This window comes from Theobroma cacao, chromosome 3, assembly GCF_000208745.1.
Source record: "Theobroma cacao cultivar B97-61/B2 chromosome 3, Criollo_cocoa_genome_V2, whole genome shotgun sequence".
NCBI classification, from domain to species: domain Eukaryota; kingdom Viridiplantae; phylum Streptophyta; class Magnoliopsida; order Malvales; family Malvaceae; genus Theobroma; species Theobroma cacao.
The window spans coordinates 33,352,806-33,421,339 of record NC_030852.1 but is presented as its reverse complement, the minus strand read 5'-3'; the positions used below and the strand labels follow the sequence as shown (position 1 = coordinate 33,421,339).

Sequence of the window (68,534 nt, the reverse complement as noted above, 5' to 3'; positions counted from 1 at the left end):
CAAGGGCAATATGAAACCTTCTAGACCAATTTAGTTCAGTATTACCAACACCTGTACTAGTACCAGGGTAATTTAGTCCATGAAGGTTATCATAGAGATTTCCACTTGGAATAAATTCAGACAGAATCAACTGCATTGTTGAGGACCAGTAGTAACCTTGAAAAGCAACCAAATTGGGATGATGGAGGTTACCTAGGCGTCCAATTTCTTGCTCAAATTCATCTTGGTTTCTAATTCTACCTAGAGTCTCAAGCTTCTTTACTGCAATGGAGATGCCACCTTCAAAGCTAGTTCTGTAGACTGTTCCAATCGACCCACCACCTATTAGACACTCCTTGTCAAGCAAAGCTTTGGTGCCAGCTTCCCAATCTTCATATTTAGAAGGCAAACTTTTGCTAAAGAGGACCAACTTCCCAATTATAAGATTTGAATCTGATGAACCTGGTGGTGTGCTCTCAACAACCACTGTCACTTCCTCCTTTTTACTGCTGCGTGCCCTGATGTTCATGATGGTTACCACACAAACCCCTGTAAGGATCACAGCTGCAGCAACAATTGCAACAATTGCAGAAACACTAAGGACCTTCGTTTTACCAGATGTGGAGGGCGTGCCACTTCCTGAACAGGATGTCAAGGGGGAACCACAGAGCCCAGGATTGTTAGAAAATGCTGATGCACCAAAGGACTGGATGGTTTGAACATTAGGAATGATACCAGAGAGATTGTTGTAGGAAAGATTAAAATGTGTTAACATATTCAAATTCCCAAGTGAAGGGGGGATTGACCCAGAAAGTAAATTCTGTGAGAGATCAAGAAATTGGATTTTCGACAAGTTCCCCAGACTAGAGGGGATACTTCCATTAAGCTGGTTGTGATGCAAGTCAAGGATTTCCAGGTTTGACATGTTGTAAAGGGTATCAGGAATTTGTCCCTCCAGAGTATTTCCAGAAACATCCCTGCAGCAACACAATTGAAGTTTCTTAGAATTCATTCAAAGCAATGGTGATGCAAATCTATAATAAATCGAGATAGTGTTTATACTCACAGTTCACGAAGAAACCTGCAATTGCTTATCTCATCAGGAATTCCACCGGAAAGGTCGAGATTGTGCAAATCCAAGACCTGTAGCAACTCAATGCTCCCAAATCCAGTGGGGATTGTCCCACTCAGTGAATTATTAGCCAAACTAATTGCCAAAATCCTACCCAAATCCCCAATATTAACTGGTATGGTCCCATTAAGCCTGTTGAACCCCAAGTCTAATACTTTGAGGCTTTTACAGTTTGAAATGCTTGTTGGGATCTCCCCCTCCAAACTATTCCATGAAGCATCAATAAATTCCATTGACTGACTACAGGTTCCAATCTCAGGAATCTCACCAAAAAACCCGTTATGTGAGACATTGAAATAAGAAGTATTCTTAAATTCAAGAACCCCTAGTGGTGCCAACCCTGTGAATAAATTTCTGCTAAGATCCAAATACAGCAAGCTTTGGCATCTTGACATCTCTTCGAGCACAGTACCACTTAATGCATTGCTACCAACAGATACATACCTCAATACTGAGATTTCGCAAATTCGAGAAGGTAATTCACCAGTAAGATTATTGAACGAGAAATCAAACCCTTCAAGCTTACTACAATTCACAATGGACTCCGGAATGGAACCCGAAAGACTGTTATGGGAAAAAGAAACATACTTTGTTTTGTAACAATTCCTAAACAAAGCAAATGGAATCTCTCCAGTATAACCATTGTTAGAAAAATCAAGAAATCTAATGTTAGGTAAATCACCAATGAAATCTGGTATGGAACCAGATAATGCATTTGAACTCACATTGATCTTCCATAATGTTTGTAACAGCGAATATTCTTGCGGGATATTGCCTGAAAACCTGTTGCCAAACAATGTCAAGACTCTGAGAAAGCTTAAACCTGACAAGGCAGCTGGCAGTTGTCCACTGAGGCTAGTGTTCCACAAAACAATCTTGTCCACAAATCCCTCTGGATTACAGAACACACCACTGAAATCTACACAAGGGTTACCACTTGAGACCCAGGAAGCCAAGCTTTTGTAAGGATCAACAGTGATGTTCCCTTTAAATTGGAGCAAGATTTCCTTTTCAGTTGCTGCTAGAGAAATGGTGAGGATTCTGATTCCAAAAGAAGCAAGAATCAGGAAGAGCAAAGCATGGGAAACAATAAATTGATGGATCCTTCTCATGCTCGAAACACAGAAAATTGAGTCTACCCGTTTGGCATTATTGAATCAGATTCAAAGAAGATCTGCTCCTCTTCTTCCAATTGCAAAGCTCGTTGTTTGCACTCGTAAAAATCTTGAGTACCAAAGACAAAACATCACGATCATGGCAGAACAGCAACATTTTTCACTTCCTTTCTCTCACAAACACTCAACAAGCTCTCAAATTTTACATACATTTGCTCATAAAAAACAACAAAGCTACCCCCTTTTAACACACTCTCCCCTCAATGAACCAAAGACTCGGAAGTCAGAACCAAAGATCTCACCTTTTTCTTCTTTCTGGGTTTGAGCTAAAATTCTCTTCCAGGTCTAGACAAAAGAAAGAGAGTTGAAAAAGGGCTAGCAGCAAAGCATGGGAGAAAAATGCAATGAAAATGGAGACAAGTGAGAACAAATATGGAGAAGGTGCCTTTGCTGGAAAGGAAAACAGGTGAGCCAATTTAATAACGATATGCAAATATTTATATCTATACGGTTGCCACCAACAGAAGCTGAACCACGTGCATGTGCATTTCTTTCTACCTCGAGGCTCTGCTCTTTTCATTACAACTATCTCTCTCTTCTCTCCCCTCCCATTTTTCTTTTGTTTTAAGCGTTAAACTCTGATATAAAGAAAAAGAAGAGAACTTGAAAACTCCCCCACTGTAGTCTTGGTTCACTCACCACCATGTAAGGGTAGGGCCTTGGCTTTGTCTGTGAACTACAAGCATTTATTCTCTCTCACCAACCCATGCTACCCATACTTTTCATCACCACCAAATTATTGGCACAGAGATAACAGAAGAATAAAATATATTCATAAAAGCAAAAAAAAAAAAAATTTCAAGTAAACCCAAAAGAGAAGCAACAGAAAGGAAGACGAGGGGAAGTCTAAAAGTAGGAGAAATGGTGGGTTTTTTGGGCTTGGCTCTTTGGATTTATTTTTGGTCTTTTGTTGACTGAGTTGTGCTTTTCTCCCCCTTTTATTGCATTGAAGTTTCTTTGTATCCGTTCTGATTGAGACCTTAGGAGGACGCTCGTTTTGATTTCTTTTCTATTAAGTTGGATGGGGTGTCATATTTATTTCCATTTCCTTTTCTTTTTTTCTTTATTAAGCAGAAATTATAGAAGGAAAAATTAAATGTGTTTACACTGTATTTCCAGCTGGACAATGGGAATCTTCTCCTGTCTCCATGTTCCACCCCTGAAAGCTTCAGCAACCCTTCTCAGATCTTGCCATGTGTCTCCCTGGGCTTCTGCAAAATCCCTTTGGTTTTCCTTAATTTTTAACAGTTTAACGTTAATGGGTTTTTATAGTTTAATAAACTAGAGGCTTTTGTCCTGTTGCATTTGACTGAGTAGAAAGGTATTGGTTAGAAAATGAGAAGAATCAGTCAAAGGTGAAGAAAAGTACAGAAAGAGAAGCTAGAAACTAAAGTCTCTCAACACTATTTATTAACCGTTGATATGAATACATCGGGCTGATTAGGTTAACGTATCTGGAGGACTTACTAGAATGGACCTTAGCAACATTCTGAAACTGGAAGGGTCCATCAGAATTTTAAGAGAAATAAAAAAGAGAAAAACTGGGTGGGTTACTCCCTTTGGTTTAGCTTTGCCTTGTGATATATGGCATTTTTCTTTTGGGAGGGTCCCCCACAATGGTGTATCACAGCCTTTTGATATATCTTTTTCATGCCCATGTGGCCATATCAACATCATTCAACACTTTAAGCATATGCCCCAATGGAATGCCAGCAGCCCAGCACCATACTCCCCTCATTCTCCTTCGTTCACTCATTCATTGCCCTGGTAGTTGTTTGTAGGTAGAGATGTCAATTCTTTACCCCCCACCCCCTCTCTCTTCTTTTCTAGAATCATTTTGTCCTTCAAAACCTTCTAAGAATCAGCCCAAAAATCATAATCTTTCAATTTCAATCCTACTTGTCATATATATATATATATATATATTAATTAGATTAAACACGAAAAATTTTAATTTTAATTTTTAAATAGAGAAATAATACACCAATTAGTGAGTCAAATATTCAAATACTACTTGTAATACATAAATTGAATAAATCTCTCGATAATATTCATTTTCAATTTTTTTTATAATCTCATAAGAGCAAAGCATGTACTATTTTGGTCCTAGTGCACATATGATCTAGAATTGATAATTTGGTATCTATCTTTCTTGAACAAAGACAATAACTTAGGAACAAGTTTAAAAACTTAAAATGTTATTAATGCTTTCAACGGGTATTTATTAACCTTGATGTTTAAAGAGGATGCTTTAACACAAAGGCTTCTTTGAATGCAGATTCTTAGTTTCTGTACACAACCCCACCAACTAGGCATTAATAGTTTAATTTAACACCAACCCAGAGCCTCAAACGAGCTGATAGAATGACCGACTACCGATTTCATGAGTGCTGAACAGACAAACAGCCTTTTTCTCAATCCCTATATTCCTTTCGGTTTTACAGTACAATCCCAAGCAGGGATGGTTGAAGGGACAAAAAATTGAAGATAATATAAAGTAATTTAGATGAAAAAAAATTTATATAAAAATTATTTAAAGAATCAATTTTAATAATTTTCTTTAAAGTATTAACTAGTATAATCATAAATAATTTAATAATGATAATAATATCAATTTTTAGATAAACGTAACAACAATTAAACAAAAATTAACAAATATAATAACAAAAATATTAATGAAAAGCAATCTCTTAAAAAATATTAAGAATTATCAATAAATAATTCAATAAAAGTAATTCCTTAAAATTGATTAAAAAAATTAAATATAATATTAATAAACAATTAAATGAAGAAGTAATCTCGAATAAAAAACTTAATTGTTCACAAGAATCAAAGCAAATAAAAAAACATAAATAATTTGTAAAAAGGTAATTAAACAATCCCTAAATAAATAAATAATAACTAACCTTACGTCCTTAATCAAATCCTTATTTTATTGCTTTCAACAAAAAATGTCTAAGATAGTAAATCTTAAATCAAAATCACAAAGTATAAATTATTAAATAAAGAAAAATTTAAAGTTGAAAATATTAAAAGTAAAATAAGTAAATAAATCAAATTTATCAATTATCATGGCATAAAAATTGAGTTACTAAATAGAAGTTTTCTACCTAGAGAATATTGGAAGTAAATAAAAATAAAAAAGAAGATTTTTTTTTGTTTTTATAGTATTTGGTAAAAAGAAAAGAGAACAAAAGGAGTGATAGTGAGATTTTAAAAAAGTAAGGTATGAGAATAATTTTATTACAATAGGTTTTATTTTAATCGTATTAAAACTAATATTGACTAATTGTTGCGAAGCATCTCACTAAATAAAAGATTATTGTAGAAACAAAATTTTAAAATTATAAAAAAAATCAAACTATGTTAAAAAAAATTTAAAATTTTTATAGCGGTGAAATTAATAAATTTTTAAAAAATAAAGATAAATTTTAAAATTTTTGCAATTGTTAGGGGCGGGGGCACCCACTAGCCCCCTTCCCCTCCGCCTCTGATCCCAAGTATAATGTGCGACATATTGACAAGGGTCGACTTGCAAAATTTGAGGTGAGCTCCATATTATTATTATACTTTTGAATGTATTTAGATGAAGCAGAAATGTTTTTATCCATGTTCTGCTGTAGGCAACACAATAATGGTTAGATTTCTAAAGTTACAAGTAACAAAATCATCATAATCATAGTGTTGAAAAGATTTCCCATCTTCCAAATGAGCAACATAATAATGCGTATCACAAAGACACTGATATTCCCAAAGCCAAAAACCAAAAAAGGGTTTGAACATTAAGGATTATGACTGTGTAAGTGATAGAATTGAGAGAATTCACTTTAGTTCTTTGGAGCAAAGAAACAAACTCCACCCGTTATCAGGTTTGTATGTTTCTTAGATAACGTAAAATATGGGCTATGCTATGTCACGGGGAATTCCTTGCTGTAGTGTAGTACATTGGTGAGGCGATTTTACCACTTCCATTTGAAGTTTTTTTTTTTTTTTTTTTTTCTGGGTATTATTTTGTTTAATGTTTTCTCTAATCATCATTATTTAGGATCTGTTAAAGTGCTTGGTAAATTTCACTGGCTATACATGGTATGCCAGCAAAGATGGCGGAAGATGTACTGAGAAACAGACTACAAACATCTGCCACAAATTGCACTATATGCACTCTCTGAAGGCAATTATGCCGACAAAATCTTTTCTGGTCTTTGTAATTGTTTCTTGCTTTATGATAGCAAGGCTTCACTGAAAGATTTGAGTACTTAGTGGAGGCCAAGTGCTTGAACTTTAGTTTGTACAAAAGTAAAAGAGGAGAGATGCTTAGGGCACTGCAGCTCTCAAAACTTCAGTCCCATGAACTTTCTGGAGAAGAATTTGAAAGAAAAAGGGCCAGTGGCTCACATTCCTAGTTCAACAGAGGCAGAGTTGAGTTTGAAGATATCAGGTCATATTATTGAGATCTTGAAGGTTTAGCAGACATGTGAGAACATCATTGTTCCACCTTAGATACTTTGACAAAGATTGAAGGTTAAGCAAACAGGCGAGAGCATCATTGTCCCACCATTTCAGGTTGAAACAGGATTGCTAAACCAGAGAATGCGCCTCCGCTTTGATATATGAACATTTCTTTATTTGGACAAGGGCTAGCACCCAAGGTTAAAAAATAGAAAAGGAAGAAAGAAGGACCATGTTCATGTGGAGTTCAATACAATAATAGAGGCTAATGAACTGTTGAACACCAACGACTGCACCTCGCTGTCATAAAAGCAAGGATTCTGCAGATTATCATATACAGCAAGTCAACAACAAAATGGCACTGATTTATGTACATAATGTCAAGAATTTTGCCTTGGTCCACTTTAACTTTCATAAGACAGATGTTTCATTCATATACAAATCTCAATTATGAGAGAGAAAGAGGGAGCAAAGAATAAAATTCTTTAAATAAAAGGAAGAAGAAAGAAACTGCCTTTGTGTATGATGTTAGATTTTTGTCTTTTAACTCCCGTGTCACTCCTTCACAATGTTTCATAGGACCATGTTGTGTCACATTCACTTCAATGGATGAAGTTGTTCAATAAATAAAACCTCATCCAGCCGTACACTGTATCTCAACATGAGATAGGCACCTAAATTGGTTACAGACGGTTTCTCTCTAAATTGGTTACAGCTTACTGCAATGGTAATTCTTCTTCTTTCTGCCATATTTTTAGCTGCCTTTTTGCATAAACTGTGAAAACAATTGTTGTCACCACTGTTACAAGGAAACCGCCAACATTTAACAAAATCTGTGGAGCTGATAGTGCATGTCTGTCATGAGAAGCATCTGCCAAAGTCTGTATGAGGATCCCACTGTGATAAACAATATGTTCTTAAGTTTAAGGAGGTATAGAAGTTGTATTCATTAACTAAGCATGTGTGCCACCATGCAACATCTACGATAGCAAGCATACACATACGCATCGATAGCAAAACAACCTAAAATTAGGAATTTGTAACTACCCAAAAATACAGCTCATACACTTTGTGTGCATTATTGTTTGGGTTCATATACATCTGATTGACTCAACTTGTATGCACATATATGTCAGGCACTATAAGGAGCATTTAAGAGACATAGACATGTGCACATGCACATTGGTCGCAATGATTAGAGATCATAAGAAAAATGTTTATGCAAAATGTGTAGACACAAGCTCAAAATTAAATAAGAGAGAGAGAGAGAGATCTTACGTATATATTGCAACAAAAATTTCTGGCACCATTCCTACCAAAGATCCCAAGATGTAAGGACCATACTTAACATTTGTTGCTACTGCACAGTAATTATATATGATATATGGAAATGGAGAGATCCTGATTAATGTTACAGCTTTAAACTGATGAAACCAATTTCCTTCACCAGCTGCTCTCAGAATGGCAGCTTTCTTAGGATATTTTTCTAACCAGCCCTGCATAAAAACAAAAAATGTTGAATATTATCGCAAAACACAGTAATATACCAACATGCCTACGCACATATGGACAGAGTCAGGAAGGGAGAATAAAGGGTGAACACTAAAATCTTGGGATAAGAAACGCACTTGAATTCTGTGAAGGAAAAGAGAGCCAATAAAGTATGGAAGTGATACACCCACAGCGGCTGCAGATATGATTAGTAGAAATCCAAAACCATAACCAAATGTCATCCCTGCAACCCACATAGAAGGTGTGGATGGCAGAAGTACTGTGGGGAATAATGCCACAGAAGCAAAGACTAGAACTGCCAGCATCGGAGTACTAAAGGTTGCCATCTCCCAATTTATTATAGGCATTAGCTCCTGCAATCATCATGCCAGTTAGAAAGCGCAAAAATACCCTGCAAGAGATAAATGAACAAACTCCAGTAATCTCTGGAAGGAAATCATGATTTTAAACTTAAGTTTGCATGAGGATCATGGAAAAGAAATATAAAATATCACTACCATCAACAATTTTGGGTAAACACCACACCTCAAAAAAGAATCAAACCTAATGGACCATTAGATACATTTCATACCTTGGTTGGAAGAATAGAGATGCCCCGTTGGTGGTTAGACAAGTTAGACACATATCCCAGGAAGTAAAAATGAACATTTATCATGGTAAAGATTACTTGCCCAACAGTGCCAGTTTTGGACTACAAACATAAACTACATATCAATTATTCTCAAAGCATAGACTATCCCCATTTAAATTATCACTGGGGTGCATGTTGACATTTTAAAGCTAAAGAAGAAAATGAACATACAAAGTATTTTCTTGTGGCAAGGATGACTGTTGGGACGAAATATATATAGACATAGAATCAAAAGATAATACAGCTCTTTGTCAGCAAGCAGTGGAAGATATAACATGAAAAATTCAGAGATAATAACAGAAGCTGGATCAAGAACATGCTGTTGAGAAAAGAGTTCCCTCCTTATAATCATCACGTAGACTGATGATTTTTCTAACCCAAAAGATAAAAGCAAGATCATCCAACCTTGACAATCCACACATTCTGACTAAAGAGAGTGCTTAGTCAACAATAACATCAACTGCACCAATGGAGAAGGTTTCAGTCCATTTTAGGAACAAACCAGCAATGACCTCCTAAACTTATTATATTGGACCATATGCAGAGATCACAGAACAATATCATAACCAACAAATGTACAAGAACCACTAACCCCATACCATTCCTTTAAAGTCAAAGACATTGCAATCAGCAAATTGAACAAGGCGCAAAACAACAAGTTGGGAAAAGGGAAAGAAACTCATCCTTCAATTGACAGTTTAAAACCACGAGATCAGTAAAACCCACGGAAGAAAATCCAAAATTCAACAAAAAAAAACCTATTTTTATCCTTTTGAGAGAAAAAAATAAAAGAAACCGCAAATAAACATAATTCAATATTAAAATCTACATAGATCAGAAGAAACTCCAAATTAATAATGAAAAAACATAACTAATTAAACAAGGCAATGTAAATTGTAAGCATTAAAAAAATCCAAATCAAATCGAGGTGGAAAATAACCGACCTTATCCATGAAAAATGGGCCAACCCATTTGAGGAAAACAGCAGCCAATAACCCTAAAAAGGCAATTAAAATTCCCAACTTCATCCAGTACCAAATAGACCTTCTCCATCGAGAAGGAAGAGGAGGCTCACTTAACAACATATTTCTCTCTTCTGCTTCACATTCTTCTAATAATCTCTGTCTCAAATTTACCATTTTGCTATTAACACCATCATCATCATCACCCCCAATTCTTAGCTTCAGCTCTGGCACCACCTCTCCTCCCTTATCAGGTTTATCATCATCATAGAAAGTCATTGAATTTCAGAACAAGAACCCTAATTTCCTTTTCGCTTCCTGAGAAAATCAGAGAAGGAAAATGTGTGAGGGGAGGTGGTGAACACGTGACGAGAAGGTGAAGAAGAAGACTGGTAGATGAAGGCAAAGAAGAGAATCAATTTAGCAAAGCAGGCAAACCTAAAAGCAAAAACGTTTGATTTTTGGTTTTTGATTAAAACCCATATTTATTTTATTTCTCATTTGTCAATTTGGGAATTTCTGCTACCGTTGCAAGTAATGTAATTTACGATCCGCCATTGCAAGAAACGGTGTCGTTTAAGGGTTTTAAAGGACACGTGGCGAAATGGGTATTGCTTGGAGTGACAGGTTTGATACAGGTAAGCACACTGGGGACTGAGTTTTCAGCGAGTTGAGACTTGGAGATGTCGACACGGAGTTGACTCGCTCCCGTTTTCCTTTCCTTTAAAATGTGGATAAATGCTAGACACCAAAAATAATTGGAGGAAAAAGGGACATGATCTGACGGTGAGATGGTGGTGTGCTAGATTTTGAGGACAGTGCAATCAGAATTGGACGCGTGTGACAGAACATGCTGGCTGCCACAATCGGGAGAGGTAGAACGCGCGCTGTGTTCTGCTATCCTTTTCCTTGACGTTTACATATTTTTGTTTATGGAAGTATAGTCAAGTAGGCGCCATGGTTACAGCTCCAAGCACAGGAATCAAAGCTGGAATGTTTTGGCAAGAATATACTCCAAACCAAATATATTAAAGCTGTAGGTGTGCCTTCGAAGCTTAAAATATGTACCAATCAATCAAGTTTATCAGATTAAGTAACATAACCCTCAAACTCAAAGTAACAAGTTAAGAATAATCCTTACATTGTTTATATATATAAACAATTGTAAACTTCACATTGTAGCAGGATGTCTAATTTAGATTTAGATTTTAACCTGTTTTAAGCTTGTCAAGTGAAAATTTATAGGAAGTAATGATCAGGTTTTATTTTTGTACTGTCATCATTGGACTTATGCGCTCAAAGTCAATGATGTTTTGAGCAAAAAATAATACTAATATAATAATAGAGGAAGAGTAGCTAATAATGTGCACTGCATGGTCTTCTCATCATGTATGTAGTGATAGAAGAATAATTCAACTCAATTATGAGCTAAAAGATGAATCCCCAACCAAAAGATAAAGGGGAAAGAGAATCGATAATTTTAAACAAACTCCAGCCCATCATCATGTTATCCCAACCAGTGTTGTTAGCATATTTTATTTTAAGCCCCAGCTAATCTATCTTAAGATATTAGCAAAGTTAATGTCACTTAAATTGATGGTTTTTGTCTAAACTGTGGTGCAGCCGTGTGTTTCCCACTGCCAACAAGTTTATCCGGACCCAATGGGAATACAAGGCATATAGTCACGTGAATGTGTCTATAAATTTGGATCCATTTAACCCAACCCATATACTCAACAGTCACATGAATTCTCTTTGCTAGTGCACTCTTGCATCTGGAGTATTTGGTGAATACAGTCTCTACTAATAATTTGAAGGTCTCTTTTGGCAACTACTGGAGAAAAGCATTTCTGAGGATGTCAAGAGATGAAGATTTGTAATCTGTAAAAAATTTTGTTGATTTTCCAAAGTAAGCAGACAAATTCTTGCAAGTTGAAAGGGACTTCTTGATGTTCATACAGATACTGTTGATGAGGGTTTAGATGGTGGTTTTGCGATGTAGCTGGTGAATGCCTGTTACTCTAGAATGTGCTTGTTCCAGAAATGCAGCTAGTTTGAAAGCTGTTCATGCTATTCCTGGAAGAATTAAGCTGTTGCCTGTTGGCTCTGTTTGTTTTTACTCCTCCCTGGGAACCAAGTTTTTTGGAGAGTGCTTTGGGAAGGTTTATCTGTTGTGATTTTCTCTTGATCGTCTTGAAAGGAAAATTTATAAATCTTTTTCTTATTGTATTCTCATAATAATGGTACGAAAAGTGAAAACTATGGATTCAACTTCAATCAATCCCTTCAATGCATATATACCAATAAGTAAACATACCAAAAGGTACAGAGATCATATTCTTGTTTGCTTAAGATGATTCTTCGCTTATGATTGAATCATTTGTACTCTGTAGACAAAGTACAATCGGAATTTAGCATAGTTTGAGAGCTTGGCTTCAAAACAAGCTATTGCACTGAGCCTCCTAAAAGAGGCAAGAGGTTAGGGGCAATAAAAAAAAACCCACTTGGAAACCGGGTCATGTCTGGGCAAAGTCCTTTTAGATCTAATCAGTTTCTTTCCAGTAAGTTTAAGCCCTTCAATTATCTTGGCCTGCTACAAAGCCCTAATGCCAAACTTTGCAGGCTTTCGAGTCAATTCAAAGTGAGGGGGATCTCACCGAACTTTGCAAAAGTTCAAATGTAGTTGATGAAGTTGAATTCCTTCTATCAGAAATATGAATATCTGATAAAGGAAAATGAGAAAAGAAGAACATCAAAATTTAGATATTCACTGCTATGTAAATCAAACCTCAAAAAAGGAATTAACAAGTTGGTTAAACCAAACTTAATATGAAACAAATTATCATCATAATCCAAAGTACTTGTTGCCATATTTAACAATGCAATGTTCCTGGAACTGGTGGGAGTGAGGCACACGATTGACGTCCGCATATACCCCAGGCGCTCACTTAGGCTTTGTGACACAGCGTGCGTGTCCAACCCGACCATCATTGAGCTAGCTCGACAGTAATGGGGTTTCCTGGCACACAACACACCCCGAGGCTATGATGGGTGCTTAGCTCGCCAAGGAACCGAGGGAGTGGGCTGCGATGGGTGCATCGCTCGCCAAGCAGCCCTGTGAGTTCGTGGGCTAACCAGGCTTGCTCGCCACACTGACATGCTAAGCCCAATATCACGTAGGCCATGGGCGGATCCTTCGAGCATTGGCGATGTGCACGCCCCATTGTGCCGCATAGGCAGCGTGTGATATTCTTGTGCATTAGCAGGCCGCGACATTCGAGGCCACACGCATGTGCAGCACATGCCACGCATCCCAACCGCTCGAGATACTTGACACCCATTATCTGGGCACTGTGCTGAAAACCTCATAGAGAGGAAAGTGCGTCCAGGGCGTGCGCACGCTATGTGTGCCTTGTGCCCCACACACCCTACGAGCCCAACAGGCTTTGTGCTTTGTGAGCCACACGTCTCGATGAGACGCACGTGTCACGGAGGTTTCTATCTCAGCACCTGTGCGGTGCTCAACCACGTCCCTTCTTAGGTCACTGCGGTGGCTAAGCCAGCCTTACTCGGTCAAGGATGGTCTCACTTAATAAGAACACTGATGCGAAAGCAAAATCTTTAGTGCACCGACACATTCAATCAGTCGAGGCCTCGCTCGCTAAGCCTGTGACTTGCACGCTCAGAACAATGCTCGTGTCAAGCCCTTACCTGGAGAACACACCCTCTAACAGCCCCTCGTCTGGCCATACGATACTCTCAGGCACCTTATTCGGCCTGCACACTCACACAATCAAAGCAACCGGCACTCAGTGAGAAAGGCGCACAAGCATAAAAAAGCAAGTGTAAAAAGGAATATATTTATTTACAGTTGAATATACAAATGTACAAGGGTGGCCTAAGCCAGCTATACAATGTGCCTTAGCACTCCAACCTAGCAGCCTTGGCTGACACTCATGTAGCCCTTCACAATGGCCCTAAGTGCCCAACCACTTGGCCCCAAGGTTCCCTCTATTTTCCCAAATCTCCAATCTCTTCCCCAAGGTCCTCCAAGGCCTTTTTTTATAGTGGGAAGCCTCCCCCAACGGCCCCAAGGGGTTCTTAATGGTCTTGGTGGCTTTTAGGGTTTGTTTAGGCCCTCTGATGCGCTCCTGGTCCATTGCCCAACGGCTAGGCAACGGTTAGCCTGCCTGTCGGGCTGGTCAGTCTTTCCTGCACGCCCTGTGCATCCTGTGCGCCAAGCCTACCCCTGTGCCTGTGCACCTTACTTTGCATACCTTGCGCATCCCACTGCTTGGGCCTCCTGCACGCTAAGTTTGCTAGCCACAGCCATATGTGCGCCAAAACATTATTTGATGGTGGGAGATCTGCCCCATCTGCGAGTCATGTTGCCCACCATCAAGCCAACCCGCCTAGTGAAACAAAATGGGTGTGACACATGCAGGGTGCCACATAACAAGAAGCCACCCCAATGAGGTGCCGCATAGAAGTTGATGGATGAGGAACCAATCCAAGGTTGGAACACTTTTACTTATTAAGGAGTTCTAACGTATTTAAGATTTCCTAGTTATTTATTTTACTTACACTAAGATTTTAGGTTGGTGAGTGTTTTAATAAGATTAGATATTTATTTTATTTAAATTTCTTGTTAACTACTCTAATTGTATTAGACAATAGAAATAAAGTTTAATTAGGATTCCAGGACCTATAATCTTTATAAATAGGCGCCTTCGACTTAGAGTCTGTTTAGTTTGATTTTTTTTATTTTAAAAATTATTATGAAACTCTTATAAAAAATAATAACTTTTAAAATTAAACTAAAATTGTTTAGTAAATTCACTTTTATAAGTTTTAATTTTGGTTAAAATTAACATAAATGATATTTTTTTAGAGGGTAATATTGTGATTATTTTTAATAGATGAAGATATTTTTGGAACAAAAATAAAAATTCTCCTATGTTTCTAAAAGAAGGGAAGCTTTTTTTTTTTCTAATTTTGTTCTTAAAAAAAAATTTGTTTTTAAGAGTTTCTCAAAATTTCTATTTGACTTGATTTTTGCTTTTAAAAAATAGATAAGTTGAAGAAAATCAGGCCAAACAGATACTTAGATAGCATCTTAGGATATTTGCTTAGAATTAATGTATTTATTTTTTTCTTGAGAATAATATCCTAAAATCTTTTTTTCAAGTTTTATTTATATTGCTTCCGTATTATAACGTGATATTCTGAATTAGTCTTGTTTAGATTTTTTTTATATCCCACAGTCAAGTTTCTTTTGCTAGTTTATACTTTATACAGTCAATTTGACTAATTTCATGTATTTTTTAGGTGAGCTCGGAAGTATTTTTTGATTGGTTTACTTGAAAAAAAAAATGTACAAAACATAACATCAAATACTTCAACAAGATGTATTAACATTTTGAATGTGACATGTAATAATAATATTTTTTCAATATGATGTGTAATAACTTTTTTTTAATATGGTATGTAATAATTTTTTTTCAACATGCCGTATAATAAAATTTCGAACATGATATATAATAATATTTTTTTTAACATTATGTGTAATAATGTTTTTTTCACGTATATTTGAATATGAGAAACTTTCATTAAAGATAATTTTGTTCAAAAATCTTTTTTTTTATTAAAAATAATTAAATTTTTTTTCTTTGACGGTTAAAAAAAATGTTCCTTAATAATGAAACTCTCATTCAAAATTGACTAAATCACAATAAGATAATTTGATTTCCGCATGGAGATACAGAATCACTACCTATTTTAATATTCTTTTCCTTAGTTTGAAAGGCAGTTAGTTAAGCTCTGCCGACCCTACCCCTATTTAAAAAATCTAACAAAAATAGAGACAAAACCAAAGAATAAGATTTTCTCCATAATTAAAAATAATAATAATAAAAAAGAAACTAACCAATCCCAGTGATTAATAGTATAATACTAATTGCGATTAAAGAAGTTGTGAATTATTAATTGTTCCATGTTAAATGTTTTGTACGTCACTTTCGAGAAGAGTTTCAAGAGCAGAGGAAAGGCCTGAAAAACATTTTCATTGTTGAAAGCAAAAATGAGTTCAACCATCGGTCAGTTGTCGATCCAACGCCCACGATTCAATCATGTTTACTTGCAAAACATTAGCTTTCATTTACCAAAGCAAGTTCGGTTCCCAGTTTTGCCACTAAATTCCCATGTTCCTGTCCCTGTCAGTTCCATTTCTCCGTGTAAGTTTTCTTCTTGTTTGGCCTTTAATTTTTGTGTATTTAATCATTTAATTCTCTGGGTTTTCTGGGTTATGCTTTCAAAGCCCTTTCTTTTTATTCCTTGTGTGTGTGCGCGTGCGTGTTCTATCTTGCAGTTGGGAGCTCTAGACTTTTGGTGTGTAAATGTGCATCAGAGAAGTTTTCAGGTTCTTTTGAAAGGGATCCGGGTCAGGAATATGGACTCGACTCAAATCAGGTGCTCATGTTTTTGCTATATAGTAGTGTTGAAAATTGAGCTAAACTGAACTTCAATGCAATCACTGTAGTTGGATGGTTATACTTGCTTTTCTATTTGCTATAATATTATTTAAGTTACCTAATACTCGAAGGTCAAACTTTATGGACGGAGTTTGATGCCCAAATCCTAAATTTGATAACTTTTATTCTGTTAAATGAAGTATGGGTCTTCTTAGCAATGATGCTCGAAGTTGTAAATTTATGGTCATTGATATACTTGTAGACATTTGGCATTCTCAATTACTTTTGAGCAAAAATTGATAGTAGTTCTTGTGTATGTGTTGTTTCAGACGGTTAAACAAAAGAAGGCTTCTATAATGGAGATTTTGAAGCAATCCAATTCCATTCTGCCTCATGTTGTCCTTGCTAGTACAGTTTTGGCTCTTGTCTATCCGCCTTCTTTCACATGGTTTACCAGCAGGTCATTAGCTGATTCTTTGTATGGATTTGTTGTCTACACTATGCATTTTCACGCATTTGCTTTTGATAGGCAATAAATGTGTAAGGTTTGAATTTTCATGCTCAGTTTCCACCTCTGTTTGCTTAAGCTATCCCTTTCAAATCATTTCTGTTCGTTCATTCCTTTTCTCTTAGTTATGTATAAGATACGGTACAACTATTTGAGGCCAGAACCTAAAGCAAGTGATAAATCAGCAAAGTTTATGCAACAAAAAGTTCCACCGTCCAACATTCAACTTTGGGACTGATCTTAGCTTATGCTTTGGTTATTTGATCTCTTTCCAGGTATTATGCCCCTGCATTAGGGTTTTTGATGTTTGCAGTGGGGGTTAATTCCAGCGAGAAGGATTTTATTGAAGCATTCAAAAGGCCATATGCTATTTTTGCTGGTTATGTTGGCCAATTTGTTGTGAAGCCTCTACTTGGATATATTTTTGGAATGATTGCTGTGACAGTGTTTCGTCTTCCTACTCCCTTAGGTGGGTTTTTGCCTACCGTTATGGTCAATTCTATAAGAAATTAGTTCTGTCTATCTTACCTTCAAATCTGGAGAGTTTATAGAATGTGGATCTGTGAATCAGGTGCAGGGATTATGTTGGTATCCTGTGTCAGTGGTGCCCAGCTCTCAAATTATGCTACCTTTCTGACAGATCCACCACTGGCTCCCTTAAGTATTGTTATGACATCATTATCTACTGCTACTGCGGTTTTTGTTACACCAATGTTGTCTCTCCTGCTTATTGGAAAAAGACTGCCAGTTGATGTCATGGGAATGGTCTCTAGCATTTTGCAGATTGTTATTGCACCTATTGCGGCAGGGTTGCTTCTGAATCGGTGATGCTCTAACCCCGGTTAAATATGTGAAGTGATGATATCTTTTAGGAAGTTCTTATCTGTCTTATTTTTCTGCAGTTTGTTCCCTCGTCTTTGTGCAGCCATCAGGCCTTTTTTGCCTCCACTTTCTGTACTTGATACAGCTTTCTGTGTTGGAGCACCACTTGCTATTAACATTAATTCGGTTTTGTCCCCTTTTGGTTTAACTGTTTCATTGCTCATTGTTGCATTCCATTTATCAGCATTTATTGCTGGTTTTTTCCTTAGTGGTTTTGTTTTTCATAAGGCACCTGATGTGAAAGCATTGCAAAGGACTCTATCCTTTGAGACAGGTGAGAACTCTTTTTCCTTTCCCTGTTGTTGTTAGTTTGCAATATTGCTAATTTGTTTCCTTTTGCAGGAATGCAAAGCAGTCTTCTGGCACTTGCACTTGCTAATAGATTCTTCCAAGATCCACTTGTGGGTGTGCCTCCAGCTATCTCTGTAAGTCAATTTGTTATCTTTTCCCCTTATTGCCCCTTTAAAAAGGAACCGAATGCAAATCATGTTACCTTTTTGTCTAAAAGATTAGGAAACCTATCTTACAGTGTCAGTTTGAAGATGGATACTTTCATAAGAGACTGTTAAGAAGGGGTTCCCTTTTCGCATTGAGTTCCTATTTGCCTGTTGTATCTTGAACAATCTGAAGATGGAATATTTGCTTACCAGGGTGGTTCCTTATGTGAATGGATGCCTTATTCATAATGGTGAACAAACTTGTTTCATTGCTCTACATTCCATACCCCCATCTTCTCAACTGTTTTCTGCTTACTTTGAAGTTCCAAATAGTTAGTTCTGTTGAAGACGAATTGCTCATAGCTTAATCTTTAACTGTCCCTTTTCTGGCTTTATATATTAATTAGCATTTTGTATGTCGCGTGTAAGATTATTACAAATGTCAAGTTGTTGTTTTTTCTTGTCTCCCTGGATTTGCAGACTGTAATCATGTCTCTGATGGGCTTCTCTCTGGTCATGCTTTGGGCAAAGAAAGGGGAATAACCGGACAATGAAGAGTTCATTGAGTTGGCGAGTTTGTCAATCCTTTATACGATGCATAATATTTGCTGCGAAACAGAGTTGAAAAATGGTATCATTGTAGGACAGATGGAGTGCACCCTCAGATCATCTCCTGAGAGTAGAATGGAAGTCTCTTGTCCTTTAGTGTAGGGTTCATTCATGAGGAGTCGGGAAGTAGAATTTTTCTTTCTTTTCGTTAGTATTGTGCTGAATCAAGTTCTTATTATTTGGTGATTTGGAGTACCATGCTCCTTGCTTAGGTCAATGTAAAATGTAAGCAACATGGTTCTCCATAGCAGGTTACATGAATGGAAGCCACCTGAAGAAAAAGTGGGTTATACTTTGGAAGCTTTACTTGCCCAAGATTTCAGATAAATTTTAGGGTGAAATATTCAAACGCTCTCTAAATTTTGATTAAAATTATACGAAAGTTTATTATTTGAAAAATAAATACTCTACTCCAAAAGCTTTAATACTATTAATGAAAAAAATAAAAAAACTAAAATATCTTTTTCTCTTTCTTTCAACTTTTCTCTTTTTTCAGACATTAACAGGTCGACGGTGCTCCCTTACGTCGACTGGTCATCCCGTGATCAGATCTGGCACTTTTTGATGCTGAGGAGCATCAGATCTGTCCCCCTCCGAGGGGAGCTCAGCACTCCCTTGAGAGAGCACGAGAGCTCCCTCAAGGAGTGCGTTAGATCCGGTCGGAGAAGAAGGTAAGATTATTTTTAAAGAAAAAAATTAAAAATAAAAAATAAATTTTTTTATAATGTTGTAATTTTTTACATGTTTAAAAGTAAAATTTTAAAAAAATATTATCATGCAGCAAATTAACGAAATTTTTGTTTTAAAAAGTAAACTAACAAAAATTTTAATAGTTAGATTTATATGTTTAGCAATAAATATTTTTTAAAAACGAAGTGTTTATTTTTTAAATTAAACGTATTTGGATTTAGGAACTCTTTTCTTTTAACATTTTGTTTCTTGTTGCAAAGCATACTTTCTTTTCTTGTTTTAAACTTTATTTCCTAAAATCGAATTGTATACCAATATAAATAAATTTTCCATCATAAAACCTTAGTCATTCTGTTTTGTCTATTTCTAATAAAATTTTTAAATTATTTAACAATTTTTTTTACTATATACTATATACATTGAATTCACCGTTTTGGAGGTTCGAAATTCCATTGTGACTATTTCACTAGTTTCACAAATTTCAAATCACAGCCTCATCTAAACCTTATCTCCAAAACAGCCCCAACCATTTAATAAACTTCTCAAATGAGTCCTTATTAACGACTAAAACTAACAAGCCTTCCAAAAAAAAAAAGAATCCGACCAACTGGAATACTCACCGCCAAACTCTCCAGCAATGGCGACAACTACCTTACTCTGCTACCCAAAACCCATTTTCGAACAAAATCATTCCACTCCAACTCTTCATAAACCCAAAATTCCTCAAAAAACCAGGCATCTGACCAGAAAGGTTTCAAGTCGCCGCTTAATTTGGAACCAGGAAACCGTTGTTGGTCTAGTCGGTTCGGGTCTGGTTTTGGCGCTTGTGGATCCCGCTTTGGCCTCCGAGTTGCCGCCGTTGTTGCTGGGTTCTTCTTTGCAGCTTAGTGAACCCGCTAATGCCTTGTCTCTGCCCACATGGGCCATACATGTCTCCAGCGTTGTCGAATGGTGAGGATGTTTGCTTCAGTATTTCGTAAGATTTTTTTTAATGTGATGGGTCTTTGCGAATTTGGTCTATTTTTCTTTTTCACTTGTTTGCTAAAAACTGTTTTTTTTTTTGTTTTTATGGTTTTTAATGGGATTATCCAAGCTTAGTTTAGTTGCCTAGAAAGGAAGGGAAATTCTGCGAAACAAACTAAGATGTGAGATATCACTAAAAATTATCACCTTAACTGCATTCATCCATGTAAAATTCACATGGTTGGAAGGGCTATGTAATAATTCCTCCTAAGGATGTGCATTAGGCCGCAACTTGATACAACAGTATTGATAGTTGTGATTCCTTTTGAACTTTGAACTGATATCATGGTTCAGTCTGCGTCTTGGTTACTATGTTAATGAGGTTATCTTGTCAAAAGGATTACAGCAATGGCTTTGGTTTGGCAATATGGAGAGAAATCTGGGTTTGAATCATGGAAGGGTCTCTCCTGGGGTATGGTGAGTTGTTCTTCTTAGCCTTGTAAGTTCTGGTATTTTTGTTTAGTCTATCATTGTTTAGATCAGTTTTGTAGTGATGCATATGCAATGAAGTTCTTTGTCATGGAACCAGTTTTGTTAATCTGCGGTAAAGTGGTTCACTATGACAACGTGTTCATACTATCATTAAGACTGTTGTGGATCAGAAACCAGAATGTACCGGGTTTTTGCAGATAGATCTATTTTCTGATTCATTAAGCTTACAGTTTAACTCAAAAGCAAGGATTTTGCTTGCATGAGCTCCTTTCTCTTTTGGTAGTTAGGTTTGTGCAGTGATTCTGTTCTATAGCTTCTTTGTTGCATATGGGCTAGTCTAATCCTCTCAGCTGAATTTTTCATTTTAGTCAGCATTCATTCTTTGAATAGAGGTTTCTGATAAGAATTCTCAACCAATCAAAGTGTAGCCTTTATTACGACTTATTTGATGCATTCAACATGATGTACTTGTTTACAGAAAACATTATTTCTTAGGTGTGATTGCACTTTAAGAATCTCTTTTGGAATTTGTATACCACACAATGCACTGCCTTCTGATTGAGCATGTGCATCGATGTCTTTCTTTCTGACTTCCTCTTGGTTGAATTAGATCAAAATGGTAGAGGATCTACGTTGCCCCTTACTCTTGTTGAGAAATCCTTCCACTAGATCCGTTTACCCATTATGGAGGATGGCCTCATGTCCGTTTTCTAAACTCAATATCATTAATTTGAGTGATATGCTTTTGCTGGTTTCTGAATTCTGATTAGTTTCTTATCAAGCATCTATGGGTTAAGTTCCTGTTTTCTCCTGATATAATCGTTTGTTTAAGGTACCTCTACTCGGTGGAGCATTTTGTGCATGCACATGGCATTTCTTTTACAATTCTGAATCTCTTGAGGTAAGAAGGTTCTCTGCTTTCTTTTTCCTTTTGATGGAAACATGCATAGACTAGTTTGAATTAATTGAGATACAGGGAAGTGTTGGTAAGGAAACACTCAGATGATACATTTGGCTTACATTGATGCATGGGCAAGTGTCTAATTCTGTGGTTTTAACTCCTGTACAACCTGAATACCTATCATGAAGAAAGTATTATGTTATGATTACAAATAGACAAATTTCAGAAAAATTTGTATTGAAAATTGTGAATGTTACAATAGAGAAACCAGAAATTTAAGAATTTCACACATACCCAAAGACAAATATATTACTACTGCAACCAAAACATGGCAAATAAATACAGCGAGCTCATCTTTGCCTAAATTTTTGTGAATATAACGTTTGATAAAAAAAATCACTTGGAAATAACCAAGTTTACCTATTTTATACTTCTTGAAGGGTGGAATTCTGTTATTACCTAGTAGTGTTGGACCCGCATCACACAGGATAAATATAGTGCCTGAACTTTGGGGTTAATGAATTTGGAATCTACCAGGAAATATGACCTAGAAATATGCATCATGGTATCAGATAAATTGCTGTTATGAATAGTCTTATCAGTCACCATAAATTAGTATCATTATTCATAAAATCCATAATAAAAAAAATACCTTCTGACCCTCTACCCATTTCATTCAGGTTATGACTTTTGCTATGCATTCTTATATGTTCTGCCTAATTCAGTGTACACATCAGAAGATCATAGCCTGACTAGCAAATAGGCTGCTTTGCAGATGACTAATATTTCTATCTTGTGAGCTTGTGTGCTTGATTTGCAGCATGAGTCTTGATCCATTCTGCCAATATTGAGTTGTAGGTATTGGTGGCTCTTCAGGCTGCCCTGACAGTCATCGGTAATGCCACAATGTGTTTTGCTGCATTTCGTATCTGCAATTTATCAGACAAACGTTCCCAGAAGCTATGAAGTTCCCACAACTATAATCCACTGAATGTGCCTGAAGGAATATCGCCCACTGCTATCCTTTCATTGGATAGCTAAATTAGGGCAGCAGCTATCTTTACAACAATAGCCATAATTGTTTACCTTTAGCAGAAAGGAAAGGACTTGGCAGGCTGGAAGCTTACTGATTAGCGACAAACTAGTTTTTCACCAGGGAAAAACGTTGTATTACCTACCCTTTAAATAAATGGAAAACATTTTTCTCTCATGCTTGTTTAAGAATGGCTGGAAGGAGCCTGAGAGTCAAATGTTATCATGTTTTGAGCTGTGTCTATAATAATGAAAGCCTCTCCCTTGTTGTGCCTGCTCAGTTTCTCAACCCACCGGTTTGACTTAAGCCTCTCTCTGGTTGGATTTAAATTACGAACTTTTCTTTTAAAAAAAGATTTAGTTAACACCTATTGCACTTTTCAGTATCTTATTTCTTGTTTTCTGAGTAGCTTATTATGTAATGTCATTTTCTTGTCCAACTATAATTTCTTATTTGACTGATATGCTACATTAACTTGAAGATTTCTTTGAAGAATGTTAAATCGCAATCATGAGCTGTTGACATATGAAGGAAAATACATGGACAATAAGGGGAGACAAAGATGCCAGATTGGACGCTAAATAAAACAAAGGGGTTTGAGCAAAACAAGGAAGCTGCAAGGGCTTAGGGCTTAGGTTTAAAAGCGGTGTCCCCGAAGTTTTAAGCTAAAGAATCTATGAACGTTGGTAGAGTGGTGAGCCTTTGTTGGTTGGAGGTCTTCATCTTTTATCCTTAATTTCTCTTGACAGGGATAAACTGAACTTCGTTATTCGAGAAAACCAAAACTAATGCATAAACAAAACAGGGTTTATAGATTGATTTTGTCTCTCATTTACTCGGTGAACCCTCATTCCAAGATCAGCAACCCAAACGACTCCTCCAATGTTGAGCAGACTCATTCACACCAAAGCCCTACCAGAGTAAGCTTAATCTCCATGGCAAAGAAACCGTGATTGCGGTCAAAGCATATTCAGATGCTAATATTCATAACAAAAGTTTCATGGCAAAAGAATAGGTAACATACTTACATGCAAGTTTTCTCCAATGGTGATTACCAAATGAATCGATCATCACATAAGGAATATCGTGCTTTAGGATGGTTGATGGTCTTTAATTAACCATATATATGCTATAGATTTTCACAAAAACTAACGCGTTTGTCAGGCAAACTATATGGCGAGCGTTGACTCCATGCCAAATGCCAAATGCCAAATACAACATGGCAAGTTGCAACCACGATACTACTCGGAGAACCGCAAGGATACTTAGTCTACATGGTAAGTACTCTTGACTCTAAAGAACCATGAATCTGCCATCGGAATACGATTACCACCAGGAAAATTCTTTAAACCACCAAGTTAAAAATGATCATCATACGATAATACTGATAGAGAGCAGAATTTACTCCTTTATCCATCCCATGCGCGGAAACATTTATGGAAGAACTGCATTACTCGTTTCATCTGCTGAATCAACCTACCCTTTTGGAAACAGATAAAAATTTGTGACCTTAATATCTGACGTGACCCTTCTATTCTAACCTTATATTTCTGCCTTTAATTCCTCTTTTCCTTGCTGAAAACGCCAAAATAGTAGTACAAAACTCATCGATATTTTTGGTGAAACTTTGAAATTACATCATTTATCTTAATAATTACCGAGTTAAAAGTAAAATATCATGCTACTCCATATTGCTAACATACATCATCAAAGAAAAGGAAGGGGAAAGCTTTAGAAAGACTAGAAAGAGAATATGTAGGGAGAAGGGAAGGGTTGCAGCTAATTCGTTCATAAACTCCATCAGTGATTTCGCAGAAGAAGCAAAAGGGTGGTGGAAAAACGATCCAAATGAGGAAACTTCTTCTGAAAATCAGACATTAAGGCTAAGTTTTCTTGATGGAGAAGATTGGCTTTCTTTCTTAACTTCTCATTCTCTTCAATAATACTTTGGTTCTCCAAGTAGAGCTTCAAGTTCAGTAGTTCCATGTCTTTCTCCACATTTTCTTCGCATCTTTTCCTGCATAAAAAAAACGTGTTTGCGTTAGAACCATATGTAACATATATGCATGCATATACACACAACTCTGAAAAAAAGTAGGTGTTGAAACATTTATATACCTGGAAAGCCTGTAAATTTGAACTTTAGATTGTTTTGATCTATGCCTTCTCTTTGAAGAAGCAGAGATGGTTGGGCTCCAATCCATGTTGTTACACATCCTTCTATGATTTCTTTCTATTGAAGGAGAAGATAAAGAAGATGGAAAAGTAAGGTTATACTGAAAATGATGAGGGGAAATTGAGAGAAAGGAAGGGATATAAGCTCCTATAAATAGAGTTGGTTTATGTTGTTTTATGACACTTGCATCATGTGGTGGGCTGGTGGCTATGGAAATGAGAGAAAGAGAGAAAAGAGCGAGGGATTCCTCTTCGGCTGTAATGATGGCAGGTGGACTCATGATTGCAAAGGCAAGCAACCAAATGTTGATCAATGAGCAAGAAAAAGCCCAATAGAAGATGGAAGGTTCTATGCCTCCACGTCCCTCTCCACCCTCAACTCCTCAATTAATAACTTTCTTATGTTGGATAACAAAGTTAATACTCCCAATTAAATGGCCAATAGAAAACAAGTATTAAGTTAAACATATTGTTAATTAATCCCTAGTCTTGGTTTTAGTTTCCTCTCATATTTGGCATGCATCAAGGTATCACATGAGAAAATATCTGCCAAATGGAGAGAACCCCACAGCGTACTGACATGGCTCCATGCAACTTGAGATTCAGAGCAATTAATCTTGCATTTCCCATGTGCCATCAAAATAGTGTCCCCAAGTCCGAACTGTCCTTGTTTAAAACTATGATCTTTTACCTAATCCTTTTTTCCTTTAGATTGAATTATTTTTATTCCTTCTCATTCTTTTTCATACTTTCCATTCACATGTTCTACACACGGACCTAAATACTTTTTGAGAAGAAGATATCCTCAAATTACATGATCATTATTGAATTTCTTTATCACCTTTTTCTGGCAATGAGATGTGTGTGTGTGTATATATATATAGCCTTTATGAAAGGATCCTCTCAATGAGCTAGATGAGATTAATGGGGGGTAGATCGCCAATTTAAGCAGTAGTATAATAATTGATGGACAACTAAAAACCCCAGATTGTAAATTTTCTTTTCTTCTTTTATTTTCTAGCTGTCTGTCACTCTTTCCTTGTGCGACGGATTATTTGGTCTTTTGTTATTTATCTGTTTCTCAGGCAAACCAGATGACATGTCCTCTCATATTGTTAGATGAAGCTGTCAAACTGTCATCATTTTAGAGCATTAATGATTTATTTTGTGTTCATCAGTAATTCTACACATGTTGAGTTCGATGGTGGACACTGGACAGAGACATTAGCTAGTTATCTGGTACAACTTCAATTTCCACACCAGAAAAACTGCATCATTTGGCAATTGCAAGTAGGTTTGTATCTGGGGATATCTCGACTGTAATGATGGAGGTGTTAATATATATTAACATTTTTTCTTGGGATCGCAATTTGCAGTGAAAGTCATCAGCATGGATATGGTGCAGATGATTAGGCTGATTACAAGTGGCTTCATGGCATCACCTTGCCTTAAGGACCCAGCTTTGGGAATTGTAGCACTGGCTAGTTAAAGCTAATGGGTTAGAGGCTTGTGGACCATTAGAATGGGGGAAGGTGGCATGGCATCTTCAAATTCATGCCTTCTCTCCCACTTTTTTTTCTCTCTCATGATACTTGGTTTGAACACAGATATCTAAGAGTCAAACCTCATATTGAAGGCCTGAGAAAAGAAAACCCCATCAACTTTTAATTTTCTCAACGTTTTCATGACAGAATATAATGATGATAATATGTTTGTGTATGCATTTGGGTATTCATACAAATTAACAAACAGACACGGCTAGTAATGTGTTTTTCATTTTTTGCCTTTTTATGTCATAGTTCAGGGAATTGCACTTACCAAGTAGTCCTATTGGGCACAAATTCTTGATTTTTTTTTCTTATTTATTAAGCTGCAAAATGAGAAGTAATTGTCTTAATTTGTCCAATTATCCCTATACCTACCATCTTTGCAAGGCTTAAACCAGAAAATAACCTTGACCTTCCTTGTAAAACGAGGTACCACCCATATTGTCAAAACTTTTATCTTCCTTTTAATTTTCTTGTCCACCCTTTTACAAAAAGGTAAGGTAGAACTCTAAGCATAGTGATTGATGTAGTTGAGTTAGGTTATAAATATATACTTATAAAATGCTTTGGTGGACTTTCTGCACGGTTCACAGCTTTCTGCTATTAGGCAATTATCACATTAACCGACTCTTGAAGATTTATGAAGATGGACACCTTGGTTCTTTTGACTTGTGCTGCTGCTCAATCATAGTTGATGAATTTGGCTATCAATTATCAATCTTCACATGTGTGCTCATTTGCAACTCATGAACAGATAATCAAAAGAACCAGAGTAATCAATGGATCTCACCAGCAATTTTCATTTGGTGAAAACCCCAAGGAGATGGCATCATTCCAATCTTGTTATCTTTAGGTAGGGATGGACTTAAAATTTTGGTTACATGAACTTAATTATTCTGGCTTCCCTTTATCTCTTTCTTCATCAACACACTTAAATGATACTATGAATCAAACTGTTATTATTGGCAATGGAAGATGTAGATAAAAAATTCAACCATGAAAAACATGAATCATTTGAAGTTTATGCACAGCTAAGATATGCATGTGACTATATAGTACATATATATATATATATATATATATAATATANATATATATATATATATATATATATATATATATATATATATATATATAATATGAAAAATGGAAATGGAAGTATAAGATTATGAGAGTACATTATTCAGAAAGAGTCATAATGATTCCATTTTGAACTAAGAAAGTTGGGCCAACTGAGAGAGAGTACTAGACATACTCAAAGATTCACTTATTTCTTCTTTTACTACAACTACTAAACTTGGTGATGAATGTGAGGCAATAGATATCAGATACAATAGTCAACAATAGAATGAATATATATGTATAGATATATATGTCTTCCCTTGTTTCTTCTTTTCTTTTCTTATTCTTGTTCCTCTTCAAGTGTCCTGAAAGATTGTACACTCCATTGTTTTTGACGTATTAGCTCTCACAACATGAATCAATCATGGTGGCTGCTTATTAATCCCACGTATATGGGTCCACCTCTCCCTCCACATTGATCATCCATTCTCATCAATTGCCGTGTCAAATCCATCCAGAAAAAAACAAAATCCAACTCTCTCTCTCTCAGCTGTTGCACTGCAATCGATTGCTCTCTTTCGTATTGGTGTATGCACATTCATCATCAACATCATCATCTCCCTCTTGCTAGCTAAGGCACATTACCATCTAACATCATAGTCAAGACATCATGGCCATTTTGATACTAGAAGTTTTTGGTGTGTCTTATTTGTCAACATGTATATTATGATCTATTCTTGTGCAAGGTTATGTAATGCATACCCTACGCATTGTCAGACTTTGCTTTGATATATTTATATATATATATTTTCCTGACATACTACCATTAATGCAAAGAGATATTTAAGGAAACTATTTTTTTGATAGTTAAAAATCTTCCTACCCAAAAATCATTTGAAAAACCTGTGCTGTATCAGCATATATATAAATAGTAATTCAGTTATTGTATGCAACCAATTTGAAAGGGGATAATAGGTTAAGTTCGGAGATAGGAACAGGGGAAGAGAAGGAAGAGGGATATAATGATTGCCTCTGCCCACGTAATCTCCATTATCAGAGCTCTCTCCTGCTTAAGGGTCTGGAACAATAGAGATTGCCATTTACAAAGCACAAAGCAACTGCCAAAATTGATGGCAAATTATGGGGTTGCTGAAACTAAAATGTTGTTGCCAAAATTATTGCTCTCTGCTTTTATAATTGCATCTGCTTCAGTCAAACAAAAACTGGATTGCTCTTATTATTGCTTCCCCCTACCTTTTTAAATATGCATGTTTAATTCTACAATTCAATTGGGGAGATAACTCTTAAGAGCAGACAACTTGACTTTGAGACTGCTTTCTTCGTTTCTCTTTTTTTTCTTTTTTCCTCTTTGAGTATTGTAATAGAGATCACCATACCATACAGTATAATTACAAGATGGTTTGAAGATGGGTTTTTTTCACTTTTTACAAGTTACTTGATGTAGTAAAAGTAAAATTATAAGATGGCTTTTTTAACCTTTTTTATTAATGAAGGATCTTCCAATTTTGAATTTTCTATATATCTGGGCCGCCCATATAACATTGGATCTTGTGAGTGGGCTTCCTATGTAGGCTTTTCTTTTCCCCCAACATTTCTCTGTTGCCCCATTTCTGATTTCGGTTTTTTCCGGGCCCGAAGCCCCTTTCCGAATCCAATCCCTGCGGATCTTGCCAAACCCGAAAATGCAAATAAATTAACTCATTTTAAATTAAAATATTCTAATATTTTAAATAAAATTAATAATTTAATTTTTAAAAATTAAAACTTATTCACAAATTATTAATTTTAAAAAAATTAATATAATCATTTGAAATCTGACATAATAATGGAGTCACTGATTTGGAAAGGAAAAATTTAATTAAAATTTTTTTTAAAAGTCACGAATATTATCCTTGACATAATAATAGAAGTATTATTGTTTTTTTTAATGAATGAAAAATCGTCGCTTCATATAAAAAAAATAATAGAGTAATGTTTTTTCCCATAAAAAATGTACAACCACCTTAGGAGTTACTAATTAGGGTAGGCGCAAAGTATCTATCAAGGTGGCTAAAGAACTTGAAAAATCATAACTTTAAATTAACATGTTGAGAAAAAATCCAAAGTGGATAGTTTTCTGACTCCATTATAAATGTCCAACAATTTTAGATCAATTTCTTTTATAATACTAATAATAATAATCTCAACAAATTTTCTCATTCTCTTAACTCCACGACCAAACATGAAGGAACGGTTTTCTGACTTATTAAAATTTAATAATAGTTACGTGACTTTTTATAATAATTTAAGTGTATTTTTCTTCAAAATTGTAAATTTAATATATAAAGATATGGTTTAAATTTATTAGAGTCTTAATATCATGTTAAATGTTTCAAAATAAATAAATAAAATATTTTAATCTCATGTCAAACAAGTAAAAAAAATTGAAAACTTTATAAATATGAATGCTGCATATTTTATCAAATTAATTTTTTAAAGAGATAGCAGGGATTTCGTGATACAAAAAAAAAATCTATTTATCTTAAGTTTTCTTATATTCTTTCTCTTATTTTCATTGTTTTTTGTTGCTTTAAGACCTTTTTTGTTTATTAACTGATTTTAGTGTTTTAATATTGACGCGAACTTAATGAAGGATGTATTTCAAAGTTCAAAATCATACAAAATTAAATAAAAATCTTGAAATATGAAATAAACACCTTCAACAACTATATAATGAATTAAATCATGGTAAAATGTTTGATCTCAACTATGACATCATTAAATAAAAACAAGGTTTCAATTGCACCAAAAGGAAGTTTCAAATGTAAACATAGATTTCAAATTATTTGAATTTTTATATATTTACCAAGTTTAATACAGTAGAGGGAGGGGAGAATGTTGAGCTTGAATTGACAAATGAGTAATCATTTCAATAAAATATCCATAATGTTATGCATATTCATTGGCTTAAGTTTTTTATTATGTTGTTACTAATTAAATATATTTTTATATATATTCAAACATTTAATTTAATAATTAACGTTGCTCTCATATTTAAAATCATTTTCTAAACCAAAAAAGAAAATGTTGATATGGAAAGAAATTAAGAGGATAGATAGCCACTACCATAAGTCATAATTAATTTATAGTTACCAGAACAATAATTAACTAATGTGGAAAGTGGCAGAGATAATTAGAGAATGAATAGAAAGCAATGAGTGAATGTATAGTTATTTTATATTCTTTAGCCCACTCTATAAAAAAAAAAAAAGGCGAAGTAGTGGGTGAAAAGTGAAAACAATTCGAAAAAAACAATTGCTCGACTTCTTCAATTAAATAGTAAAGATAATAAAAAATCAAATGAGAAAAAATGAATATCATTCAATTTCAATTGGATCTCACTTGGTCCGGTTCTGTACCCCACAATTGGACCGGGTTGGCCGTAAACGTTGCATCGGGAAGAGGCGTGTCAATGAAGGGAGCGTAAATAGCAGAGTCGCTTTTCTGAAAGCAACTCTTATTAATTAAAAAAACAATTCTATATTAACAACTTCTATAATAATTTCCTAAACGCGCGACCTGAAAAGATGGGGTGTCCCACTGCCACATCACTGACCGTCAGATGATCGAATTCTTGACGTCACCACAATATCAGGATTAGATCAGGCCGCTCAGATATAGACTCCCATCAAAATACCGTGTACCCTTGCCACGCCGACATAAAACCGTGGGTGCCGTAGAAACAAAACCAAACCAAAAAAAAATAAAATTTTAAGTTAAAAACCAAACCAAAGGCTCTGTTTTCGGTTTGGTTTTTAGTTTTTTCGAGTTTCAGTTTCGTTTTCGTTTTCGTTTCCCCGTCTGTTCTCTTCTGTTTCTGTTCCTGTTGTTTCCACCTTAAAAAAAAAAAGATCAGGATTTTCTGCTGTTTCTATAATTTTTTTTCCTATTAAATTCAGGACTTGAAAATAATCTCATCATCGTCTGCAATTTTTTCACATCGATCGACGCCGACCGGAGAAAAATAAAACGAGAAACAAATAACCTCCGGTTATCGAATTAACGAGGTATGTTTTACAGTTTTCATTTTCCGATTTGAGTGTTGATTTTTTTGTTCTGGGTTTTCATGTTCATCGATTGAAGAAATTTAGGTGATTTTTTTTGTCGATTTTATTGGACTTGTAATCAACGGTGGCTGTTCCAATTTTTCTGATGGATGGCTGAGATTAAATAGTGATTTTTATGTATTAATTTAGGAGATGGAAAAATTTTTCAGGATTCTTCAGGGATGCTCCTGATTATCGGTGGAGTTTGGGTTGAAGCGGTCTTCTAAAGACGAAATTACCCTTCTTTTTTGTTTACTACCTCAGTGTTTTGTTTGTACTTATAATTTTCTTTTTCTCCAATTTCCGTTCTAATTTGATTTTGTCTCCCCCTTGTTTGAGAAGGCTACGCAATTTATTAACTTGACGATTATACCCTTTAGAGGCCGGTATAGCCAGCTTTAAAGAACATTTAGGTAAAGGGGATTTTCGTCAAATAAAAATTAAAATCGCATTATTATTAGGATTAGGAAAATAATCAAAATCTATATATATTCTGATTGCGAAGCTTGTTGGGTTATCCAACTGTAACCCGTGCTGATTTTCCGTGAAAATCAAGAAGAGAAAAAACCCTTCAATTAAACCCTAATCCTATTTTCTTATCTTGATCGTAGGAACCAAAGCAAAGCAGACAGAAAAAGAGACGAAACCATGGGTTCTGAACAGAATGAAGGAACCAGCTTTCCACCATCCGAGCCCAAACTTTGCGCCAACGGCTGCGGGTTTTTTGGCACGGCGGCGAATATGAACCTCTGCTCCAAGTGTTACCGAGACCTCCGGGCCGGGGAGGAGCAAGCTGCCAAGGCAAAAGCTGCCATGGAGAAATCCCTCAGTGTCAAAACGAAGCAGGAAGATGTGGTTGTGGAGACGATATTGGATGTTAAGCCTGTCGAGGAGCTGCCTCATGTGGGTTCCTCATCGACGGCGGTTGAGCAACCGGCTGTTGTTGCTGCTGGTAACGAACAGGCGGAGCCAAAGGTGTCCAACAGGTGCTTTATATGCAGAAAGAAGGTTAGGTTGACTGGGTTTAAGTGCAGGTGCGGGAGTACATTCTGTGGCGAGCACCGGTACCCGGAAAAACACGAGTGCTTGTTTGATTTCAAGGGTGCTGGACGGGATGCCATTGCCAAGGCAAATCCTGTTGTTAAAGCTGACAAGGTGGAGAGGTTCTGAAAAGGGACTTGGGAGTCTTGGAGGCAGTTTGCGTGAGTCGGTGTTCTTGAATGGATTTGCCTTTTCTTTCTTGCCCTTTTGGCTTTTGGAGGGTTCTATTAGATTTAGGGTTAGTGGAAAAATTGCGGGGTGTTTTAATGTTCTTGCTAGTGTTTGTGGGGGTGGGGATGGTTGGACGGTATTGGGGCGGCTTAGGATGATTCCATAATAAAAATGGATCAATGAATGTTTAGCTTTCATTTTGCTTTTTAATGTTTCTGGCTTGATCTTCATCATATATATCTATATTTATTAGGTATAATTATATATAATAATTTTTATGCTATCTACTTTATATGTTTGTTAGATTAAAATTTTATCAAATTTCCTAATAATTGATTGAAAGGTTGTGGATCTCATGGAAATTCTAAGCACCATATTCTGGTTTTTACCATGCTTTATATCAGAATGTGCCTTGTGAAATACCAGTTCTATTTTCGTTGTCTACCATTCTTCAAACACAGAAAGGTCTGTTCTCTCTGTGGATGTTGCTTTTGCATTTTAAAACCCCCGGTTTTACCTCATTTATAATTCTTTAGTCCTTTACTTCCAATGTCCTTTTCACGTACCCGCAAAATCTGGTTATTGCATCAAGAGGCTGTACAAAGGGCATCAACCCTTTCTCTTTTATTGCTCCATGATCCTCTACCAGACCTGCCTTTTGATTTATGTCTATAGCTACCGCCTAATTGATTAAAGTTTCTGAAATTTTTAGCCAGGTAATGTAGTATATAATTCTTGGAATGGAATCTCTGACCCTGTTGTTGAATTAGGCAAGCCTGGATGGCAAGAATCACCTTCTGTTCGTTGTTATATCTTGCAGGAAGGCTGTTTAACTGCATCAGTCCCCTACTACTCCTTTAAAGACTGTCCTTGGTCCAATAAGCCATGCGGCTACATGTAAAACTGTCCTTTCTCCTAACCATACTTCCCCCATCGTACCCTTAACCCAATGCTGTGGTATGTAGGACTTGTTTCTCTAGTATCACCCGTCAGTCCCCTATTCATCCCTTAAGACTGTACCTGGTCTAAAAAGCCATGCGGCTACATGTAAACTGTCCTTTCTCCTTACCATCCTGCCCCCACCGTAACCTCAGCCCATTTCATCACGACTCTGAAGCTTAGCTTTGTTAGAACTTTATTCTCTACTATCACCCATTTTTAGGAGGAGCAGATCTAAAATCATTAGGGATGAACAAATGTAAACTGAATTGAACAATTGAACCCAATTGAAATGAGTTTAGTTTTTTCGATTCGGTTAGTTCAGTTCTCAAGATAGTTTGGTTATTAAAATTAATTCGGTTCAATTTCGATTGGAAAATTTTTTAATCAAATTAATCGAACTTAAGGGTATTATGAGGATTTTGCATGAAAAATAAATACTAAACCTAATTTCTTCTCTTCTTTATTTTCTCTTTAATTATATGAGTATCTATCTTATTTATTATATTTTTTATTATCATTTTTAATGTTTTTATAATATTAATTTATTAAAAAAATAACATAAATAAATATATACAAACAAAAAAAAAATTATCAAGTTCGGTTTTTAGAAACCGAATTGAACTAAATGAATTATCTCAATTTCGATTAGTTCGGTTATTTGTATAATTCGGTTCGATTTTTGTTATTTTTAAATATGAGTTCAGTTAGTTCGATTATTAAATATCCAAAACTGAACGAACCGAAATAATTGTTTGCACGCTCCTAAAAATCATAGCTTGAGAATCTTCTGTTTAACTTAGTTTAGAATTCTTAGAATGTGAGTCGATTAAGTCAGAGATAATCTTTCTCTCCTTGTCTTTTGTGGGAAAAATTACCACAATTAACATTCTTATAACAGCTCAATTTTGCCTAAGATGAGTTTTTCATTCTCAACATTCACCTCTTTTTTTGAATAGCTTCTCAACATTCAACTTAACCAACAGGTTCTGGCGGGTAAACCTCATGTAACTAAAAGTTTCTTTACATTTTCCACTTTTAACTTTTAATCTCAACTTCGAGTGGTAGGTATGGGCGTGGTCGGGTGGAGGGAGCAATTACCATTGCATAGAAAGAACTTCTGTAGTGCATATGACATTATCTTCCTAGAATCTTACACTTTCAAAATCTAGGGCCACATTCCAGGAATCGGTAACTGTTGTTGACTGTACTAAAGCAGTTTTAGAGTTGGATTAGGATTTCCCCATTAAAACATTTTCACTTATTGGGTCAATGACCTTGTTGAGTATATATCATACCGTGATACTCGCAAGTAATGGTTCCTATATCCTCCATAATTTGATGGATGATGAGCAAAGTAGAGAACCTCCATTAATAAGGTTGTAACTTTTAAATGCGACAAACAATTAACAACTACAATACTTCGCCATCCAAAATTATACACAAAGAAAGAGAATATCCTGGAATGGTCAGAGTCATAAAAATTTAGTACGAACTATATACTGTTAGGTGGTGAGATATGGGGATACGATCTGTATGCAGTAAGCGGTGGAACAAAGAAAAGTTGTGGAGTATTCTGTTATGATTTTAATAGATTTCATGCAGTCCCCACCGAGAAATTCCATTTTATTTGGCTAATCAACTTCAATGACAACCCTGAAAAAAGGGAACAACCACACGCGCATGCTCTCGCCCACAAACACAACCCAACTCCAAAGCTTTTAAGGCCTGAACTGGAAACCGTCTGAACCCAACTGGACGACTAGGAACATGTGCCTGAAACTCATGGCACATCATGTGCTCCCAGCAAAGAATTCGTGCAAGTTGATCGAGGATGCAACCAATCTTGTCACTGGCCACTCACTTTTAGTTGTTTAAACCAAGTAGCAGATATTTGGAGGAATGGGAGGGGTGAAAAAAGAGTTGCTCAGCAGAAGAAAGATAATTGATACTTGATAAGAATAGTCGGGGTGTATACTGATTTCAACATATCCTTTTGAATATATACGAGGAAGGAAATGAATGATAGGCACCAGTAGAATAACTATACCTTGAACAAGGGCGGTCGCTTTTGTTTCTAAATGTGCAAAATCATCATAATATTATTGTATCACTTGCTGGTAATCCTGTCTAGGACTTTTCTGCTAAAATACTGCAACATATCATGTGGCAGGTACCACTCTCACAATGTTTGCACTGGGCCTTCGTCTCTTTTTGACCCATTATTTCATTAAATATTGATGAATAGTTTTCCGAGCACTGCCACTTGATTATACAGTGATTTTGGCTGTTGCACCAATGCCAATTCATTTGCTTAGATGTTCCTGTTCAATGCAGTGCAGAACATCTAATTTCAAGTATACCCTTTTGAGGCGTTTCAGGAATCAGGACCACCATCTCTGAGCTTTTGATTGAAGAGTCCTAATCAGGGCAAAGGTGAAGTAGTAGTAAAAAATAAATAAAAAGTTGTTCATAAGGCCTGCAGGGTGGTGGTGGATCAGGCCACCATAAGGCCTGCGGTGGTGGAGCAGAACTTGCTCATTCTCTCTTTCCTTCCCTGAAATTAAAAAAAAAAAAAAACCGAACCTGGGTAGGATGACTTGTAATGACATTCGATAGTGAAGGACATCTCTCTATCAAATTGAGGGGATTCCTTTCTCTCCTTTTTTTTTTCCTTTTCCGACTTTCCATTAGGCTTTTAGATAAAGATCATTTCACTTCCCGTAATTTCATTGAAATTCATGATGTAAGATATTTCACTGACAAATTGTGTCCATGGGGCCGTGCCCACCTTCTCGGACCATGTTGATGTTGCAAGGGAAGAAAACCTGGCTTCCATTACTGTTTATGCACATCTTCATCATTAATATAATGCCCATTTTATGCTTGTGCATTTATGTATATCCTTATTCCTTACTGATCAAAAAGGTCTAAGTTCATAATCTTCAAAAATCGTGATTTGGTTTGGAAATAGTTCTAGATGGATTAGAAACTTTTAAACTTAAAAATGATTGATTTCAGATTTTAAATCATCTTTTTAACTGTTAACCAAACAAATATAGCCTCTACATTAATAAACCATTAAGCAGAGACGAATTATTTCTAATTGCCTCCTTTTGTGTTTTTTTTTATTTGTAAAAAAGAAAGAAAGAGATCTTAATATTTATACGGTCTTACATATTTCTAGGCTTTTGCTTGGCTCATGTGTAGCAAAAGTTTTAATTAGATGTTGACTTAGGATTGTTTGATTGATCACAAAACACAAAGTCCCATCTGTTTTAAGCATAATGCAGTCCCCTATGGTGTACAATCTTTGTCAAGTGTCATTCAAAAAGGAGCAAAATGTTGTTCTGAAATGATATTTTCCCTTTAGGTTGCTCAAACTCACCCTGCTGAATGACGGGTCAATTCGACATTTTAACCACTGGAAGGGGTGGAGAGCAAGTTCAAGTGTTGAAATCTTACATATTCTTCGAAGACACACTAAATTTGGTTAGGTAAGCATCTGCTGGAACCTCCGACCATGGCAACTGCACATCACCATCTCTTGAAAGGTGATTTTGGCTTCACACAACCACAAGTTAAGTCCATACAAATTGAATGTGCAATAGGGTTACCTGACCCACAATCAGAAAATAATTAGGAGCAAAGGATTAATTATTGGCTACACGTAAATTTATTTTTAAAATCAATTATGAATTGGAAGAATCTACTCATTTTCCAGCAAGTTAAAAACCAAGGAAAGAAGGATAGTTACTGCTTAGTCATTGAACAAGAAAACAAGTAAACTCAAAGCAGCCTACTTTGTTGTACCTTACGGTGAGGTGGGTCAGGGTTTACCCAAGACCTAAGCAAACTATACTTTCTTCCTTGCCCCTTTAGTATTATTATTTTTTTCACCTTTTTTAAAGTCAAAGGCACTCTACGAAGGACGCTTGAGTGGGATCCAATTGCCCTTCGTGGAGTCCGTAGACATTCAACAAAGTGACAACAAAAAAGGAAAGAAAATTATGATGAAGGAAGGGATTGCAATCGGCTTTTCAGATTAAAAAGGGTGTGGCGTTTGAAAACAGATAATACTTCAAATTTGAAACGAGGTTTTCTCATGCTCTTTTTGGCTCTTCGAAATTTGAATGTTTCCATGTTAGTAATGAATGCTGGTAGCTAGCTAGATTTCGAGGGTCCATCTTCCCCCACTTTTGCTTTTCTTTTATGCAGAAGCTTTACCCTCTCTCTGTGTCTGCATCTCCTTTTTCTCATAATTTCCGAACCAGCCTTTTCTTTCAAAACTCTCTCCTTTATTGGGGTTTGCTCTTCTCTTCTCCAGGTGCCATATCTCCTTGTTGCCCTTGGCTTTAAGTTCCACCCAGGAGGGCCAACGGTAGTCATTGCAGTGAATGACAGATGATAAATGCAACCACTCTGGTTGCATGCTCGATTTGTTGGTGTTTTGCGATTCCGGGAAAATCACGTATTCACAATACATATATGACTTTATTTATTTCCTTGCTTACTAATCCCCACATGGCTGCAAAACAAGCTTTGTGCTTCGAAGCTTGAGCTTGATTTGCAGCAAAATCTTAATTTGAAACAGTCTAATCCAATTTGTTTAACAAATAAACTTAAATTCAGTACCCTTCCTTTTCCTTCCCTGATGTGAGTAAGCAAACTCTTTAAATAATTTTACTTACTGAAATTAATCTTCCAAAGAATAGTTATCGAAATTTTACATTTCATGATCAGGCTCAGCCAACATAATTGCCTCTTGATTAAAAAAACAGAATAAAAAAAAAGGCAAATAGGTATGTATGAAATCCAGTATCATTATCGAGAAGATAAAATCTTAACCTTAATACAAACAAAAATGCTGGTCATATAATTAGATTAAAATATAGAACTAATGATGCTTCTATACGTTTCTCTATGATCTATGTAATTCTTCTCTACATTTTTTTTAATATTTAGCTAACAATTTAAAATCAATGCTAGCTCCTTTACAATATAAAATGCAAAATCCCACGTTGTAATTTCATGATAAGGTTATTATATCTAAAGAAATCTTCCTTATTTTCTTTTCATATGGTTTAATATTTGCAATTAACGCTTCAAAAAGAAGTACTGTCATACCATACTGTATAATGCACTGTTATTGTTACATTTTCATTTAATATCACAATACCAATATTAATAACTTAGTATTATTAATTTTCTAAATTTAAAAATACTAATATTTTCATTGGTAAATATTAAATAGTCCATCTTATTAATAACAGATAACAAACTGAAATAAACAGTTAGGGGGAGGGGGGGGGGACAGTTTGGATCTGAGGGGTAGAACAGTAATTTAAAAGTTCCCGCACTATTACACGACACACTTCATTGGCGCATTTAAACACCGTCACGAGGCGCACGTAGAAGTAAAGTAACAACTTATGTTTCAAAAGGGTAGTTTAGTAAATCCCACACCAGCCTCCTCCCCCACCCTTTTTATCTAAAATAAAGTCACGTGCCCTGGTCCACTCTAAAACTCAAAAAACACTCAAAAAAAAGAAAAAAAGAAAAACCCTCATTGATTTCTCAGAGTCCTTCTGGTAACTTGCTCAACGCTCAAAAAGGGAAAACATTTTCTTAGTAACCAAACATAGGATAAGCAAAGAAACAAGAGTTCAAGGGAGAAGTGGGCATGTTAAAGATTGAATCTTCTTGAGGCTTTTGGTGTTGGGTTTTTGTTTTTCACGAAATGGCTAGTGGTGGTGGGAATTATAGGAATGGAACTCATAGGAGCTCTCTTAAAGGAACAACAACAACATCAATAGATAGGCCACTGTCCGTGAACTCCAACCCTTCGAAGCCTGCGCTCAAAACCAAGTCTTTGTCTTCGGTTGGTGCCTCTTCTGGGCTAAGGAAGAGTAGCCCCGGGTCACTTGGAGCCGCCAAAGATGATGCTGGAGGTTAGTTTTGGGGTTTCGTTTGGGATCTTCAAGATGATGCATTTTCTTGGTTTTGTTATTTGTTTGCGTTTTCTTGTAAAGGTTGTTTCTTGTTGAGTGTTTCTGTTTTCAGATTGTCGGATGTCTGAATTTTCACTTGAGGTTGATGGGTAGCTTTTTTGGATTGTCGATGATTATAACATACATTATGTGATTTTGCATTTTGTAAGTGGTTTTCCGTGTGTTTTTGGAAGGCCAAATGTGTGATTATCTTAGCTTTTATCAGGGATAGGAGAGAATTTCTTAAGTTCTTTCCAATGAAAGCAATTTAAACTCTTGTTAAATAGTAATCAATCTTTTTTACGGTTAGATAAGTTTTTAAGTATTCCGGGGTTGAATTGGTCATAAACAGTATTACGGTCGTTCAAATGTGGGATCGGATTATTTATTGATGTACTCGTTTTACTAACCAAAAAAAAAACCTCCTAAAATGTGTTTTTCCTGGAATGGCAGCCTGTATATTTAGTTTATTTGGTAATGCAACGTTGCAATGATATGGCTTTAGGGAGAATGCTTTCCATCAGACCGCTAAAGCAGATACCTTGGGGTTGAAACTGGGCATGGTTTGGGGGCCACAAATAAGCAGGCACCTCAAACCAGCAGGATTCAGTGCGGCTTTACTCAATCTTCACTTTGAAAATTGGATTTCTTTTTTTTTTTTTTTCTGATTGTTAGCATGTTAAAAATATTGAAAGTTTATCTAGCATAAAATTTGTTTATCTTTTATAGATCTTTCAGTGCCCTTATTTAGGGCTGCCTAATGTTAGATTCTTAGAAAGTTCAGTCTTTGCGAAGAAGAAGGGATTAGACTAAAGATTGTAACTTGTCTGGTATTGAGCTCTTCTTGACAAGTATGATCAGTATGCTATTCTTTTGCCTGTGCTTATTTTTTAGTTTGACATTTCTATGTTTCTCTTCAGTTCCTGGAAGAGTTCGAGTGGCTGTAAGATTGCGTCCACGTAATGCAGAAGAGTCGGCGGCAGATGCTGATTTTGCTGATTGTGTAGAACTTCAACCTGAGGTATTTGATGCAACTTTACCAGTTATATGTGTGGGTTAATTATGTTCTCAGTTACTATTTTTTTTTTCTTGAATGGCTTTCTCTGCTCTCTGTTGTCTGTTTGATATTGAAGTAGCACACTGATTGAGGAAAAGTTAAGAGATGGACATCTCAGTTTTATTTTGCCTGGATATGACATCTTGATGGATGCATCAACCTGAAAGTGAGTTTATTCAAATGAAAAGGGAGACAAAGAGTAAAGGTTGACTAATATCACTTCATTTGAATATGTCAAGAAGGATTTAGTTGCTAACCACCTTAAAAATGAGAAGGCTGGTGGGCTTTTGCTTGTACATGTTGTAGCTGATCTAACTAGTTTTCAAATTACTTTACTTTAGCTCTCATCCAGTTTCTGCAAGTGATTTTCTTATTTTGTTCCTTATAAAGGCACTAATGCTTTTTTCATTTATTTCAGCTTAAAAGGTTAAAGCTTCGGAAAAACAATTGGGACACAGATACCTATGCGTTTGATGAAGTGCTCACAGAGTTTGCATCACAAAAGCGTGTGTATGAAGTTGTTGCAAAGCCAGTTGTGGAGGTTTGTCCACATGACATATTCACTTCTACCACAATTTGATAGAAATTCACTTGCATTTTGTTTTTTTGCGTTGCAACAACAAAGGTAGCGCATTTAAATATTTCATCTAGCAAGATATTTGGTTTTTATTGTGCTAAATAAAAATTATTTTCAGATGTTACTGACTGTACCCATTTTCCTGCAATGGTCTGAAAGAAGTAGTTTCAGGCTATCATTGTTCCCAACTCAATTGTTTTGTGCTCATTTAAATAACTGGAGTGTTTGGTCATAGCTCATGAAGGATCTCTATGCCTGGTTCATTTAACAAGATCTTTGTGCAATTTGTGTTTATAGAGTGTTTTGGATGGTTACAACGGGACAGTCATGGCTTATGGTCAGACTGGTACTGGCAAAACATATACTCTTGGCCGACTTGGAGAGGAAGATACAGCTGATCGTGGAATAATGGTCCGTGCTATGGAGGATATTTTAGCAGATGTTTCACCGGAAAGTGATTCTGTTTCTGTCTCCTATTTGCAGGTTGTTGCATCATACTGCTGATCGTGGTGTTTGATTTCTGATATTGTCATAGTTTTTATGAATTGTGGTACAACAATTTTTACCGGCTAATCAGTCTAAGCTTATTTTCTCTTAGAAACTTTTTATCATTTTCTCCAAAGTTACAACCTTTATAATGTGCCTGATAGTTTCGATCATTGAAAATTTGTGCAGCTCTACATGGAGTCATTACAGGATCTTCTTGATCCTACTAATGACAATATTTCCATTGTGGAAGACCCTAAATCTGGAGACGTTTCACTACCTGGGGCTACCGTAGTAGAAATAAGAGATCAGCAAAGTTTCTTGGAATTACTACACTTAGGAGAAGCTCACCGCTATGCTGCAAACACAAAATTGAATACTGAATCTTCTCGTAGTCATGCTATTTTGATGGTGAATCAATTGAATTAAGTTATTCTTGTTCTAATGGATTTGTTGACTATCCTGATTGCGTTGCATTTATCCTATAATGCAATTAATTCATCTCTTGTGCCTTAGGTACATGTCAAGAGGTCTGTAAAAGGAAGAGAACCTGCTCATTCAAGTGAAAATGGTAACAGTACTAACATGGCTAAATCTCTTAGGCCTCCACTTGTTCGAAAGGGCAAGTTAATTGTTGTAGATCTTGCTGGTTCAGAGCGAATTGATAAGTCAGGTAGTGAAATAGAATGCACAAAGCTCCCTCCCCTCAGTTTAACTGTTTAATTTATGACGGTCCTACTATCTACCTTTTAACTTGTGTCAAGCATCTTCTCTTATTTTTCCTGCATGCTGATCTTTGTTTCTTTGCTGTTACTTTGCAGGGAGTGAAGGCCACACCCTTGAAGAAGCCAAATCTATCAATCTTTCTCTGAGTGCACTGGGGAAGTGCATTAATGCACTGGCAGAGAACAGCGCTCACATTCCAGTTCGTGATTCAAAGCTTACTAGATTGCTTCGAGATTCATTTGGAGGTATATTGGATGGAATAACTTTTGTCTTATGTGTGATTGCTATTTTACTAAGTTATTCATCTACATATCTCACTAATGTACTTGTAGAATGTTTTGACATAGAGCTATATCTAGTAATTATACAATATTGTTTCGAAGACTATGGCACCTTAAGTCCCATTTGAACAATGAAAGACCAGCTTCTTCCACATTGCAAGTTGTTTTGCCTGACATTTTGATTTTTTTAACAGGAACAGCAAGAACATCATTGGTTATAACTATAGGTCCATCCCCACGTCATCGCGGAGAAACTGCTAGTACTATAATGTTTGGACAGAGGGTGGGTTACAACACAACTTCCCTTTTTTTTTTAGTTTAACTAATTCATCTTATTTTATGGTTTTAAGATGCATCTGTAGACTAGTTGCTGGGATTGTCATTTTTTCAATTCTATTATTTTCTAGTGACATATAAATGGAATCAAAATTTGACCTAGAGTGTAAGTGGTTTATTTATAATGCCATTTGATTGCTCAACATATGCACTTTATTTTTGCTTTTTATAGGCTATGAAAGTTGAGAATATGTTGAAGCTCAAGGAAGAATTTGATTACAAAAGTTTGGCCAGAAGGCTAGACATACAATTAGACAAACTCATTATGGAGCATGAAAGGAAGCAGAAAGCATTTGAAGATGAGATTGAAAGAATTACCACAGATGCGCAAGTTCGAATTACTGAGGCTGAAAGAAATTTTGCAGATGCAATGGAGGTATAGTTTTTTACCAGTGTAGAAGTTGACTGGAATGTTGGCTTCTTTTTTATGTCTTTTGGGTTGTTGGTGTGCCCATGCATCTATGTGTGTGAAGTTAGTGAGTGTGTGTGTGTGTGAGAGAGAGAGAGAGAGAGAGGTATCTTTCTTTTTACTTTATACATAATCCAAAATTTAATTGGAAAGAAGGGTTGACTGCACCGTTATGTTAAACACTATAAAGCTTATCACTGTCATAATTTTGCCAGTTTTTCTACCTGAAACGAGGGTATATTATCATTGTAATTGCTGCATGGTTTCTAATAACATGAATGTATTAAATGTGTAACACTTGATCTTGTGCGTGATTATAAAAAGATTGGTTTTCTTAATAGTCATATACTTCTTAAGTTCAGTGTAGGGATAGGATGGTATGAAGGGAAGTGAAAGGGGGTTTGTGTGGGGTGGAAGGAACTAAGTGAACAATTACCTGCTGAGCTTGTTGAACTTTTTGATGATAGATCATGTTTTTGTCCAGTGCCTAGAGTTAACCATTTACTTGAATGCATACTGAATTCAATCTCTTCTTCTTCTTGCAGAAGGAAAGATTGAAGTATCAGAAGGACTATATGGAATCAATAAAGAAGCTTGAGGAGAAATGGATGATGAATCAGCAAAAGCAGGGTGGTGAAAGAAAGGTGGAAATATAATCCTGTATAGAACTATCTCGTTATATGATATTGATTGCTCATACAATGCTAAATTTAATTGAGCGGGCATATTTTGTCTTTTGCTTCGTTCCCTTTGTTAATGTTTTCTCTAGTTTTTGTCACTTAAAGCTAATTTGAAACTTGCTTAGCATGTCTGTGCCTCTTTTTATCCTACACAGGAGCAGATGGTATCCACTGCTGAGGAAGTTGCTGAGGTAAAAAAGTTACTTAGTAAAGAAACTTCATTAAGGAAAGCTGCTGAAGAGGAAGTCAATAATCTTAAAAGTCAACTAGCTCAACTGAAAATATCAGAGGTATATGTGTATCTCTATTTCATTTCATCGTTACCTCTGCTTTTCTGCTACTTCTTTGGCATATAGACTGCTGTCCCACACTGCCATACTTTTAATGTCTAGGCATCTACAAATTCTGAGATCTTGAAACTGCAAAAGATGCTGGAAGATGAGGCATATCAAAAGGAGAAACTTGAAGGGGAAATATCAATGCTGCAAAGTCAGTTATTGCAGCTAAGTTTTGAAGCCGACGAGGTATGCTATCAATGGAAACTACAAGTTTGTGAGTTGTTGCATTGTCCATTTATGTAACTGATCCTGTGATGCGATACTTCCAAACTTCTTCACTTTTGCTGTATTGTATCTCATCTTTCATTCACTGATTAAATTCCTCTCAGGGGGAAATCTTATATATAAAGTAGGTGGTAAATGTTAAAATTTTCAAACTTTGTCCATGTCCATTGTAATTAAACTGCAAATTAAACATTTGTGTTTTTTATGAGATTAAATGGACTCCTAACAACCTGAGAATTTAAAGTTATCTGGTAGGTCGAGGCTTGTCTTGATATGTTCTGCCACCTGATGATCAATTGCTTTAATTGTACATTTTAAATTTTAACTGGGCATGCATTTTTTGTTTTAGACCAGAAGAAGGCTTGACAGAGGTGGGCCTGGGAAAGTCCCTGGTGGTCTAGATTCTCTCATTGCTCAAGTTAGACCACAGCTAAAAGATTCAGGAAATGGAGAGAAGGCGTCGATAGCAAAACTCTTCGAACAAGGTAACAGTAATTCCCGAACTGATATTTATCAAAAAAAAGCTATACTAAAATAATAAAGAATAATGTATTTATAGTTTATCTAATTGCTTTCTCTTATAGTGGGATTGCAGAAGATCTTATCATTGCTTGAAGCAGAAGATGCTGATGTGCGGATTCATGCTGTGAAAGTGGTAGCAAATTTAGCTGCTGAGGGTATCTTTTCTGCCTGTCTGCTCCTTGTTTACTTTTTTGTTGTAGCAATACTTCACTCTAAATTTGACGTGATTAAAGTAGAGCACTGCCTTTTTAAGTAGTTACACGTCTTCTGGTTTTTCTCATTCCTGCATTTTCATATAATACTTCCGAATCATTTAGAAACCAATTTCAGGACTTAAATTGTTAATTCTAGATAATTGAGGACTTTTGCGTGGATGTATCTGCTATTTCATCCATCACTTCTATCCAGATAATAATTACTTTGATAGTGCTGTTTCTTATTAGATATGTCAATGACAGTGTAAACTTGACCTCCACTGTGCAGAAACAAATCAGCAGAAGATTGTAGAAGCTGGAGGTCTAACGTCCTTGCTGAGGCTGCTTGGAAGCTCTGAGGATGAGACTGTCCATAGAGTGGCAGCTGGTGCAATTGCCAATCTTGCGATGAATGGTAAAATTTAAATTGCAATATGATGCTTCTTTCTATGAAGTCTTTATGCTTTCAATTGATGTTACTTTTACATATTACTCCTTTTATGTTGTTAGAAACCAACCAGGAACTAATAATGTCTCAAGGGGGCATTAGCTTGTTATCAATGACAGCAGCTAATGCTGAGGATCCTCAAACACTTAGAATGGTTGCTGGGGCCGTCGCCAATCTGTGTGGCAATGGTAAATTGCTTGACCTCTTTGACTTTTATCTGCTGCAATTTCCTAATTTACTTGCATGGTTAAGTTTATGAGAAGTTTCTGCATGTTGGCTCAACAACTATTTATTTCCATAACTTCAATCAGTAATGTGTTTATGCAATCAGAGATTTAAAACTTCTAATAGTGAAAACGTGAAATGTTAAGCTTGTCTTATTAGTTTCATCTGAGGTTGTTACCATGGAGCTCTTTACTATGCATGTGCAATTTTTTAGGAGTCAAAATGATACATTCATGTGAGAGAACTTAGAGTAGTGTAGGGCTCAATATCTTTGTTAAAGATTCATTAAGTCGATCAGTTTGTTTACCTCTTCAATTGAGTACTTCTCTATTACTTTCTCTAGATAAGCTGCAGAATAAGCTAAGAGGTGAAGGTGGTATCAAGGCTTTGTTAGGTATGGTCAAATGTGGACATCCAGATGTTCTTGCTCAAGTTGCTCGTGGAATAGCAAACTTTGCTAAATGCGAGTCAAGAGCATCAACTCAAGGTACAATTTCTTGGAGGATGACTTGAAGTCTGCTGATCTCATAGCTGGTCATGTAGTAATTTTGAACTTGTTGATGCCTTGTTAACATAGTTTAGGGTGCATGTTCAGAAGAATATATATATATGGTTTCTTTGTCTTCTGGGGTAATTTGGTTCTCAAATGGTACAGGAAGTAAAACTGGAAGGTCTCTTCTGATTGAGGATGGAGCACTTCCATGGATTGTACAGAATGCTAACAATGATGCCTCGCCAATCAGGCGCCATATTGAGCTTGCACTCTGCCACTTAGCACAACATGGTCAGTTTGTTTTTTCTTTGGAAACTTTCGTATGGTTTCTCTCTTTGAAAATCTTTCTAATGAGGCTCCGATCCAATTCACTACACTGCAGAAGTGAATGCTAAAGACATGATAAGCGGAGGTGCCTTGTGGGAACTGGTCCGCATCTTGCAAGAGTGTTCACGGGAAGACATAAGAACTCTTGCACATCGGACGCTTACTTCTAGCCCGACCTTCTTAGCTGAATTGAGGCGGCTACGAATAGACTTTTAATGAAATTATGGAAAACTTGAAGTGTACTTGAGGTGCAGAAACCGATTCAGCTTAAACTAATTAAGACTAGAGGATTGATACACCCCACATCTAAACAAGCAGGAGTGCTTACAGCTGTGCTCCTGTTGAAGTTTTGCCATGAAATAGAGTGCGCTTGGCTTCATAGTCAAAATATGTTGTTGACTACACACGGAACCTCTGATTTATTAATCAAATTGTTGTCTTGTGATCTCATGTGTTTTTATCTGAGACCTTCCTGTGTAGTTGGCTAATTATAGTAAACAAATGATTTGTATATGAAAATGGATAGTGAGGGTAACTAACATCCAGTTGTTCTTGTATATAAGTAACTTCTCATTACTTGTTCTGTAAGGATGGATTTGTTGTGGAAAGCTTTTTAGTTTGTTCTAGCAGAAACCCCTGAATGCCCATATATATATGTCAATTCTGTAATCTTTTTTCTTAGGTGCTGGCTAATTCCATTGTTCCAAAATTGGTGATGTATACCCACACCTCTTTGTATAAGGGATTAAAGGGTTTAATATCCTTGTGATAATCACTACTATTTTTTTATTTATTCCTCTTTCTTTAACCCAAATTTCATTGTTCAACAGTTAGGCCTTTTCCTTTATCCTGCTTTCCTGATTCCTCTCATCAACAGCAAGTTATTCTTGTTCCCATCCATTTATATTTTATTAATACATGGATAAAGGAAAATCTTAGTTGAGTTTGTTGTATGATAATACTGAGAAAGAAAGGGTCCCATGTTGGAGATTGATCTGTATAATTAGAATACTCTCTCTTTTTCTGTTTCTTCATTCATTCTTATGCCAATGCTAGCTGTTGCTGTGTAAACTGTAGAGTGTTATTTCTTTAAGTTCTTTTCATTGTACAAAGGTAAATAATAATAATAATAATAATGAAAGGAGTTCTTTTCGAAGTACATTGCGACAGAACAATGTCAAATAATAATTAGACGTGCAATTGAAGAAGCTTCATATTCTTCTTCATCTTCATTGGAGAAAAGCGACATTGTGCAGCTCGTTTATTACCATGAACTACACTTATGCTTTTCTTTGTAGAGATTATATGGAAGAAGGAAAGGGTCAAGAGAGATCATTTTCAAAGCAATTCTGGATTACATACATTACTGTAAAAATAGATGTTGAAAGGTTTGGAAAAGGAACAAGGTTCTGAATTACGTACATCTTGTTCAAGATTTTCTGAACATACATAGGTGAAATAATGGGTGCAAAGACGAAATTGAGTTACCTATTTTAAGTTATTTAAACATAATTAATCATCCAAAGAAATAATTTAACGTTATTTTATCCTACATTTTTATGAGTAAATTTCTTCAACTAGTGGATATCATATGACTAATTGTTTTCTTCAAATACCAAGTTCCGTGAGTTGGAATACCTACCCTCCCTTCAATGCCTTAATTTCTCGTTTTGTCACCTCATTGTGAAAAAATGTGAGGAAATGTAGAAATCAAACTAATTCAAAACCTCTCAGATAATTTGACACAGAACCAGGTAATGATCATATTAGCAAAAGAATTGGAGTAGACAAAAAGAAATGAACATAAAAAGGCCATACCCCAAAGTAACTGATGTGTCGAATTTTATTTTTGGTACCAATGTTGATCCATTTCTCATACTAATTTCATTAAGAAGAGATTAGTTACGAGCTTAGGGTGTAGTTGACATGGTTCTCTAGATTTATTAACGTGGGTTAAGAGCCCACGTTTTAACTGTCAAATCATGAGTTAGTCAACAAAGAAGAAAGAGCAGACGAGAGTGAGGGGAAGGGGGTTACAGAAAAAGGACAGGAAAAGCTGCTATTCAAGAATTCAATGAAGAAATAGTAGAAGAATGAATGGATAAGTCTTAAAAGCTTAGCTATGAAGGGAAAAAAGCAGCCAGCTGTGAGTTTTAAGATGGAGAGTTGGAGTGCACAGAATCTGAACTGGATTTTGGCTTGAATCTTGAACAGCCGCCCAATCCCCAGTTCTCTGAATCCGGAAGACAGATAGAGAGAGAGAAAGAGGCTAAATTTAGAGCCCACTTTGTTTGGGTCGCTGCCCTTTTATGCACGTGTTTTGTGGTATTGCCTCGAAAAGGAACTTGTTCAGAGCAGTGCACGTGTAAACCAGTACCCAAATATTTTCATGTCTCCATATCTAAAAAAAAGGGAAAAAAAAAAACCCTAAGACTCTCTCTAGAAACAGATACCTGGAAACTGTAATGCCCACACCTCTTTGCCTGCTTCTCGTAAATAGTTTGCCACCCCACTGAAGCCGTCTCTATAGCCAGGTTTAATTGAACCCTTTCCCTTGACCTTGTCTGCTAGTTTACATAATAACAATTGTAACTGTCTTCCTAGAAGAAATGTTCAGAAGAAAAAAGGTTAAATTTTGTGTTTATATTGGGAGAATATTGAATTAGGGGATCTTCCTTTTCCGAAGGAGAGTTGTGTGCATAAATATATGGGTAAGTAATCAATTGTGATAGCACATAACCAAATGAAAATGGCTAATAGCAGCTTGGTCCAATGGGTGAAAAATTATGAGAGAATTTCTCGGAGCTGCAACAAGAGAAATATAGTGAAAGGAAGTGCAAGTCCTAAGCTTCTTTCCCTTTCTTCTTGTTAATCTTCTTCCATTGAAACATACTGGAGACGCTTATTCTCATAAAATCAAATGCACCAAGAATCCATGAATTTACAGTCATTCAATCAACATGCTTGCATACGATCTACTCATCAAATTCAAAAGAAGGGGAAAAAAGAAGGAAAAAAACTAACAGTAAAAGAAACAAAACCTGAAATGCTGCTCAACAAACCCAAATTCCCTAAGCTACAAAGTTTTTTGTGATCCTCTTGCTATAGCTGAAGTTGAAGCTGAAAACTGAATTAACCAAACAATAGTATCATTCAGTACTGGAAACTGTTAGCTAGAATGGAGGGCGACCAGTAGCCCAAAAAGCCTCAGTTGGTAATTGAATAGAATTGAGAAGATTAGGTGGTAGTCCATGAAAAAGAGGCGCGTTTGACTCAGCCAATACTTGTTGTTGCTGCTGCTGCTGCTGTTGCCCTCCAATTGCACCCGGTGACCCAATTGCACCCCCTTGCATTGGTAGCTGCTCTTCTTCTTCCAACGGAAGCCGCTCATATGCGGCGTTACTAAAAGAAGCTGCCATAATCACAACCGGGCCTGAACAGATAAGTGTCCCGACAACACTGCCACCTACCACCTGGCCTTGTCCACCAGCCAAATATATTGTTAACCCCGTAGCTGCAGGAGGTGCTGGTGGAGGCAAGAATGATCCTGCCAAGGATAATATCTCAAATCGGCCGTGTAAGGTCACAATTGCACCAGCCGAGGCTGGTTGCCTAAGGGTTACGTTTGTGACGGTCCCAGTTCCACTCATTATGCAAACGCCTCTCTGGCGTCTTCTAGCAAACGTTGCGACGCTTTCAACAATGTCACATCCATCTCCTATTTCCATAACATGAGTGCGTAAAGCGTTGGCACTGTCCCGGGTGATGATGATTGGTGGCTTAGGCTTGTTCTTGGATCCAGCTGGCCTGCCTCGTGGTCTTCTAGTGATCTCTCCTTCACCGGAGCCTGGAAAACTGAGCTCGTTGCCTTCATTATTGTTGGCGCTGCTGCTGTTGTTGATGTTGTTGCTGTCGTCGCGATCCCGTTTCCTTAGGCCACTGCTGCTGCCACTTTGTTCATCTTCTGAATTTTGGTGATGGAATTGATGTTCTTGCTGTTGCTGCTGCTGATGGTGAAGATTGAAATCTCTTATATTAAATGGAGGAGGAAGAGAAAGACCATGTGATGTAACTGGATCCATGCTTTTTTCCTTTATATATATTTTTTTCTTGCTTTGTTTACAGTCTCGAAGCTCTCACTTCCTCACATATACGAACAGGAACCCCCAGGCAGTGATATAAACACAAAGGAGTAAAGCTTGTACTGCTTCGAAAAGAATTTAAAGGAGGATAGTGGATGCGAAAAAAGAGGCCATAAAAATAGAATAACAACACTCTTTCTTTTCCTTGCTTTCTGGCTTGTTTCTTTTAACTTGTTTAATGAACTAGCAGGCACACCACATCCCTAAACCAGAACCCAGAAACTGACTTGATCTTTGGTTCCACCAAAAGAATTATCAGCTGAATTCACCATCTTTGACCTTCTCTAAGAACTCTTTAGTGAATCTTTTCTCTTTGATATGAAAGGTTTGGGATAAAGAGAAGAAAGAAGGGGGAGAGGTTTGGTGGGGGTTTTCTCTCATACAGGGGCCTCAAAGAGGATGGGGGAGGGGGGCCTAGGGTTAGATATTGAGAGAAAAATAGATCAGAGATTGGGGTTTGGTTTCGCAAAGTCTGCGTACTGATGGGCGGTGGATGAGGTCCCCACTTCTCCTCTTTCTCCCTCTCTTAATTTGTCTACTCCTGCACTCCACGTTCTCTCTCTCTTTCTCAATGTTAAAGACTATTTGGTTATTTTAAGTTACCTTAACTCTATTGCACAGCCCTCAAGCCCTTATCGCCAAAGAAATTCAACCTCCCTCCTTTAACTCTCGTGAACCCGATCTTCTCCTTCTTTTTGTTGTTACTCCACCCCAGGTATCAAAGCTTGAAGCATATCCAAGCTTTCAGGCTTCTGCTGAGTTATACAGTTTATTAGATACAAATTTTTCCAATGTTGTATATGGCTGAATCTATCAAAGATTCTGGGAACATATGCAGAAGCACTAGTCTGCATTGGTTGATTAAATATACTATACTAATATATCATTCAATTTGCAACAATCTACTAGAACGATGTGATCCTCGTTCTGTGAACTGTGAAAACTGTAGCTGCAAGACAGCTGATACTTAGGACCATCTCCTCGAGCTGGACTATATTCTTATCTCATCATTTCGTAAAAAAAAGAGAAAAACAACGGAGTCAAAGGTTCGAAGACGTAAGAGTATTTTAACATTAGATTTATTAATTTGTGTATCAACCTGCATGAAAGGAGAAATAAATTAATCTGTTTATAGTAATTTTTAACTTTATAAGTTTCTTATTCAATTGAATGATTTAAATCAAATATGTCAATTTAAAATTATACCATAAAAGATAGTTATCTTATATTATATAAATTTCACTCCTTGCTCTCGATTTAAGATAACGAAAGAAAAACTTCATCAAATGCTTTCATCGTATAAATAACTTAACACTTATTTGAATTGTACCTTAAGAAAAAAAATTAACGAAATTTTGATCCAAAATCAACAACAGGACCTAATAAGTCAGGTTGCATTATTTGCTTCTCTTGCTTTTATTAGAACAAACCTTCAAAACTATAGGAGTAACACAGTACTATTCGGGGGATTTGGATGCAAAAAATATAAAAATACAGCTAGCAGAATTAAATTGGAACAGAAAGAGAGACGTTTTGCTTCAATTTTTCCATGACCCCCCATGTGCATCTAGCTTCTGCAGAATTCTATCTTTTACCTCTCTCTCTCAATATACTAACGTTATTAAGGGTCCACATCCATTATAAACTCACCACGTGTCTCTTCCCCATCTCTTTAAGGGTCCATTCTTTTGTGAGTCATATTTACGTTTCCTGCATTACCCTATTGACTATTAATTAATTAATACTATTAAGATGAGCTTATGGGTTTAAATGAGTTTAATTGATATGATTAGGGTTTTATATTAGATATGTGGATACGATAATGATGCACACAAGGAGAAAATGAGTTAACTTATTATGTCTTGATTAACTTTAATATATCTAGTTATACGATTTAATTAATAATTCATTTAAACGAAAATTTAAAAAACTTTACCTAGTTATATCCTTATTGTTACTACCCAATGTAACAGATTGAGAGTAATAATAGTAACTTTACCTAATTTAGGAATTAATTTAAACTAATAAGTAAATGCTCAAACAACAAAGTCTGATTAATATCTACCTCAAAGAGGATCAAGATTAGAAAAAAAGAATTTCACATTCAATCACATGCAAATTATATAGAGCAAGAAACTCAGAAGATAATAATATTAAAAATGCTATCATCGCGGGCTATAACCCATGTTCAATCTTGTCGCATTCATCCTATGTTTATCGAGAAAGAAAGAGGGAGGTGAGACTCATAACAGACTAGAATCCTATAAGATTTAGATAATACATATGGAAATGTTCCTCACCCCATCCGAGACGTTTATTCAAAACTTCCACAATTAAATTTTATTTGAATGAACGGTTGTGATTGTATGAGTACATTATTTTAAATGTTATTGTAAGTATGTGAATCGGACTCGTCCGATATATATATATATATATATATATATATAAAAGTAGAGGTTTGACCGCATAATCCAGAGTGTTGGGGCCATGAGAGAGTAAGAACACACGCGTGGGAGGCGCTGACAGACAGAAGGTGAAGGCAAAGGCACTGTTGCATTGCACGAACAAAGCCCGAAGAAAGAGAGGCTGCTGAATGCTAATGCCAACAGCTGAAATGAAGGAAGCTCCCAAGCCTTACTTTCCATCATCTTCCCACTTCTCGCGAGGGGGCGCAAAAACCTATGTATTAAAAGATGCCCTTTGTCGGGGCTTTCTCTCTTTCCTCATGGACATAGATGGAGGGGTCCACTTTCATTTCCCCCTTGCCACTTACCAAGTCTTAGATTAGATCCTCTCTCTCTCTCTCTCTCTCTCTACTACACGCCNTCTCTCTCTCTCTCTCTCTCTCTACCTACAGCCCATACAGCCTACCACCCTATACCTCCGAAACTTCAAACTCTCGTTTGGGTCTTATTCCCATTAGTTTGCAAGAAAACTAGCTCCATGGAAATGGGATTGTAGCAGAGTTGATAGGAAGCCATTATTTTTTATTTAATTGCTTGCCTTTCCTGAAAGTCTGTAGTAGCTGTTACACAGCTTAAATATAAACTCATGGATTAAATAAATATCGAATTATTGTCAACTGTTTGGGTTAAAATGTAATTACCCGAAATAAGGATCTTTGAGGTATTTAAGGTTTGAAGCTGAATTAGCAAATGAAAATTTGATACCATAAATAAAGAATTTCTCAACCTTAAGGTATCCAAGAAGAATTTTCATTTTAAATTACTTGAAACATAGGACTCACAAAAGCTGTTCCTTTTATTATCATCATGATCATGTTATGATAGTATTTATTTCTTGGTTCCTTTTGAGATGACACCAAAACAAGGGTTTGATTGTTTTTTTTTTTTCCTTTCTCTCTCATTTTACTAATTATTTCGATTTCTTAAAGTTGTTGTTGGCTCTTGGCTTATCAAAGATTCTCGGTGTGAATTTCTAACCCACATTAAGCCCTGTAGTTGATGTCTTATAAATTTTATATTCCTTGATATCTCAAAAGTTTGATAATAGAAAATTGTCATTCTACAATGGATTAGGTTGAAAGTTAATCATTTCAAGCAAAGCACAGTTAAACTAGATCCCCCAACCATATGTAGAACCTTGTACATTCCCATTTCGAGGCTTTACTAAAGTTGACTGCCCTTAAAACATATAGTTGTATATCCATCAACTAGTAATTTAATTAGAGATAATTAATTAAGTAATCAATCTTGACTTCAATTAATTTGATAATTAGCTATATAAGCTATGGCAAGAATAATGAGGCCATGATTTAACCGTCTTATGTGGACAATGATGCATGTATATACTAATTAAGATAGAAAGATTCGATATAATTAACTCAATTATATTAGTTGGAAAAGGAGAATTAGCCGCCAGGGCTGAGGTATATATGAGTTGAAATTGTAGAGTAGAGATGCAAGTTGAAAAGAGTACAAAGCTAGTATTATTATTATTATTTTATTTATGCTAACAAATTTCAGGATGTTTTATGATGTGAAAGAAACACAATTTGTAAATTTGCAACTTGATTATGCCGGTCTCCTTTGCTGCTAACCACTTCTTTGTCATGGTTGATAGAAATAGATTAAGTATGAAATGCCTTTATCCGCCAAGAAAAGGAAAGAAAAGAATATGAATTTAATACTACAATATTGTTTTTTTTTTCAGAAGACTTTGCAACAAATTCCACATTAGTATTCTATGTTCCCTCTTTTATTTTTTTTTTCCCATTCATTTAAAATATATCTAATACCTATATGTATGGAAAGGCTCAGGGAACCTAATCTTTAATGGTAGACAAATTCATTTAGGAAGTTGGCAAAAGGAGCTTCCCAACAAAGAAAGAAAAAAAAACCCTTTTCTTCTTTTGTGATGGACAGAGATGTTCGATGATTAATTAGACTACTAAGCGTGTATTTAGGAGTGAGCGTGTCGAGAGAATTAAAATAAATAGTTAAACAGTTTTGGACATATGTCATTACCTGACCTTACTTAGAAACAATTTTAATATATAATAGATGTCATGTAGACAACGAATTGGCTTATTTAAATCATTTTTAATTTCCCTTCTGTCTTCTTGATTAGCACTGGCCGGCTTCATTGGAATTTATGTAATTTGTTTTTAGAAAAGAAACAAATCGAGAAACAGAACCATGTTTAGGGTCAGTCAACGCAGCACCCACCAGGTTGCCATTATTATTATTATTTTTAATTCAATTTGTCATAGTGTTTAGAATTTGATATGATGATTGTCATTTTTCTGTGTATATAAATACGTTGAAAGATAAATACCAAATTTTTAATCTCAAAGAATGTCCTGAATGATATATTGAGATTATTGACGAAATTTTTCTAATATGAAGACTTTTAATTTGAATTTTTCACATAATTAAAAATGGTTTATGGATATGGTTTAATTTGTCGGCTTGCAATTAGTACAAATTAAGAGAAGCCATTGTTTCAAAGTTGCCGCGGCAACGTTCAGTTCACGGGCTCATCCAACAAATATATATAAATGGTATCTGTCTTTTTGCCTGAATTAAAGGGTCTATGGTGATGTTCGTTAATTTGTCAGTCAGCCGTGGATTGAATTTGGTGTACGCTATTAATATTTTGCAGCTTGGAAATTCTTAATTTGAATTTACAAGCATGATGCCATACTATACTAAGGTCGCAAGGAATTACCTTATTGCTATCTTCCTTCTCTCTTTTTATATAATGAAATTACGTTAATTAATATATTAACAAGTTGACACACGTCATAAAAAATATAAACCAATCAAGTTCGAATTTCACTCTTTTTTCTAAATGAAATATAAAAAACATATAGGCAAATCTCATGCTTGCCTTACGATCACCCTAAAATGAAAAAGGAAAACAAAGAACCCAATTTGAAAGCAAAAGGAAGGAAACAAAACCCTCTGATCACTCAAAGGCATGAGTCTCCTTGACATGGGAAGTTGGGGTCTTCAAGATAGGCATGCAGAGAAATCTTCTTAACTAGAGAGAGAAGTTGTGCAAGTTGATGGTGAAACAAGATAAAAAAGCTTAGAAACTATCACAACTTTGAATGCTAGTGACTCAAACTATATTTTAATCAAGTCCATTTCATTAAACAAATCACCCAATCACCATCTTATTATTTTAAAATTAAAAAAAAATAAAAAGCTTATCTCTGTATTTGAAACCAATTAAAGTCCATGGAGGGCTAACAAAGTTAAAGAAAAGATAGGAACAAGATTAAGAAATAAATTAAAGACCATGTGAAAGGCACCCATTGCCTCGAATCTGGCATATTGTTGCCGTGTTTCTGCTTTTCTCACAAGTCCATCCATCTCTTACCAGTTCAAGGCTGTTGCATCCCCATCTGCATCTTCTCCAGGGAGACCAACACAAAGCTTTCACATGTTGGAGGGAGGGGGGGTTTAATTAATTAATTCAAAGGTCAATAGAGTATTGGACTTTGGGTTAGACACTAAGTAAACGACAAATCGAGGCGCCCACGTGATCGTTGGCAATCGATGTGGAATCTTGTTTATCATAATTAAAACTTAAATCATATGGTCAGCTTCATTTTCTTAATCAAGATGCTAATTATAATTTAAACATATTACCGTTCAACGGAATTTGTGGTGGAGAAGTCGATTGTTTCACACTAAAATTTCCTTTGATGTTGAGTTCTTCATGTATGAACTTGACTAGCTTATTGCTGGCCACCCATTTTGGAATCCTTCTAAAGTCACAGGCATGGTAGAATTGTTAAAGGAAATCCTAAAAGTATTTTCCCAATCAAGAAGCAACTTAATTAGGATGAAATTAGGACCTTAAAATCCCAGAATTCAGTTATAATTAAAAGTTTGACAAACCGTCAACGTGCATAAAGAGCAGCCTAAAGCACTATAGTAGTATGCACTTTAGCTTGGAAAAAAAACTTAAAGAAAAGAAAGACATATAGCTGAAAGATTGCTTCAGTAATCAGTACTATATTGACTTAAAATATGTAAAAAGAAATTACATTCATGATTGTACGGAAAAATCTAAATATTGAAAGACAAAATTGATGACTTTGAGACGATATGCACCATAACTTGTTTTATTTTTTTTCAGATTTTTTAAATTTGTTAGTTTATTATGTTTGAAAATATAAATGATCCAATAGATCACAGGCTTCAAAGGTCATAGACCCTAAATAACATATAGTAGTAATATTTTAACTAGAAAGCAATCGACAGCGAAAAATGAGATATTAATGTGAATCTATATGTAGTTAATATTTTATATATATGTATATTGGTGTCACAAATTTTGGGATATGATTTTAGTCGGAAGCTTTCCAGTCTCCATGGAGTTCTTACATGCAGCAAAATTCATCAGCTGGCTGAGGAAATTGTTGATTTTTTGTGAGTAAGTGGACCAACATTGAGCCTGGCCCAATTAACCAATCCGAATTTCGAGACCAGGCGAAGGCCCATTTGATATTTTCTTTTGTTTTCGTCTTTTAGAAAAAAACTCTTAAAGATTTTTTTTTCTGAGATAATTGTCATTATCATCACCATCATTACATTGTGTCGAGCTTTTCTTTACAATTATTTGGCTATGAAGAATGCTCAATCCATAATTAAAAGACAATAAAATGCAGAGAGAGTAGTGATTCCGTGACCCTTTTGGGAACTTGGTGCATGCTAAGGACCATGTCAATGTTCCAACCAATCGAATCAAAGGATAATCAATTGGCACCGGTTTGTGCAATTATCAAATATTTTAGTGGGGGACTTGAAAATGAGAGGCCTTGAATGCAACAAAATAGCTTTTATTTTGTGTGCTACGTCCTTTTTTTCTTTTTCAAGTCTTTTTTAGCTTGACTCAATTGGAAAGTTAGTGATCGACTCTCTTGTCACCATGCACCCATCATTTATGGACTGCGACAAAGTTTGGAGGTACAACTCTGATCCCACTACCAAATACTATAATAACTTCATGATTGGAACCAGTTGCAAACTTCTCCATCTTTGGTTGTTTTATTTTTTTTTTATAATAAAAATATGCATAAATATGTTTGTTATGATGAAATTTCAAACCAATGTTAGCATGCTCAACTCAGTCTGAATGATTAATGACACAAGCATTTTGTTTCTTAGATATTTTTGAGGATTTGTCCACTCTAGTTGATGCATTTGCAAGCTGAAAGTCTTGGTATCTTGTTCTCTATTCTCAAGCAGTGTATGCTGTCATCATGAGTTTGAACTCTTCAAAATTTATGAGTCCATCTCCATCTTTGTCAACTCCTTTGATCATGAGGAAGCATTCACTGAGACTGCACCTTTCATAACCAAGACCAGCCAGTATATTCTGCAGCTCCTTGGCTGATATGAATCCATTTTTGTCAGAATCAAATATGGCAAATGCATCCATCAACTCATCTTCTTTGTCACTGAATTGGACTGTATTGACTCCAACAGCATCCATGAATTCCTTAAAGTCGATGTATCCATCACCATTTCGATCCAATTCCCTCACCATTGCATCGGCTTCCTTCTTTGCTGCAGACCTTTTCCGCCCCAAAGACGATAACACTTCACTGAGCTCAAGCGATGATATTTTTTCGTCTCCATTTGTGTCAATGAGCTTGAACACTTGCTTCAGCTGACTAGAAACTTCCATGGAAGCAAATGAAGATGAGCTGCAATCAAAACCAGCAAGTAAAACCTTGGGGTCTCTTTTCTTGTATCCCTTTTCAATGCTCAAGACTTTGAGCTTTAGCAAAAATTTTCTAGCTTGCTTGCTTAAAAAGATAAGGCAAGACATTGTAAAACTAACAGAGTATGTATAAAAAATAGAGGATAGCAATGGCCTAATGGGGCTAATGGCAGATATGTTATGGGGAGTTGATCAAGGAGGTAATGGTAGTTATAGTAAGAACTCCATCGTGGAAAAACCAAATGTCTGCACGAAAAGAAAGCCGAAATGGTGGATACTCTGAATGTGAATTTAACTTATGGTGGAAAAGCATGTTCCATGGTTCTCCTGATCTTGATGATAAATTAATAGTATGCAACAGTTGTTCTGATTTCTTGGTTTGATATCCTCTTCATGCCCCTCTGTTATATAACTGAATAATGTATTTGAAAAGTCAAGGAAGCATCCTCTTCTCTTCCGTGGTTGTTGTGTCTGGTAGCTTATTAGAACACTAGTCAAGGAGGAAGATGAGGCAATTGTCGGAGATTTCTTCTGTTCATTCTGATTATTAAGATATAAAATATATCTTAGAAAGTAATGGTGAATTGGACTGATCTTTTGGCCCGTGGCTGTGTGGCTTGCACATAACTCATAATCTTCAAAGCTTAATTATTATACGTACCATATAATTGCGTTCAGAACTTATCTGCTGGACCTAAGATAGCGATGATGCTTAATTAGATGAGGAAAACAAAAGGAGTTGGAAGGTGAGGTGGCTCTCCAGCCAGAAAATGCTCAATCATTTTCTACCAGTCATCTTGATCAGTTAAGGCCTTCCCTTTGATGAAAACTCAGTGTTATAATCCTATCAATCATTTCAAGAATGCATCTTAAGATATAATAAATTGACTGTTTTTGAACCTTTTCCTCTCCAGTTTACTTGCAGCTGCAGAGTAATAATTACTACCATGGTGCATGGTATTGCATTGAACAGAAGAACTTCTGCATATTTTTCTTCTGAATTAGCAAATAAATGCACAAGGTTTGGCCTAACCTGTTACTGGTTTGGATGTGGCTTTCAATCTTATTTAATTTCCTTAGATTTTGACCTGTCTTATATCTTTTAAAACCTTTTGAGGGCATTCTCTTTACAACTGTATAAAAGAATATGGTTGATTTTTCTATCGTTGTCTGTAGTGAAGGGAAAGTTTTAAAAAAATCCTCATCAAAAAATTAAGTCTTGAAATTGAAAGGACTAAGCAATATAGATTCATCTATATGCAAACCGACAACATGGTTACTTTGGTGAAAGAAAAGTAAGGATGCAGACTGAAAACTTAAAAGTTTCTTTACAGCCAAGCTTCCTGCTTGTGAATTGTATACAATCAACAATAGAGGACTAATGATAGTTCATAATTTGTTAGATAAAGCTATTCTGCCGTCCAACCTAACCTTATCACTGAATGCAACTTCTACATCAAACAAAAGAGCGGTGCCTGTTCTATCTTTTCTTTTCGATATCAGAAAGTAAAAATGAAGAAAAAACCGGGTGCCTTCTTCCTTTTAGGAAAAGATAATATAGAACCCTTTTTATTTATTTATTTTGTGATGCGGTGCATAGTTCTTTGAGATCCATTAAGATACAGCTAACTGGCTTGTTTATCCCTCTCAGGCCTGTGAACTAGGGCTATCACGTAAGCAGTTTGTATCAAAGCATTTCTTTCCACTATTCTTCCGTTGAAGTAGCACTACTCACATTCCTTCTTGCTATGATTCACTGCTTTCGGTTTTCACAGCACATTCATTCCTAAGAAAGTTGCAAATAGAATATTATTGATTCCATTGAACAGATACTAATTCCTCCCTTTAAACATATAATTACTCGTTTAAAAGACTATACAGCCTTTTTTTTGTTCTTATCTGCTAATCCATCAGTTTTTATCACTTGCATAAAGTATTCAGTCTAGAATCTAATCGATCTCCATCGCACACAAGTAACTAATTTTATCCACACCATCATAAGTAGATGCGCACTAGAGCTAGCTTGATTCTTCAAGCTCATATTCTCGTGCCTAACTGCACCAGGAGTGGGCTATGTGTCTCGGGTCTGATGTCACATCCCTCTCTCTCTCTCTCTCTCTCTCTCAGAAATGGTACATGCAGATGTAATCAATCATGGAGAGGCAGAGACATGGGAAATGTACAGCAATCAACTAGAGTTAAGGTACAGAGATATGCATGCTTTATGAATGGGAAACAAGTGGAAAGCAAAGTGCTTAAAGATAAAGAAGAAAAGAGAGACTGAATGATGATAGATACGAGTGACTGCCTGTGTCCTTAAAATATTGATCTTGGAGTATTCATAAATCATAACTTTATGAGTCCTAAAGGCGAAGAAAGATTGTTGTGAAACAAGGTTTGGTTGATTTGTGTATTTTTAGTATCAATCATCAAACTAAACATGTAGATAGGTAAAATCAGCTGCATTTTGCTATGCTTTTGTATGTCATATTCAAGACCAAAGCAAACCAGTGTATTATCAAATCATATTATGTGTTGCAGACTCCACCCCAAAACAAAGCAGGGTGTTTAATTAGATATCTTCAAGGGCTTTCCACTCACTAGTGTTTTTCCCATTTGAAGGCAGGACAAGAATGATAACCATAATTTGCTTTATTTTTCCCTTTCTTTTCTCCAAAGAGAAACGTTAAGTAAAAAGGTTTGATTGCCGATTATATTTACAATAAGGACAGAAAAATGAAAAGAAATCATATTACTCCAAACTTAGCTCCTATCTGGTAATGAAGGCATATGTCCCAAACCAAGAATTTTTACCTTGTTTTTCTTTTTTCCTTTGAAGAAAAGTTATTACTAAAGTGCTGTGTATACTGACAAAATATGAGATGATAAGAATATAAAATAAACTATTAGTGACTTTAGAGAATGAAAGAAAAAGCTTAGGTATGGTGGCCCAGCTAGTCCCCTTTGATTCCTTATAGCATGGAATTTGAGCAACGCATTCATCCTGAAAGGCCAATCAGCCAGCAGGAAACCACAACATTAGTGCTCCCACCTTTTATACCAAATCTCCCACCCTGAATATTTTACACTTTTCCGCATTCTAGTATTAGATATAATCACAATGGTAAATGAAACCACATCAGAAATAATATGGTTGTCTCTTCTATGTGATATTCTAGACTACCACTTTTTTACTGCATTGATTGACAGCACCAATTCTCCTACTCTGTAAGGGAAAATGTTATAGAGTAGACCCTTGGATATAAAATAAATGCAAGCAAATCTTTTGACTATAACAATCACTTGACCTATTGCTGCTCCTAGTTAAGAATCTTGTTTAGTGGAGATAGGAGTAGCCGATATTCAGGTCAGGTTTTTTTCCAGCATCTCACATGGCGGTGATTTTTCAACTATCCTGGTGTCAAAGTTATATTCGTCCTTCAAGAACAATTCAAAGCATGCAAAGCATCTGGTTACAGGACATATTACTCTTAAGTAATGAATCAGGCGGGAGAAAGGTTCTGGAATTTCAAGTTTCACAGGCAGCCTGTTTAATCAGTTAGGAAATCTAGTGCAAAAGTAATATATTCTTAGGCAGAAAACAACTGACAGGAATATCTGACGAGATTTGAAGAGGATATGTAAGCATGGATGGCGTTTGCACTATCATCACGCACTATAATTCCACCACCCCAGCTCTCTCTTCCTTTATTGGCCGTTACAAAAAGCCACCACGCTTGCACCTTCAGAAACTAATTACCCTCACGAAACTCATGCATTCGCAATAAGCCATCAATCTTATCTAAAGAAACCCTGATTGCCCATCTTTCTCCTAAGCAAAATATATATTTGGATTTTTGGAAAAACCCCACCAATCTTTGTTCAAGAAATGATGTCTACAACATCAAGATTGGAAGAGAACCCTACTGAAAAAACATCTCAGTCACCTTCAGTTTCAAATCCCACCCAGAGATGGCCAGCGAACCTCATGCAGATAATGCTTTCAGAGCTGAAAACACAGAGAAGAATAGCAGTTCCTTTGGTGGCGATGAACTTAACATGGTTTTCAAAGATAGCGGTAACCACAGCATTTTTAGGTCGGCTAGGAGAGCTCCAGTTAGCCGGTGGCACACTCGGGTTCACCTTTGCTAATGTCACTGGTTTCTCTGTCCTTAACGGACTTTGTGGTGCCATGGAACCTGTTTGTGGTCAAGCCTTTGGAGCTAAAAACTTTAGGCTACTTCACAGGACACTTCTCATGGCCATTGCTTTATTAGTGTTTGCTACACTGCCTATTTCTTTCCTGTGGCTTAATGTTGACAAAATTTTAGTCCATTTTGGCCAAAAAGAAGACATTTCTGCTGTTGCAAAGACATATCTTTTCTATCTTCTCCCTGATTTGGTTGTCACTTCGTTGCTATGTCCTCTCAAAGCCTATTTGAGCTCACAAAGCATAACTATTCCCATAATGTTTAGTTCAGCTTTAGCGCTTGCTTTTCACATCCCTATCAACATCTTTCTTGCAAAAGCTAAGGGTCTCGAGGGAGTTTCAATGGCTATCTGGATAAGTGATCTCATAGCTGCAATCCTTTTAGTCTTGTATGTACTGGTAGCGGAAAATAGAAAGGGAGGAAAGTGGAAGGAAGGAGGATGGTGGGATCAAGGTGTTCAGGACTGGCTTAGGCTGCTCAAGCTCAGCGGGCCATGCTGTCTCACAACCTGCCTTGAATGGTGGTGCTATGAGATTTTGGTCTTGCTTACGGGGAGGTTACCAAATGCCAAGCAGGCAGTAGGAGTGATGGCTATCGTCCTGAACTTTGACTACTTGCTCTACTCTGTAATGCTGTCGCTGGCCACATGTGCATCCACTCGCGTCTCCAATGAGCTTGGAGCAAACCAGCCTGTCTCCGCATGCCAGTCAGCATATGTATCATTGGCAGTGAGCACACTTTCAGGTTGCATTGGTGCCATGGTGATGGTAGGAGCGAGAGGTGTTTGGGGCTCACTCTTTAGCCATGATAAGGGAATCTTAAGAGGTGTAAAAAATATGATGTTGCTAATGGCACTGGTTGAAGTAGTGAATTTCCCGTTAGCTGTTTGTGGAGGAATCGTCCGTGGAACAGCTAGGCCATGGTTGGCAATGTATGCTAATCTTGGTGGGTTTTACCTCTTAGCTTTACCGATGGCTGTCGTTTTAGCCTTCAAGACTGCACTTGGACTAAATGGATTGTTGCTAGGATTTTTAGTTGGGATGGTAACATGTTTGGCGTTGTTGTTGGTGATGGTTGTGAGAATAAAGTGGCATGAAGAAGCTGGTAAGGCACAAATACTTGCCTCTAATGTGGCAGTTGTTGAAGATGGAAATCTCAAAACTGTTGACACAGTAAACCCTACTGAAGTATGAAAAAAACAGAAAACCCAACAAGCTTGTTAGTGCTTCAAAGCCATGCTCCATATACATAAACTGATAAAAACACTGACCTCTTTATCTCTTATCTGTTTTCGTCCTTTAAGTGTAATATAGAGGAATCTTTTAATCCTCATGAATCATCAGTTCACAGCCTCTTGATTCAATTGAGAAAGCCTATTTATGATGAGGTAACTTGTACATAGCAAGAGCTTTATATGATCTAGAAGAATGTATTAAAGAAGTATTGCAGAATTCAGCATCTCCCTTCGGATGCTGAATTCAATGGTCTTGTTTATAAATGATCCATTCACGATATAGCTAGAGCAAAAAGGCAAAACAGGAAAGTAAATGCCAGGTTTGTTTTACGCATGCAAAAGTTTCATGAACACATGGATGGGCAATAACAAGCAATATCATGACTAAAAGGATGCATAGATTGATCATTCACTAATTAAAAGAATTACATCTCACAATGAGTGCCAAAGGCAAGTATTACCCATCTAAGATTCAGGTTCAGAACTTAAAGAAGCAAGTTCCTTGGCCTTCTCGTCTATGAAGCCAAGAGCTGTCATTATCTTGTGACCAGGTGATTCCACTTCAGACCAAATGCCAAGAAGCAGATGAGTTGTTGTAACTTCCCCATCATCACCTGCAATTTGCAGATTGACTTTCAGCGTTCCCTCAACAGTTTTATATGCCATGTACAAAGCCATCACAAGCTCCATGAAGAAGAACTTTACCAAACAGACAATGCACACTAATAACAGCAGCCATGCAGAATCTTCATGACGTAGGGGATTAGTAAAACTCTATGAGGCATCCAGATTACCACTGTTTCTTGGCTAAATCCTATGTACTCGACGTAGTTAAAATAAGGAGCGAATAGAATCATATATCCCCTTTATCACAACATGTAACTGTCCAATTAATTCACTCAAATCATCTTACTTTGTTTACAAGACATACAACATAATAATCAATGCATAAAGAAATCATAAAATCAGCCACAAAAGCAACTAACAATAAATACTGGAAACTAACCAGATTTTAGTTTCTGATCAACAGCCCAATCAAGGGCCCTTTGAGCAGCTTCTGTTAAAGGAGGATGCTCAGGACTGAAATAGTACATGTCAGCCTTTCCTAGTACTTTGACAGTTTCTTCACGCACCTTGAAAAGTGTGATTCCATTTGCACGCAAAAACTTTGCAGCCAGACTAGTCCCTGCAGAACAAATGAACTTTAATATAGCATAATATAACACTAACAGAGTTACGAGTTATTAGGTAATGCATCTGATGAGCATTTTCCTAATGCAAAGATAAAATGGATTTCAAGCGAACCCAATGTGTAACTTGAAAGAAATGCATGCACCATAAACATGTACACTATGCAATCCTCAATATAGCAGACAAATTCAAAATTAACTATTATCCTTTCACTTTCACAACGTTCTCCCCAATATTCCTGGTTTTTCTACAATCACTTTTTTATAGATACAAATATTGGTGAAGCACAGAGACAATCCAACATATGAAAGCAATAACGAAGTTGACAACAATATGAATTTCAGCACTTTCTTTTTCTCTCTTTCAGAATTTCTATTCTATTTCCGCAAAAGTGATAACTAGAAACATTAATTTTTTACTAGAAAAGGGGCCATTCTAATAAAAGTAACCCTTTCATATCACTAATACCTAAAAACCTGAAAACTATACAGGCATTACTAACAATAAGGGTATGGATTTTGCTTACGACTGTACCAAGGACACTTTTTAAGGTAAGTTAAGATACTATTTATAACAATATTCTTGTATTAAATGCACTAGTTGACAATTAATATGATGATTTTTAATGCATTAGTAGAATGAACTAATTAATATGGTAATCTTAAAGAGTGCACCTAGGGCACTCATTAGCAAGCAAAACCCTAAGACTATACCCGGAAAATTTAACTATACTATCTGTATTAGCCCCGCTCTGTCTATTTAATGCCACAGTTGAACAAAATTTTTCCCCTTTTGACAATGGAAAGATTATGATATGACTTCTAACATGTTATTCACCATCAAGAAAGGGAAATTAATGAAAATATTAGAAAACAAGGACGTTAACGATAAGAAAACTATTGATATGACCCCCACAAAAAAGAGTAATAGTGCTGTTGCAGTGCATTACAGGGAAATACCATTCTTGTAACTAAATTAATGTGGCAGCTTTGAGCTGTAAAGAGAAAAGGGTTTCTTATTTAATTGAGCAACCAGAAGACAAGGATGTCGCCAAATTTTGGCTCAGAGGCACTTGCTTATCATGCAAGGATGCTACCTACCAACTAAGGCAGCACTGAAAAGTAACAAAGTGAATGTTTTGCTTGATGAAAGTAATCATGCTAATTCCAAACTTCCGTATCCCATTGACCCATGGTAGCTCACTTCTCAATAATGCTGATTCTCATTTTCAATAATGACCAACATTATCATTGATCACACATTGTTTTCAACTTAGTTTGATTTAAAATGCATGTTGATGTTTCTCATTGTCCCATACCTATTGCAAGTGCTAAAACATTAGGATGACAATGAAGCACATAAATTACTAACACCGGAAAAGTGAACTAAAAGAACTTCAAATGGGTAGTGGAAAATGTGATTAGTGATTACCTTCAATCAAAATGCCCATGAGAAAAGCCTCAGTTCCAGTAGTAGGATACTTGAGCTTCCTCGCTTCCAACTCAGCCATAACAAATGACTTTATTGCCCTCCTTGACCATCTGTATTTCCATTCACTCAATATCTCAATAAAAACCCGAAAAGGAATGAAAATTTTATCTTTTTAAAATCCAAACAAACTGAACTTACTTGGGAACTTTCTCAGTGGAAGCAACCCTGTCTGGCTTCCTGCAACCACAATAAAATTACATTAAAAAAACCAACAAAATAAAACTGAAATTAAAGTTTAACCTAATGAAGAAAAGTAGGATATGAGAAATTTTACGCAGTGGGGAGGCTAAAGGAGACAGTGGCAGTGATGGGGCGGTGGTTGGGCAAGTGGGGTCTAGGTTTTGATGATCGAAGAGAAAGTTTGATGCCAAGCCATGGACTTTGTAGACCGTGGGGCTTTAGAAATGAAGAAGATGAACTGGGTTTTGATTTGTTTTCGGATTGGGTGATAACTGGAGTGACCGTTGCTGGTTTTGAGAGACAGTGGGTAGCTGCCATTTTTTTTTTTTGGCTAGAAACTAGAATAAAGGGTTTGGATATGAGGAAAATTGCGGATAGGCGAAAAAATATAATAAACGAGAACGACACCGTATTCAAGCCTGATAGTGTTATACTTGTATTTTCCAAACTCACTTCCTCAACAAAATTGGGCAAAAAATAAATCAACTACATAATTCTATTTATTGATCACTTGTTTAATGCCAACTAAATTACTTTTATCATATAAAATATTTATTGAACGAATAGCATACTTCAACTAATGATTTGTCAATATTATCTATCTTGATTAAGTTACTGTTATTTTTGAGTGGGTATCCAGCAGGAGGCACTCTCCAGTCTCTGGCCCAAGAAAGAAAAAGAGAGGAGCAATATCGATATTGGG

The 68,534-nt window shown here is 36.1% G+C and overlaps 11 protein-coding genes across 17 annotated transcripts in view; 5 read left to right on the top strand and 6 right to left on the bottom strand.

The window, feature by feature from the left end:
- Nucleotides 1-3,178, bottom strand: part of LOC18606390 (probable LRR receptor-like serine/threonine-protein kinase At1g12460) — a 3,960-nt gene extending 782 nt beyond the window's left edge. The window contains exons 1-3 of one of the 2 annotated variants that reach the window (XM_018117901.1): nucleotides 2,251-3,178; nucleotides 1,046-2,152; nucleotides 1-956 (exon numbers count right to left, since the gene is read on the bottom strand). The exon at nucleotides 1-956 is cut by the window's left edge and continues 782 nt beyond it. In XM_018117901.1, the coding sequence (XP_017973390.1) occupies nucleotides 1-956; nucleotides 1,046-2,152; nucleotides 2,251-2,261 (2,074 nt within the window). In that variant the 5' untranslated portion in view covers nucleotides 2,262-3,178. Of the gene's footprint in view, nucleotides 957-1,045 lie in introns of both variants that reach the window. The other variant, XM_018117900.1, reaches the window with a different exon arrangement.
- Nucleotides 7,010-10,341, bottom strand: LOC18606389 (transmembrane protein 64). The gene is made up of 4 exons (XM_018118425.1): nucleotides 9,823-10,341; nucleotides 8,364-8,600; nucleotides 8,014-8,231; nucleotides 7,010-7,632 (listed from the first exon to the last, which is right to left on the bottom strand). Exons 1-4 carry the CDS (start codon nucleotides 10,117-10,119, stop codon nucleotides 7,452-7,454), a joined length of 933 nt encoding a protein of 310 aa, XP_017973914.1. The 5' UTR covers nucleotides 10,120-10,341; the 3' UTR covers nucleotides 7,010-7,451.
- Nucleotides 15,829-19,074, top strand: LOC18606387 (probable sodium/metabolite cotransporter BASS6, chloroplastic). Its single transcript, XM_007039964.2, has 8 exons — nucleotides 15,829-16,073; nucleotides 16,208-16,308; nucleotides 16,640-16,770; nucleotides 17,094-17,287; nucleotides 17,390-17,642; nucleotides 17,721-17,974; nucleotides 18,043-18,125; nucleotides 18,618-19,074. The coding sequence occupies exons 1-8, from the start codon at nucleotides 15,920-15,922 to the stop codon at nucleotides 18,678-18,680; spliced, it is 1,233 nt and encodes a 410-aa protein (XP_007040026.2). The 5' UTR covers nucleotides 15,829-15,919; the 3' UTR covers nucleotides 18,681-19,074.
- On the top strand, nucleotides 19,860-23,210 carry LOC18606386 (ycf49-like protein). Of its 4 annotated transcripts, none has more exons than XM_007039963.2 (5): nucleotides 19,860-20,387; nucleotides 20,798-20,876; nucleotides 21,502-21,592; nucleotides 21,724-21,792; nucleotides 22,651-23,210. In XM_007039963.2, the coding sequence occupies exons 1-4, from the start codon at nucleotides 20,074-20,076 to the stop codon at nucleotides 21,780-21,782; spliced, it is 543 nt and encodes a 180-aa protein (XP_007040025.2). In that variant the 5' UTR covers nucleotides 19,860-20,073; the 3' UTR covers nucleotides 21,783-21,792; nucleotides 22,651-23,210. The 4 variants fall into 4 exon arrangements, with proteins under 4 accessions (XP_007040025.2, XP_017973407.1, XP_017973408.1 ...); XM_018117918.1 differs by having other exon boundaries at nucleotides 22,613-23,210; XM_018117919.1 differs by lacking the exon at nucleotides 21,502-21,592 and having other exon boundaries at nucleotides 19,865-20,387; nucleotides 22,613-23,210.
- LOC18606385 (protein LITTLE ZIPPER 1) lies at nucleotides 24,419-25,320 on the bottom strand. Its single transcript, XM_007039961.2, has 2 exons — nucleotides 24,944-25,320; nucleotides 24,419-24,842 (listed from the first exon to the last, which is right to left on the bottom strand). Exons 1-2 carry the CDS (start codon nucleotides 25,279-25,281, stop codon nucleotides 24,626-24,628), a joined length of 555 nt encoding a protein of 184 aa, XP_007040023.2. The 5' UTR covers nucleotides 25,282-25,320; the 3' UTR covers nucleotides 24,419-24,625.
- On the top strand, nucleotides 31,342-33,141 carry LOC18606384 (zinc finger A20 and AN1 domain-containing stress-associated protein 1). The gene is made up of 2 exons (XM_007039960.2): nucleotides 31,342-31,676; nucleotides 32,327-33,141. Exon 2 carries the CDS (start codon nucleotides 32,364-32,366, stop codon nucleotides 32,883-32,885), a length of 522 nt encoding a protein of 173 aa, XP_007040022.1. The 5' UTR covers nucleotides 31,342-31,676; nucleotides 32,327-32,363; the 3' UTR covers nucleotides 32,886-33,141.
- LOC18606382 (armadillo repeat-containing kinesin-like protein 3) lies at nucleotides 39,390-47,973 on the top strand. Of its 3 annotated transcripts, none has more exons than XM_018118226.1 (19): nucleotides 39,390-39,817; nucleotides 40,777-40,877; nucleotides 41,332-41,454; nucleotides 41,788-41,973; nucleotides 42,166-42,387; nucleotides 42,493-42,649; nucleotides 42,798-42,947; nucleotides 43,178-43,266; nucleotides 43,492-43,695; nucleotides 44,274-44,372; nucleotides 44,534-44,698; nucleotides 44,801-44,932; nucleotides 45,321-45,456; nucleotides 45,556-45,648; nucleotides 45,977-46,102; nucleotides 46,198-46,323; nucleotides 46,704-46,847; nucleotides 47,016-47,144; nucleotides 47,236-47,973. In XM_018118226.1, the coding sequence occupies exons 1-19, from the start codon at nucleotides 39,607-39,609 to the stop codon at nucleotides 47,394-47,396; spliced, it is 2,754 nt and encodes a 917-aa protein (XP_017973715.1). In that variant the 5' UTR covers nucleotides 39,390-39,606; the 3' UTR covers nucleotides 47,397-47,973. The 3 variants fall into 3 exon arrangements, with proteins under 3 accessions (XP_017973715.1, XP_007040020.2, XP_017973716.1); XM_007039958.2 differs by having other exon boundaries at nucleotides 39,607-39,817; nucleotides 44,564-44,698; XM_018118227.1 differs by lacking the exon at nucleotides 39,390-39,817 and adding an exon at nucleotides 40,990-41,079 and having other exon boundaries at nucleotides 40,801-40,877.
- Nucleotides 50,063-51,673, bottom strand: LOC18606381 (AT-hook motif nuclear-localized protein 24). The gene has a single exon (XM_007039957.2). The coding sequence runs from the start codon at nucleotides 51,260-51,262 to the stop codon at nucleotides 50,354-50,356; it is 909 nt and encodes a 302-aa protein (XP_007040019.1). The 5' UTR covers nucleotides 51,263-51,673; the 3' UTR covers nucleotides 50,063-50,353.
- LOC18606380 (probable calcium-binding protein CML25) lies at nucleotides 58,892-60,040 on the bottom strand. The gene has a single exon (XM_007039956.2). The coding sequence runs from the start codon at nucleotides 59,630-59,632 to the stop codon at nucleotides 59,039-59,041; it is 594 nt and encodes a 197-aa protein (XP_007040018.2). The 5' UTR covers nucleotides 59,633-60,040; the 3' UTR covers nucleotides 58,892-59,038.
- LOC18606379 (protein DETOXIFICATION 56) lies at nucleotides 62,480-65,121 on the top strand. Its single transcript, XM_018118463.1, has one exon. The coding sequence runs from the start codon at nucleotides 63,414-63,416 to the stop codon at nucleotides 64,926-64,928; it is 1,515 nt and encodes a 504-aa protein (XP_017973952.1). The 5' UTR covers nucleotides 62,480-63,413; the 3' UTR covers nucleotides 64,929-65,121.
- On the bottom strand, nucleotides 65,348-68,208 carry LOC18606378 (ATP-dependent Clp protease ATP-binding subunit CLPT2, chloroplastic). The gene is made up of 5 exons (XM_007039954.2): nucleotides 67,926-68,208; nucleotides 67,790-67,828; nucleotides 67,592-67,701; nucleotides 65,976-66,155; nucleotides 65,348-65,583 (listed from the first exon to the last, which is right to left on the bottom strand). The coding sequence occupies exons 1-5, from the start codon at nucleotides 68,147-68,149 to the stop codon at nucleotides 65,435-65,437; spliced, it is 702 nt and encodes a 233-aa protein (XP_007040016.2). The 5' UTR covers nucleotides 68,150-68,208; the 3' UTR covers nucleotides 65,348-65,434.

Excerpts from the sequence above, each read along its gene's own strand:
- LOC18606389 (XM_018118425.1), bottom strand. The coding sequence starts at position 10,119 with ATGACTTTCTATGATGATGATAAACCTGATAAGGGAGGAGAGGTGGTG. Across the intron at positions 8,232-8,363 it reads TTTTCCTTCACAGAATTCAA|GGCTGGTTAGAAAAATATCC; the intron begins GTGCGTTTCTTA and ends GTTTTTATGCAG. Across the intron at positions 7,633-8,013 it reads ATTTTTGTTGCAATATATAC|TGGGATCCTCATACAGACTT; the intron begins GTAAGATCTCTC and ends TGTTTATCACAG.
- LOC18606387 (XM_007039964.2), top strand. The coding sequence starts at position 15,920 with ATGAGTTCAACCATCGGTCAGTTGTCGATCCAACGCCCACGATTCAAT. Across the intron at positions 16,074-16,207 it reads TGTCAGTTCCATTTCTCCGT|TTGGGAGCTCTAGACTTTTG; the intron begins GTAAGTTTTCTT and ends TCTATCTTGCAG. Across the intron at positions 16,771-17,093 it reads TTCACATGGTTTACCAGCAG|GTATTATGCCCCTGCATTAG; the intron begins GTCATTAGCTGA and ends ATCTCTTTCCAG.
- LOC18606386 (XM_007039962.2), top strand. The coding sequence starts at position 20,074 with ATGGCGACAACTACCTTACTCTGCTACCCAAAACCCATTTTCGAACAA. Across the intron at positions 20,877-21,723 it reads AGGGTCTCTCCTGGGGTATG|GTACCTCTACTCGGTGGAGC; the intron begins GTGAGTTGTTCT and ends CGTTTGTTTAAG. Across the intron at positions 21,793-22,650 it reads ACAATTCTGAATCTCTTGAG|GTATTGGTGGCTCTTCAGGC; the intron begins GTAAGAAGGTTC and ends ATTGAGTTGTAG.
- LOC18606385 (XM_007039961.2), bottom strand. The coding sequence starts at position 25,281 with ATGAGTCCACCTGCCATCATTACAGCCGAAGAGGAATCCCTCGCTCTT. Across the intron at positions 24,843-24,943 it reads CAAATTTACAGGCTTTCCAG|GAAAAGATGCGAAGAAAATG; the intron begins GTATATAAATGT and ends TTTTTTATGCAG.
- LOC18606384 (XM_007039960.2), top strand. The coding sequence starts at position 32,364 with ATGGGTTCTGAACAGAATGAAGGAACCAGCTTTCCACCATCCGAGCCC.
- LOC18606382 (XM_018118226.1), top strand. The coding sequence starts at position 39,607 with ATGGCTAGTGGTGGTGGGAATTATAGGAATGGAACTCATAGGAGCTCT. Across the intron at positions 39,818-40,776 it reads CGCCAAAGATGATGCTGGAG|TTCCTGGAAGAGTTCGAGTG; the intron begins GTTAGTTTTGGG and ends GTTTCTCTTCAG. Across the intron at positions 43,267-43,491 it reads CTATAATGTTTGGACAGAGG|GCTATGAAAGTTGAGAATAT; the intron begins GTGGGTTACAAC and ends TGCTTTTTATAG.
- LOC18606381 (XM_007039957.2), bottom strand. The coding sequence starts at position 51,262 with ATGGATCCAGTTACATCACATGGTCTTTCTCTTCCTCCTCCATTTAAT.
- LOC18606380 (XM_007039956.2), bottom strand. The coding sequence starts at position 59,632 with ATGTCTTGCCTTATCTTTTTAAGCAAGCAAGCTAGAAAATTTTTGCTA.
- LOC18606379 (XM_018118463.1), top strand. The coding sequence starts at position 63,414 with ATGATGTCTACAACATCAAGATTGGAAGAGAACCCTACTGAAAAAACA.
- LOC18606378 (XM_007039954.2), bottom strand. The coding sequence starts at position 68,149 with ATGGCAGCTACCCACTGTCTCTCAAAACCAGCAACGGTCACTCCAGTT. Across the intron at positions 67,829-67,925 it reads TCCTTTAGCCTCCCCACTGC|GAAGCCAGACAGGGTTGCTT; the intron begins GTAAAATTTCTC and ends TTGTGGTTGCAG. Across the intron at positions 65,584-65,975 it reads TGATCAGAAACTAAAATCTG|GTGATGATGGGGAAGTTACA; the intron begins GTTAGTTTCCAG and ends TGCAAATTGCAG.